General features: G+C 44.7%; 8 protein-coding genes across 12 annotated transcripts in view; 5 read left to right on the forward strand and 3 right to left on the reverse strand.

Annotated features, from left to right (window-relative positions):
* Positions 1-244, forward strand: part of LOC307237946 (cAMP-dependent protein kinase catalytic subunit beta) — an 11,619-nt gene extending 11,375 nt beyond the window's left edge. Inside the window, exon 10 of the mRNA XM_080010756.1 lies at positions 1-244. This exon is cut by the window's left edge and continues 499 nt beyond it. The gene's annotated coding sequence lies outside the window, so the exon portion shown is untranslated.
* A 2,956-nt stretch (positions 245-3,200) lies between these two features.
* Positions 3,201-8,092, forward strand: exosc4 (exosome component 4). The gene is made up of 3 exons (XM_080011091.1): positions 3,201-3,392; positions 7,000-7,206; positions 7,307-8,092. Exons 1-3 carry the CDS (start codon positions 3,222-3,224, stop codon positions 7,664-7,666), a joined length of 738 nt encoding a protein of 245 aa, XP_079867217.1. The 5' UTR covers positions 3,201-3,221; the 3' UTR covers positions 7,667-8,092.
* Positions 8,093-8,315: 223 nt separating this feature from the next.
* gpaa1 (glycosylphosphatidylinositol anchor attachment 1) lies at positions 8,316-16,123 on the forward strand. The gene is made up of 13 exons (XM_080010780.1): positions 8,316-8,393; positions 8,727-8,826; positions 8,929-9,108; positions 9,215-9,326; positions 9,722-9,869; positions 10,109-10,210; positions 10,357-10,553; positions 12,803-12,999; positions 13,088-13,241; positions 13,867-13,938; positions 14,253-14,449; positions 14,991-15,161; positions 15,570-16,123. The coding sequence occupies exons 2-13, from the start codon at positions 8,753-8,755 to the stop codon at positions 15,811-15,813; spliced, it is 1,848 nt and encodes a 615-aa protein (XP_079866906.1). The 5' UTR covers positions 8,316-8,393; positions 8,727-8,752; the 3' UTR covers positions 15,814-16,123.
* A 143-nt stretch (positions 16,124-16,266) lies between these two features.
* Positions 16,267-22,165, reverse strand: LOC307237964 (ranBP-type and C3HC4-type zinc finger-containing protein 1-like). Its single transcript, XM_080010781.1, has 9 exons — positions 21,778-22,165; positions 19,923-20,097; positions 19,722-19,814; positions 19,496-19,637; positions 18,849-18,939; positions 18,476-18,761; positions 17,766-17,869; positions 17,220-17,330; positions 16,267-17,130 (listed from the first exon to the last, which is right to left on the reverse strand). Exons 1-9 carry the CDS (start codon positions 22,030-22,032, stop codon positions 17,080-17,082), a joined length of 1,308 nt encoding a protein of 435 aa, XP_079866907.1. The 5' UTR covers positions 22,033-22,165; the 3' UTR covers positions 16,267-17,079.
* Positions 22,166-22,538: 373 nt separating this feature from the next.
* Positions 22,539-32,647, reverse strand: dhx30 (DEAH (Asp-Glu-Ala-His) box helicase 30). Its single transcript, XM_080011331.1, has 19 exons — positions 32,467-32,647; positions 31,596-31,726; positions 31,301-31,411; positions 30,946-31,209; positions 30,681-30,830; positions 30,421-30,573; positions 27,583-28,053; positions 27,100-27,483; positions 26,895-26,973; positions 26,684-26,788; positions 26,408-26,583; positions 26,099-26,305; positions 25,931-26,012; positions 25,637-25,830; positions 25,363-25,522; positions 24,431-24,588; positions 24,240-24,343; positions 23,994-24,133; positions 22,539-23,879 (listed from the first exon to the last, which is right to left on the reverse strand). The coding sequence occupies exons 1-19, from the start codon at positions 32,639-32,641 to the stop codon at positions 23,620-23,622; spliced, it is 3,504 nt and encodes a 1,167-aa protein (XP_079867457.1). The 5' UTR covers positions 32,642-32,647; the 3' UTR covers positions 22,539-23,619.
* Positions 32,648-33,272: 625 nt separating this feature from the next.
* Positions 33,273-36,053, forward strand: LOC307237624 (chymotrypsin-like elastase family member 3B; the record flags this gene model as incomplete). The annotated part of the gene is made up of 7 exons (XM_080010382.1): positions 33,273-33,312; positions 33,419-33,507; positions 34,080-34,162; positions 34,308-34,433; positions 35,205-35,341; positions 35,477-35,619; positions 35,715-36,053. 7 exons carry the CDS (start codon positions 33,273-33,275, stop codon positions 36,051-36,053), a joined length of 957 nt encoding a protein of 318 aa, XP_079866508.1.
* Positions 36,054-36,109: 56 nt separating this feature from the next.
* wrnip1 (WRN helicase interacting protein 1) lies at positions 36,110-44,862 on the reverse strand. Its single transcript, XM_080011365.1, has 7 exons — positions 44,291-44,862; positions 43,224-43,418; positions 40,786-41,024; positions 38,799-39,022; positions 37,089-37,244; positions 36,644-36,723; positions 36,110-36,550 (listed from the first exon to the last, which is right to left on the reverse strand). The coding sequence occupies exons 1-7, from the start codon at positions 44,837-44,839 to the stop codon at positions 36,269-36,271; spliced, it is 1,725 nt and encodes a 574-aa protein (XP_079867491.1). The 5' UTR covers positions 44,840-44,862; the 3' UTR covers positions 36,110-36,268.
* Positions 44,863-55,198: 10,336 nt separating this feature from the next.
* Positions 55,199-67,247, forward strand: mylk4a (myosin light chain kinase family, member 4a). 5 transcript variants are annotated; one of them, XR_013844436.1, is made up of 15 exons: positions 55,200-56,378; positions 58,309-58,446; positions 59,159-59,255; positions 59,826-60,198; positions 60,499-60,860; positions 61,716-61,821; positions 62,458-62,551; positions 62,790-62,899; positions 63,423-63,564; positions 63,719-63,789; positions 63,879-64,007; positions 64,163-64,274; positions 64,441-64,519; positions 65,123-65,177; positions 65,613-67,247. XR_013844436.1 is itself a non-coding variant. In XM_080011549.1 (15 exons), exons 1-14 carry the CDS (start codon positions 55,833-55,835, stop codon positions 65,174-65,176), a joined length of 2,454 nt encoding a protein of 817 aa, XP_079867675.1. In that variant the 5' UTR covers positions 55,455-55,832; the 3' UTR covers position 65,177; positions 65,613-67,247. The 5 variants fall into 5 exon arrangements, 1 of the variants encoding a protein (XP_079867675.1); XM_080011549.1 differs by having other exon boundaries at positions 55,455-56,378; positions 64,163-64,315; XR_013844435.1 differs by having other exon boundaries at positions 55,199-56,378; positions 64,163-64,519.
* The last annotated feature ends 2,430 nt before the right edge of the window (positions 67,248-69,677 follow it).

Raw genomic sequence — 69,677 nt, forward strand, 5'->3', positions numbered from 1 at the left:
AATAAGATGTCGCCTAGTTACTCCACACTTTATAACTGGTCGATCTATGACAGACCGTTGTATGGGTAGTACAGCATTTCACATAGCAGGTTTTTATTATTTAATTAAATTCTGAGGCCAAAAAATAAAGTAAGCGGCACATGTGCAGCACAAGCTCAGCTCCCAAGTTATATTTCCATGCCAACATTTTGGCTCACTAAGATTTTATCAGAGTTGAATTATCAGGGTCATCACATTCTGAGTATCATGTATTTTATATATATATATATATATATATATATATATATATATATATATATATATATATATATATATATATATATATATATATATATATATATATATTTCTCGATAAAATGTTTTGGAGTTTTAAAATCTTTTTTTTTATATCAGCTTTTTGATGCTCTGTATTGGTGTGTGTTTTCTTTTATTATTATTTGATTTAAGAGTTCAGAAATTTGTTGTCAGGCTTCTGTTTCTGTCTGAATTACCTTTAGATGTTCTGATGTAGGTCCAAACATGTACGGCAGTTCAAAAGACAGATTTCAAGGACTCTGGGGCATTTAAAAAAATATATGATTGAATTGACAATTGGCACGTCGCTCGTAATGGAAACCTTACACCAGATGATTGTTTGATTTTAATTTTCAATACCGATTTCTTGACTTTCATACTCGTTCCTAAACAAAACTAGTCATATCTGAGCCTAGCTTTAAAAAAACAACACACATTTACTCTCACTGTACAAACCTTTAACTTTATTATTGAGTAACTGACATTGAAGATATACTACTTAAGTATCAAACTTTCATATTGAGTGCCACAGAATAAATAATAATAGGTACTCAATACTTAATACTCAGTGCTATGCAATCTGGTCAAATTCCAATACTGAGCCTTGGTTCTGACATTGGAAATGTTTGTGACAGTGAGCAAAGGTCAAAGGTCATCTGGTGTACTGTAGCCATAAAGCAGTAGTTTAAAGTTTGACTATTTGTTAATGGCTTTCCATAATTATTTATATTTATCAATGGTGAATATTTCTGGTCTGTTACAGGTCCACCTTACATTGGCTATTGGAATGTTCTAGCCACCGTTTGAAAGTCGTATTTGTCTTATGTGCATATCTGTCAGTTTTGTAAGACATTTGAATATGCCAAGTGTTCGAAGCATGACCAAATAGAAAACTTTGGGCAACAAAAGAAGAGAGGTACTTAAATATCTTTGCCTTTGCCTTAGAAAGCCACGTCCTCAGACCTCCCCTCCAATTCACTGTTCTCTTGGTATTCCGTATGGTATGCCACCATAAGCCAGTGTGCAAAATGGCCGACCTTGTTACTGACAGTGAGCGTAGTTGTTTGTTTGATCCACCGGGATCTTAGCTATATGTAAAAATTGTGATTTGGTATGTCACTAATTTGTTTTGCTGTGTCTGACCTTATATTCAATTTTTCCCTAGAGTTCAGGTCTGCTTATAAAGACCATTTAACAATGTGACTCCAGTATATGGGGAGGAATGAGGCAAAATCCTTTCTCGGATTTTTAGAGTGTAAAGTGAAATCGATCCGTTTGATGTGTGTAATGTTGGGGCTTCGTGTCTCAGCATTGTTAGCGAAACCTTAAAACAACACTAATAACAACGTGAAGATGTTTCGAGATCTTCCGAGACAGAATTGCAAAAATGGCAAATTGACATATTTTATATTTCAGTTGCTAAACTTTTTCCCCCCCTGTCTGTTTCAATCATATCAAAGAATGTAGGTTTGTGACTTCTAGGTATGCATATGGAAGACTATTTCAAGGTACAGATTTCCTCACAAAACGACGGCTAAAAGCGAGACTGCTCCTTTATATCACGTGTAACCCATTCATTGTTCAACTCATTACATTATGCGTATATAAATTGTTTCATATGTTTTTATTTATACACATTAGAGATGCTAATAAATTTTATTTTTTAAAAGTGTCAAAGTTGTGCACCTGTCCTTCAATAGGTTGTCGTGAGTCACACCCTCGTCCTCCCAATTTGATACAAAAGTTTATCGGAAGTGAATACCCACATTTTTGCAACATTGAAACTCAGGTGACACAGGTTACATTCACTTTGAATTCTGATTGACACAGTGATGCAGATACTGATACTAATAATTATGGACAAAAGTAAAATTTGCACATTTTAGTTCATTGGATTGGATAAATATTGTATGAGCGAGATGTTGCAGTGTTACAGCAGAACACATCTGGACAATAAGCGATCACAATTATGTAAGAAAAAATATAAATCATAAAAACAATTATGAATTCATGGTGAAATTTCCCTGCATATACACTACTCACAAAAAGTTAGGGATATTCGGCTTTCGGGTGAATTTTCAGGATGAACCTAAAATGCACTATAACCTTTACAGGTGAACTTAATTTGACCTTCTCTAAATTTTTGAATGCACTTGTCCAACTGTTCAATGTTTCAGTACTTTTTGCACAACTTGCTGTTCTCTCACAAGGAGCTCAAAGGCAAAGTGTTTGATGCATGAATCGACCAATACATTTCCTGGTTCAATTATATTTGGTATTTAAACATTCCTCTTCATCACGCTGTTCACATTTTAACATCATGAGACCAAGACGACACCTAACAACTGATCGACAGTACCTCGCCACTGCGAGGCTTCAAACAGGATGTTCTCAGAGGGAGGTGGCCACTGAGCTTAGAGTGTCACAGAGTGTCATCGGCAGGTTGCAACAGAGATACAGAGAGACTGGAAGAGTCACAGAAAGGCATAGAAGTGGACGTCCTTTGGCCACATCTCACACTGATGAGCGCTGCATTGTGAACAGTGCCCTGCGGAACAGGATGATGAATGCCACTCAACTCCAGCCACATTTAAGGGAGGTGAGAGGCACCAAGTGTCACGTCAGACCATTCAAAACCGTTCCCATCAGCGTGGTCTGCGTGCTAGACGATGTTGGAGACGTCATATCCCTAACTTTTTGTGAGTAGTGTTTATTACCTATATGTTTTGTGACAAATAACATCTTGAATTATTCAATTAGGCTATAAACACTTTTTTTAGCTGTGGAAAAACCACAACCACCTGCGGCTTTTTGGCTGTTAGGGTTTGCCGTAGCGGGTTCGCGCGAGGGAGCCTATGGGTAATGTAGTTCGGTTCCAGGCACACGCACGCCGTCTCTCTCGGTCCGTTCAGTTCCTAATCTCCGACATGGCAGGGCTGGAGCTGCTGTCCGACCAGGGATACCGTCTGGATGGTAGAAAAGCCACAGAACTGCGTAAAGTTCGCGCTCGTATGGGCGTGTTCGGCCAAGCGGACGGCTCTGCGTACATCGAGCAGGGGAACACCAAAGCCCTAGCGGTGGTGTACGGACCGCATGAAGTAAGTAGCAGCTAGCAAGACCGTTAGCTACATGACAGCTAGTAAGTCGCCTCGTTTACCTTGTATTACAACATGTTAACCGGGGAATGTCATACACGGAGATGATTAACTTTCAAAAGCGCTTACATAATGCATACAACGTTTTATCTTCATGTTTGTGTGTATCAAACCGGGCGCCACTTCCTGGCATGTTGTGTGCGCGTAATTGTTTTGCGCAGGCGCGCAGGGAAAAACCCACTGAATGTGGTTTTGTAACATGGACGGTACACGATAGAATCCCGGTCTCGTAAATGGATGAGATGTCATTATAAACAATACTAATACAAGTGCCTCTAGGTTCCCAGATTTTTCAGTTCGGTTTCCCTTCGCGCACCCTTTCCATCTGCGAACCCCGCTAGCCCCAGGGTCAGTACCCGCCCCCACCCAACACACATACACACTATATGAGATACATATGCACCGATCAGCTACAACATTTAAAACCGCCACTGATAACCACTAATATTGTGTCGCTCCCCCTCGTGCCGCCAAAACAGCTCTGAGCCGTGGAGGCATGGACTCCACAAGACCTCTGAAGGTGTCCTGTGGGATCTGGCACCAAGAAGTCCTGGAAGTTGTGAGGTGGGGACCCCCATGGATCGGGCTTGTGGTTCCAGCACATCCCACAGATGCTCCATCGGACCCTAAGCCCGACCATCCACATGGTGTAGATGAAAATATGACTCGTCAGATCAGGCCTCCTTCCATTTCTCCATGGTCCAGTTCTGTTGCTCACGTGCCCATTGTAGGGGCTTTCTGTGGTGGACAGGGGTCCACATGTGCGCTCTGACCAGTCTGTGGCTACACAGCCCCATACACAGCAAGCTGCCATGCACCGTGTGTCCTCACACCTTTCTATCATAGCAGCATTAACTTTTTCAGCAATATGTGCTGCAGTAGCTCGTGTGGGATTGGACCTGAACTAGACCTAGCTCCCCACGCCCATCAATGATCCCATGGGCTTGATGCTGGTTCTCTGGTTGTCTTTCCTTGGACGACCTCTGGTAGATACTAACCGCTGCATACCGGGAAGACCCCACAAGACCTGCCATTTTGGAGATGCTCTGACCCAGTCGTCTAGCCATCACAATTTGGTCCTTGTCAAAGTCGCTCAGATCCTTACGCTTGCCCATTTTTCCTGCTTCCAAAACATCAACTTCAAGAACTGACTGTTCACTTGCTGCCTGATGTATCCGACCCCTTGACAGGTGCCATCGGAACGAGATGATCAACAAGATGATTTTATTCACTTCACCTGTCAGTGATTTTAATGTTGTTGCTGATCGTTGTATTATACAGCCCATATAAAACAGTGTAAGTTATCGATATTTTGCTCCTTATTTAGCCATTTCACATATAAGACCGTATTGGTGCACCAGCTCACGCCTATAGTGAAATTGTGAATTTTTCAGTCTCCAATCTTTTTCCATTCAAATCAGATTCAGTTCATTCAAGCGAGAAAAGCATCACCCAAACGTATCGGCCAGTTTGAAAATTGAAATGGACAGGAATAAACGGCTCAAAATAGCTCCAGACTAATTATTTTCACCAACGTCCCAAAAACAAATGTAACCATCCCAGAGTTAACATGGATTGCCCCAAATTTTAAATGGCGTTTCTTCACATTGTTATTACTTCATAAGTGCATTATAATTGGTTAAAAGTTATCCTTAGTGATTCTAGGCATAAATGCAAGACAGTTCAAAGAATTAGGAAATAAACAATTGTATTCTTATATAAATATTTGCTTTCATGCATGTATGTTGACCTAAAGTATACTTTCTTTTACCAAAATAGATCAAGGCTAGACCAATTATATGACAATAAAAGTCACTGACGTTCAAATTCATTCCTTTTGCTTGCAATAATAATTATAATACTTTGCAATTAAGTTTGTTTGGAGATCATATCAAGACATCTGGATATCTATAGTATACCATGTAAGGCAGTTATGTCCATGTCTGTTCAGAGTGGCAAGCCACCTGCAGCTGCAAGGAACTTAGTGATGCAAGTCTGGCGAACGACTCTTTATTGAGTGAATCATCAGGATCATCAGGAGTCTCAAAAATTGAGTCGAACCTTTCGTCACCGGCGGGATTCGCGCGCTCTCTCTACAAACAGCCAGGCGCTGCAGTCACAGTGATAGATGCACACTCCGCAGAATTTGTCATTTGCCAGGTGATGGGAAAAATTGTTCGATAATAAAAACTTTTTTTTTTTTTTTTTTTTTTTTTAATAGAAAAATGCGTGCCGGGTCACAAGTTAGTTTCGAACTCTGGACTGTTTGAAAATGTAAATCGCAATTTTTGTTGCCATAACTGTCGTGTCGACGTAACTACGCGTGCTCTGTACCCCAGTTTGGGAATAGCAGCTGTATTCAATGCCCTCTCAACACGGATTATCTATTACAATTTACATTGGGGTGAAGTGAGGGGACCAATGGGACTGCAGTGTTGCCAACTCTTTTCCAATGAAAGAAGCTAGCACTAGCTTCCAAAGTCACTCGAAGTCACCAGATGATGTTATGCGCAAATTTGCATATTGATGACGTTATCACGCATACATTTGCATAAATCTTTGTGGTTGTGTCAGTCTCAGCGAGGGAGAGATCACATAAAGACATATAAAAGCTAGATAGAGAAATCTTTAGCCGAATACTCACAAACTTACTACTGGGACATTGTATATTTGAAGTAAAAAAATAAAAACAAATCTACAAAGGAAGGGAGAAGATCAAACAAACTATTGAAATATTTACAAGATCAAACAAACTATTTACATATTTACAAGCTCTAGGAACAACCTAATCCGGAGAGAAAGATTGAGAGAGAGAAGCTCAAACAAACTATTTACATATCAGAGAAGGATCAGAGAAATTATTATTCTATACTGTATGTATTATAGAGTCAATTATTATCTAAAACCATGTATTTATCTATTTATTTATTTATGCAAACCTATTTATGAATCATTATATATTTACAAGAATGTCAGGGTGTGTGTATTATACATAGAATATGTCTCTATCATCCTCAAGATCCTCATCCCTTCCCTCCTGTGGTATGGTAAGTTAGGGTACAGAGCTAGTGCTTGAGGGGCATGATGCCACACCTACTGACTCCCTACGCAAGGTGCAAGAGGAGAGGGAGAGACTGGCGCTGTTGGCAGAAGAGCCGTGGGCTGCGGTTACTCTGAGCAGCATGCATGGGAATGAATGACAATATAATATATTTGAATATCTATATCTGCTGTGTGTTTTTCCTTATTGCCAAGGTTATTCTTATGGCTGTGCCCTGTAATTGTTTGTCAACACGTATGTAACCCCTTCAACCATCCATTTGTCAGGGATTTGAAACTAAATAATCAAATGTTTATATTTTAGTGTTAATATAATCATTCCTTTTAAGCTTTACCAACAATTAACTACCTTTCCCTCAGTTAAAAATTGTAAGAGTATCATTTAGCTTTTTCTTCTACTGTAGAGTCATGAATCGCTGGAGAACATTACCAGGTTCATTTTACGAAGGGCTGGGCTCTATATAACTGCATCGTTTTTTGTTTCCTCGAGATGAGAGGTTCACGAAGCCGGACCCTGCATGACCGAGCAGTTATCAACTGTCAGTACAGCATGGCCACATTCAGCACAGCGGAGAGGAAACGGAGACCGCACGGGGACCGCAAGTCCACAGAGATGACGCTGCACCTCAAGCAGACGTTTGAGGCGGCGATAATGACCCAACTCTATCCGCGCTCCCAAATAGACATCTATGTCAAGGTTCATGAACGATATTGTTGACAACTCGAAAGTTGTGACTGGCGTGCGCATTCATAATGACTTTTTGCGTTTAACTTTGATTTCACTTGATTTTCGGCAGATTCTGCAATCGGACGGCGGGAACTACAGCGTGTGCGTGAACGCTGCCACGTTAGCGGTCATTGACGCTGGCATCCCAATGCGCGACTACGTGTGCGCCTGCACTGTCGGCTTCGTGGACGACACACCCCTGGCGGACCTGTGCTTTGCGGAGGAGAGCGGTGGAGGCAGCTCCTTGGCCCTCGCCCTGCTGCCCCGCGGCGGGCAGATCGCTCTACTGCAGATGGATGCTCGACTGCACCAGGACCACCTCGAGACTCTGATCGAAGCCGCCATGATCGCTTGCAAAGGTGTGAGCAAAGTGCTGGACGAAGTGGTGCGGCAGCATCTCCAAGAGGTCTCGGTGCTCGCCGGAGAATGACGTGGGATAGATGGAGGGCGGGCACTACTGATCGTGCTTTTCAGGGCGTGACCGACAACATTGGACTTTAATATGAAGGGCTAAAGGAAAAGTCCAGTATTTCTTTTTATTTTATTTTTTTTTAACCCTAACCTTATTTTTCGATCATTGGGAGTCAATGAGAGTGATTGGCTTCAAATATTTAACATCGATCCGCTATTGAGATGATCGCTACTGCCGCGCACCGCGGCAACTTGGTGCCCAGCAGCGATTCTCTCAATACTTGGTCAGTTAAAGGTTCTCAAGCCAATCACTGGGGTTGGCGCTACATACGCTTTGGAGTTTGTTGTAGTTTTCCTTTTACATTCAATTCATATTTGATGGGGAATTGTAGTTTTCAGTTGTTAGTTTGTTTCCATGTCAATCTCAACACCTTTTGTATTTCCTTTGTGACAAAAAAAAGAATAAACAAATGTTTTTTCAGTTGTTTCTTTGTATGTCTGTAGTGATGTGTAATTTTGGCACTCGTGGAGCAAAAAAAAAAAAACCCAAAAAACCTCAAAAGGACATAACTGAATGCTGTTCTGTTGACGTAAGGACTAACGAGCTGACACTGAAAGGAGCCGTTTATCTGCGGACCGGAAGTTGGTCCGTCGAAGCAACATTCCGCCGGAAACAAGGAACTAGGAGCGGCACCGATTGAAAATGACGCCGCTTTCGTGGTGACCGCCAGCCGCCGTTCGCTGAAGTAAGCTTGACTTTGATATGCATTCAACGAAATTAAACACCAACTGTTTTTTTGTTTTATTCCTTAAGTGAAAAGTTTACGGCGAATCTCCTGTTCATCTCTCACACATCGCCTCTGTGCTAATGGCAGCTAACGTGAGCTAGCGCGCCACACCAGCCGGTGATTAAACTGCTTGGCACTCAGAGTGAAATGCAGCTCGGTTATGTTCTAGTTTGTGTATATATATGATAAAACATTGTAATTACTGTACATTATATCTTAGCAAATGATTGGTAATATCGAGCCATAGCCTATATTAAATATCTCTAACATGGGTGCCTTTGGTGTTTCCAGGTCTGACCGTGAGGTTATAGCCCACCATGGGGTTACTGTCCGACCCAAACAGAAGGCGTGCTTTGATAAGCATGCTCACCCGCCTCAATGCCCCGATCTGGTGAGATGTTTTAAGGTTTCGCTGAGAATCAGGTTCCCACCCATTCACCGCATTCCTTATTCTCCTTATTCCCTGTCTTTCTCCCCCTCACTTGTGTGCCAGTGTGGTGTGTTACCTAGCGGGCGTGACCTGGTTCATGGGTCTGGCCTTCGAGCCATTCACACTGCGGACCTACATGTCAGAGAACGCCATGGGTTCCACGATGGTGGAGGAACGGTTCCCAGCAGGGGAACGGGCTCTGGCCACGGGCAGAGAGTTTGCAGCTCATAAGAAGAAAGTGGGGTCAGTTTCGTAGCACGGTTAATAGTGAATGACTGTTACCGCCCGGCATCAAAAATTATGCTATCATCATGTTTTAGCTTTAACTGGTCTCTCTCTCATCTTGCAGTGGGATGCCCGTAGATTGGCTGGTGAGGACCATGCAATCTAGGGGCTTGGAGGTTTTCACCCAAAGTTTTTCTCGCACGCTCCCCTTCCCTGACGAAAACAAAGAGAGATATGTGAGTTTTGAATGGAAGAGGCACGGATAAGGTCGTGTTGCGGTTTAGCTGGCTCTTTATAATAAGAATCCTCTTTCACATCAAATGTCATTTTGAAATGCGAGAACTGTATATATGTTTTAGCATTGACATGTATGACAGGATTTGACTTGGTGCAAGGTCAGGAGGTGACCTTGCTTCCTTTGGAATCTTCTTTCTGTGTGATGTGACTGCAGTGCATTTAAGTCTGAAATGCTCTTGAGGGTCTGTTCAGTCACTGACAATTTGGATGCAATATGATCATTTTAACTGTGCAGGGCACATTTCTGCCTCTTCTCAACCCATCATATAAAGTTAAGAGAAACAGAATTATTTTGTAAACATTTCTCCTCCTTTAACCCTCTTTTTTTCACCAGATGGTGAAAGGCACCAATGTGTATGGGATCCTGCGGGCGCCCAGGGCGCCACGCACCGAAGCTCTGGTGCTGAGCGCTCCCTGCAGTCCAGAAAACACAAACAACCAGGCAGTGGGGCTGCTGCTTGGCTTGGCACAGTACTTTAGGAGTGGGTATATGTCTTCTCCTGGTACTTTCGGGGTAGATGTTGGGCCTCTCGCAATACTATAGCCCCGCAGAGAAATTAAGGAGTAGTTCAACACAGACACAATAATTACTGCACTATTATAAATACTCCCTTTACTCGGATATTCAATTCTTTAAACATGAATTGTTTTTCGCATTACATCACATCGATGTATGAAACATTGTGCATCATGATTGATTTATTGTTGCACTCCACACCAGGCCAGGTTTATTGGGCAAAGGACATAATCTTCCTGGTGAATGAGCACGACCTGATCGGAATGCAGGCCTGGCTGGAGGGATATCACCACACTAACACTACCGGTGAGTATTATCTTCACCCTGCACTCGGCAACCTTCCAAACATCACATCGACAGATGGAGATTCTGTGATAAATTACTGTAATGCATTAGGGATTTTCAATGCAATGTACATCATTTGAGTTGTGTCTCCCTCCATGTTTACTCAGGCATGGACTGGTCGCCACTGCAGGGCCGAGGGGGTTCCATTCAGGCAGCCTTGTCCCTGGAGCTCAGCAGCGATGTCATCACAAGTTTGGACTTGGTTTTAGAAGGACTCAATGGGCAGCTTCCTAACCTGGATCTGGCCAACCTCTTCTATGCCTTCTGCCAAAAAATAGGCGTCCTCTGCACTATCCAGGGCAAGGTACAACAAACACATGTATCACTATATACAATCATCAGGGATATACTGTACATATTGGTTATATAAGGCATTTATATACATATTCAGACATATCCAGTTATATACAGTGGGTGATTTACAGATGTAGGTTTCCAATGAATGAAGCTTTAGCTTGAAGCTGCACCATCGGACCATGTTGCTGCCGCCTCTCGGCCGTCCCGCTTCACACTATTCAACATCCGAAAAGTCTGGCCGTACCTGACTCAATATGCCACTCAACTGCTGGCACAAACCTTGGTGATTTCCCGCCTAGACTACTGCAACGCACTCTTAACAGGCTCGCCGGCTTGTGCGGTGAAGCCACTGCAGATGATACAGAATGCGGCGGCGCAAATGGTGTTCAACCAGCCAAAGAGGGCACACGTCACTCCGCTGCTTATCAAGCTCCGCTGGTTACCTGTGGCCGCTCGCATCAAGTTCAAGTCTCTGATGCTGGCCTACAGAGTGATTGTTGGGAATGCTCCCACATACTTAAATGCTCTTGTAAGAGCACATGTTGCACATGATGCTGCGTTCGTCAAATGAGCGACACCTAGCTCTGCTGGCTGCACAACCACGGCAATCCAGGCTATTCTCATTTGTAGTTCCACGTTGGTGGAACAAGCTGCCAAAAACCAGCAGAGCAGGGGCCTCCCTCTCTGTCTTTAAGAAGCACTTGAAGACCCAGACTCAGCGAGCACCTCCTCTCCTAACTTACAATTACTTAGCACTACTTAGCAGTATTTATTTATTGTTACACTAATGTTTCTGTTGCAATGTAGCTTGAATGTTATTCTCCCTTGTAAGTCACTTTGGATAAAAGCATCTGCTAAATGACTAAATGTCATGTAAAACATAAAAAATCCATGGAACCACTTGGTAAAGTTTAACTATTGACTTTGACACAAGAAAAAAATTGTAGAGCATAATTGTCCATTTCAAAAGTTATCAAATGACACAAATGAGAATTCTTGATGGGAGAGTGAGAGGTAAAAAAAACAAAACTGCTCCGCTTGCCTGACTGACGCCACATTAACCCCCAACTCTTCTCATGAGTATAGAAGAAAAATCAAGGTGTATAGAAGCTAGTAAACAACAACCATGTCACCTATTCCCAAATAGGATAAATGTAATATAAATGAGATTTTATAGGTTTTGAATTATTTTATTTATTATTTATTATTTATTTATTATTAAGTGCAAAGGAAAAAACAATGAACTTATTGCATTACTGTAAATATGAACTGTAAATACCTCAACCTGTAAAATCTATAAATATTATTTAAAAAATCCTTGTTAACGAAAAAAAGCCCATGTAAATAACAGTTGTTTTGCATATTATTAACTCAGTCAAAACATATATCAAAATCACTGTTAACGGTAAGTGTAATTGCCATTTTAGTCAAATTTAGCTTCTCACGAAATATTATAGGACTGCCCCCAAATAGTCGACCTAGAGTCTTAGACGAGAAGAATCTTAGTCGACCAAGTTTTTCATTGGTGGCAGGAAGAAAACAAAACGACATTCAGGAGCTCCGCCTTACCTTTAAACCTGTATGGCTGGACCCGTGTATGAAACGCTAGAGAGCTTTTATTTGAAACAAACTTTTAACAAAAATAAATGTTCACTCTCCTGTTTCGCTGGTTCCTCAGACGCATTCAGAATAGGGTTGTTACAAACAATTAATTTTCCTGACGTTTAAACTTTAGACGAGTCGACTTGTCTAAAAGTCTGGAAAAATATTGCGTATATTGAGTCATTTGAAACTGTCAATCATGTTCTTCAATAACCAAATCGTGTTTTAAATCCCCCGACGGACCGGAAGGATGCCGAGTGCGACAACAAGGGGACAATATGTAATTTAAATGTGTACATTAAGAGAATAATAATAGGGCCTAACAAGTTTAACCAATGCAATGTTTAACCGGTATAATTAACAGGCAGCTCACTTCATGTGTGCAGCGCTTTGTAAATTAGTATTTTAAAGTATGGTTATTCGGATTTGTATTCGTCTGTAATGTAGCACAGACTTTAAAATGTTAGTTATAACATTGTTTCTCAGCCCTGGAACACAAACCATCTTCTGATACAAAAGCCGACTGGGGAACCAAAGCTCTCCAGCTGATTCCATGTTGAACGGGCTATGAGGGTGCATCGGTGCTTCTTTCCCAAAGTGACACGTCGTGGCGCCGCTGAACATTTCTCCTCCGCCGCCCGGTTCCTCCCGCAGCTCCAGAGGAACGACTGGGACACGGCGTCGGGCTACAGCCACGCGGTGCAGACCATGATGCTGATGGTGCTGAAGCAGGCCAGCGGCCGGCCCTGGGGCGACCACGGCCTCTTCCTGCGTTACCACATCGAGGCCGCCTCCCTCAAGGGCGTCAACAGCTTCCGCCAGTACAAGAGCGACGCCACCACCATCGGCAGGTGGGGTCCGTGTTCGCCATGTTCGTCACCGCACCAAAGTCGCTGAGTTTCCTTTGACGTGATATAATGTCGCGGGTGTCCGTTCCAGGCTCCTTGAAGGAATGTATCGGAAGCTGAATAACCTGTTGGAGCGCCTCCACCAGTCCTACTTCTTCTACCTCATGCCTTCGTTGTCTCGCTTTGTCTCCATCGGTTACTACATGCCCGCCTTCGGCCTCCTCGCCCTCATCCTGCTGCTGCGTGTATCCTGCTCCACCCGTTTTCACGTTGACTTAACTCTGGTCTGAAAATACAGTTGGATCACACTCCATTGTTTAGTCTATAAGGATCTCACCAGGTCCTTAAGTGCTTGAATTCGGTCCTCAGAAATTGGAATACCCGAATACCTTGAAAATAGCCCCTTTTTGTGCTGTAGTGCTTGAAAGGTCCTTGGGGAAAAAAAGTGATATTACTCCTCGTTTTGTTATTAAAATCGTAACGTAATAAACATCTTCCAGAATCACTTTTACAACACAGATGATGTCAGGGAAACGTAAATCCATCCAGTGTGGTTGGAAATAGACACTTATAATAGTAGATGACAATGAGATTTATAATATAGACAATGAGACTAAGACTATATTTTAATGAAAGATCGTTTGCGTGATGTCGTTGAAAATGTGCTTTAAAAAAGTGCTTGGCGGCCCTTGAATTTCATTTTGTAATGCCCGAGTGAACCCGGGACTCTGAAGTATTAATTTTGAAGACCCCTTTTTTTTTCCATGATGGTGTGTCTTTTAATACCCAAACAAGTGTGTTTCCCCCTCTTACACTAAACTCTGTAAAAACACCTCTTGAGTCTGGTTGTTGCTCTTGACCGCCGTCCAGGCCTTGGACCTCTGGGTTCAGCTGGCGCCGCCGTCGCCAGGAAGGGAGGACGGCGTGGCTCAAGTGAAGCAGGTCGGTCCGACTCGCCTCTCTTCCTCTCCTTCCAAATATTGAACCCATTAAGACCGGACGCAACGTTTTTGTGTATATACGATGAAGAGTGATTTTCATGGCCGAACGATTTCCTCGTCGTTCACGTTCTCCAACTTTCTTGTAACGGTTCCCTCGTGGGAAATGTACCCAAAACCCAACCTATATGGAATGTTTTTTCTCCTCCTGGTATTTCCTTGTATGTTTAATATATCTATAACGTGTTTAATTGATTTTTTTTATTTAACGTGCTGCTAAGTTGGAGTGAATTTATTTTCATGTCACCTGTCTCTCAGCCGTCCAGTCCGGGCGTCCTCTCCATCTTGACTCCACTAGTGATCAGCCACCTCTCCGGGGTGGCACTGTACATGCTGCCCATCCGCTCCCAGGAAATGGCCGTGGAGCACTTCCCGGTGTCCGAGACGGAGGCGGTGGTGCTGACCGTCATCGCCATTTACACCGCCGGCCTGGCCCTGCCCCACAACACTCACAGGTCATGGTCCTCACGCTTAAAGAGCAGGACTTTAAGTCTCCAGCGTAACCCGGGAAACCGTAGGGTGGCCCTCGCAATGCTCCGGAAAACTAGGGCGCACCGGATTGTCGTGATCACAAACTCAAATCATAGTGGCGGAGAATAAAACTTGTACATTTGGGAAGAAAGTTAATTTCCCTGAACCCAACCGATGGAAGCGCTCTTGTATCACCAAATCAATGTTCTACGTTATAAAATTCCGCTTGGTTTTTCGACTAAGACATTAGCGCATAGCATAGCTTTATTTGAACCAGCCACACACTCTTTCGCTGCCCTGTATTTAGCTGTGGTGAAGTTGACGTGTCTCCTTGTTGCTGCTGGTCCACGCCGGAACCTGGCGAGGCACAAGCTTGTTTTAAAGCGAAAAAGTTTCTGTTATTCTAAAATACCGAACGTGAGGTCCGTGAGACATGTTTACCATCTTTTAATCTCGCCCGTATCGTGTGTTGAGGTCTTGCTCTGTGACCTGGCTTTAATGGTTTCCCTCTGGTCGCCCCTGCAGGCTGCTGTCAGGCGAGGGCACGGAGCAGGGCTGGCGGGTGCTGAAGCTGGTGGCCGTCCTCTACCTCGCCGTGGTGCTCGGCTGCACCGCCCTCATCAACTTCTCCCTGGGCTTCATCCTGGCGCTCACCCTGGTGCCGTTGGCGGCTTTCATCACACCCCACGTCCCCAAGTAAGAATGACCACACGCACTTTTAGCGCTCAGGTGGGGGTTAAACAGTGGTTCTCAAACTTCTTCTGTGAGGTCCCTTAAGGAATAGAACAATTTTCATTCCCTGTTCCCTGCCATGGTAATGTATTTTTTTTTTTTAGATCCTTGCCATTAGAACACTGCTCACTTTTAAACACAAATACTTAATTATTTCTCTTTTGCCAATATATTTCCACAATTTATACAGTTTATAAAAATGTATTATTTTATAGGATAATATAATGATAAAGGATTTATTCATCCATCAATTTTCTGCCCCTTGCAGTACCTCTTGGTCCCCGCTAGGGGGCAGGCCCCCACTGCATTAAAAGCACTACAGCTCTTTCTACAAATATTACAGGTCCTATAAACGATGTGTCTCCTCCCCAGGTTTCTGTCGGCATTCATCATGGTGGTCCTCAGCCCCGGCTGCACACTGCTCTTCTGCGTCTTCTTCTTCCAGGAGCTTCAGGAGATGCCGGTCAGCCTGCAGGACGGCTGGATGCTCTTCCTGTCCGTCATCTCGCAGGGCATTCTGGACCACTCGCTCTACGGCTCCCTGGTCTACCCCCTGGTGGCCCTGCTGGTGTACCCCTGCTGGCTGCTCTTCTGGAACATTCTCTTCTGGAAGTAGCTTGACGAGATCCATCTGACCTGGGAAAAACGTCAACTGCCAGACTGGGGTTGCACGCAGATGGCTCAGCACTGACTGGGACGGTTTTATTTTTCCTTTCTTTTGTGATACTGAGCTGCTTTGTTTTGAGATATTTAAAAAGGGCTGCCTGGGATGTAAGGATACACTTAGCTCAAAAAAAAAAAAAAGTGGAATGTTCACCGTTGCCTCCTTGGTGAAATCTCTAGGATTTGTTTGAACCGTCACTACTGGATGTTTTTATTTGCGTTACTTTTTTACTAAGCGTTCTCCTAATTTATAAATGACAAAATAAAACCTGAAACCGGTGTGGGCAACATCATTTGAACATGGAACCTTTTATACCAGTGATTATCGATGAATATTTAAATAAACAAAAAGATGAATGCGTGTAGAGTAGAAGGTGCCGGCACGCCCTGGCATCGGCATCAATTGTTCAAATAATGTCGACGAGTAAAACTAATGCAGCATTGAAGGGTTGGTAAACTGACACGAACAAGTGCCTAAAATTGAAATGCAACAGAAGTACGGATGTCATAGTACAGCCTCATCATAATGACTGCGATAACATTTAAGAAAGTTAATGCAGAATAAGTTGGGGTAAACCTCTACAAATCGATCTCGCAAGAGTGAAATTATTCCGACATCTACGTTTATTCTGTGAACACGTAACATATACCGATCGAGGAGAGAAATGAATCAACACCAATAATTCAATGCGTTTCTCATGAAAACCAACATAAGACGATGTTATAAAAAAATAAAAGCACTTTAAAACCCTGTAAACACGGCAGATTTTCCTGGCAATCTGTTTCGGCTCCTCCTCCCTTTCCTTCAAAACAACGGCACCAGGCGATGACACTGCAGCCGGAGCGGCGCGCCTCGTCCCGCGCTTCCACTTCAGTCGGTGGATCTTAGGATTCGATCAGACGGGATGAGCGCACACCCTCCGCCTGCCTTTAAAATAAATATGGAGACTGCTCCGCGCCTTCCACCCCTCCTTACCGTTTCCCAGCAGTCCTGAAATAAATACCAGAGAATCCCGTGCCGAGGCATCCGCCCGTCGTACGCTTACGTCCGTGGAGACTCGGCGGTCTCTCGCCCCGTCGGCCGCCAGGACGCTCCGTGCACGCGACGATGTGGGTATGGGGTTACACGCAGCGAACACGCAGGTTAAAATAGCAGAATGAGTCGTGTGTGTGAGAGAGAGAGAGATGAGAGGCGTCGCAGCCGGGGGTCGCCGGGCAGTCAGCTGCTGGTCGCACCAGGGTCTCCCCGGTCCTCTCGCCGCCCTTTCTCCTGCGCGACAGAATGATGTATTGAGATCATCGACCGGCGCTGTCTGCGGACGGCGCCGGTGAGTGGTGCTGTCGCCGCCGGGTCGGTACCTGCTGGATGCGGCCGCGTTTGGGCGTGTCGGGCCGGGCCGTGGCGCAGATCTCACAGCCGGGGCGCGAGGGCTTGTTGATGAAAGTGCATGAGGGACACGCCCACTCTGTCTGCAGGAAAAAAACAAAAAAAAGAGAACAGAAAGTTAGTCGGTTCTTCTTCATTCAACTGCGTTCCTGCTGACATTTGCCGTTTTTTTTTCCTCTCCCCTCCCAAGGTACAGGAACTAACTGATGAACCATTCAGACCTGGAACCTTCAGAACTGTTTTAGCAATCCCTAAAACAGAGTTTGGTTGCTGGCTTTCCATTTTATTTTATGAAACACAAGTAGTTTGACCACTTAGCTTTGCTCAGTATCACAAACTCCACCCCAGTTGTTGCTGTGCTTGTAGAGAATTTCTTTTTTTTTTTTTTTTTGGACCAGGATTTATCCAAGTGGAACCAACCCTAGAACCAAGACCACGGTCTTAAGTAAGTTAGTACCGGGATCTAGGTTCCTGGGGCGGAAAAAAGGCCCCGAAGGGACACAGAACCAGTGCTGTACCTGGTGGGATTTACTGGCTTTGGGCTTCTCAGTTATCTGCAGAGTCTCCAGGTTCAGGGTGTCCTTGATCTCGGCTCCACCAGCTCCACCTCCGCCGGGGCTCCCTGCGTGAGGCACACGTAATGGAGGGGTTGGGGGAGGCTCACTATAACCTTAGATTTCACTTCATGGTTTGAAAATAGCGGCTCAAAACCATTAAGGATCATGCCAATGAACTGCGTGATCATTTAAAAAACACCACAGACAGAAATTGTATTATTATTATTTTTTTTTTTCCCCAAATACAAATTCTCTTAATATTTCAAAATCATAATATGCAAACCGTCTGGATTGTGACGTTTTGGTTGACAATTGTCATACATGCAATTCAACAGTCAATTCTCTTTTTTGGCAATTTTATGCCACTACCATAGTATAATTTTATAATAGTATAGCATGTCTACCTATTGCAGAAGAGCCATCTATTGACATCCATTCAACATAGGAACAAATACATTTGCGAGGACAGTCATTTGCCTCAACCCAACTCAGAATCCTTATTCACAATCTAATATTGAAGAAATGTTAAAAACAAAAGATTCCCCCTAAGTTTAAATGGAAACATACGCGGATGCTAACGTTTGATTTTCGGACAACAGAACACCCCCGAGAGTCCGCGAACAAGAACCGCGGCTTCAAATCGCCCGGCCCGACCCCCCCGTGAAACTCACCCTGGCTGCTGTGGGGAAGCCTGGAGGGGAGGGTGCTGTAGCCCCTCCAGTCCTGGGAGGCGGGGCCCATGGGCGGCGCCGCCGGCGGGGCCAGCAGGGCACTCTCCTGGTCCTGGTGCAGCAGCTGGCGGGTGACGTGCGCCTGCCGGGCGGAGATCAGGTAGAGGTACGCCGCGTCGCCGTCCTTCTGGACGCCGTAGGAGGCCAGCGAGCGCGGCTCCGTGCACAGGCACTGACCGATCACCCAGCGCTGCACGCGGGGGTGGAAGCCGTACTCCAGGAACACCTGGCGGAGGAGAGGTCCCGGGTGAGAGGCGAGCCGGAGTGCGACCGGCGGGTTTCGCGTTTATTTTAGTTTGAATTTTTCCCAAACCTGTTGCTTGAGCGCAGCCACGGTCATGTGCGGTAACACTTTGACTGTGACACAACAGGACGAAGACATGTCCTCCACCGCCACGGATAAACTGCAACACAGTCATGGGATACTGAGACGTAGAATGCCTCCCAGCACCTGACCACAAACTACAGTCACAGAGGAATCAATTAAGCTTCGACAGGGTTGATTCTGGCACTACAGAATGAACTTCAAGGACTTTGAGTACTTTTTAAAGCACTATTTTATCCATTTTCAAGGACTTTGCGTTAAATAAATAATTATGCTCGTAAAATAAACAATGCAAAATCTCTCACTCACCACTGCATTCTCAATGAATCTTTTACTAATGTCATTGTCATCTACTATTATAAGAGTCTATTCCAACCATGCTGGATTCCATGCACTTTACACTGGAAAGTTTTATTACATTATGATTTGAATGACAAAACCAGGGGGAATATCCCAGTTTTCAGTGATCATGCTTCTCTCCCCCCCCCCCTCTCTCTCTCCAAGGACCTTTCAAGCACTTCAGCACAAAGGGGACTCTTTTCAAGGTATTTCGGTACTTCAACGACAAAATTCAAGCACCTCCAGGACCCGGTGAGAGCCCTGCTTTAAAGTGCTTTAACGGTGCCACCCTCTACCTGATCTCTCCCTCGGCGTAGCTCTTTTCTGAGAGCTGCACGGTCAGAGAAGCCTTCTGTCGAGCCAGAGAGGAGGCGTGCTGTGAAGCAGCCTGAGTGTCGCCGGCCTCGATCGCCCTCGCCAGCTCCAAACACAGCTCCTCTGCAACGCGGCGAGGACAAATCACCGCATTTTAACATATGGTTCGAGAAAAAAAGGGGAAGAAAGTCCAAATAAGGCACTAACCCGTCAGCGGTAGGGAGGCCGAGCTCCATTGCTCTATGGCCGCCGCTGTGTGGAGCCGTCTGTCGTCGGATTCATGCACGATGATATTTGCGACTGTCAAAGAAAACAAAAAGGCTTTTTTTTTTTTTTTTAATTTTTAAATGGCTCCAACAAACAACTTTTTAAGTCATTTATAGCAGGAATCGAGGATGCGGTCCTGACCTCTGTGCGCTTCTCTCAGAGAAGACATAACCACCGTGGCCCACTCCTCCGCCTCTCGGTCGCAGCGGAAGTTGAAGCGAATGCAGTCGTGGGGCGGAGTGGCCAGCCGCATCTCGTGGCAGCGAGGGGATTTCACCTCGTACTGCACCGAGCGCAAGTCGAATTCGGCAATAAACTGTCGAGGGAGAAAAACGGACAAAAGAACCACGTCGTGTATAACGTCGAACTACGCGATATACAGCACCTGGCCGGGACAACACTATCAGAGGAGATTCTTCACGGCCATTTTGCAGATGCAGACATCTTTCTTCCAGGTTTTAAAGCTAAAACAATGGTGTCACAAATGATTTGTTTTCACGTCTCTGCAATGCGTCACTCGACTTTAACACATTAGGGGTTGGATCTGTTGTCAATGTTATATTTTAAGAGGAATATTTAAGACAATATTTTTGGACAAAGCATCACTCTTATTCAGTGAAGCATTGCAGACAAGTACTAAATATGTGGTACAGGGAAGGGGTGAGTATTGGCAGAAATAAACGATTCTATTAACTCTTACCATAAGTTTCCTTTCAGCCACTGTATTGTAGTACATATACTGCATATCAACTAATCCTGTGCAGAATATCCCATCTATATTCATATTTACACCTATACCTAATACCCGCAATTAAACTGCCACTTAGTCCCTGCCATAAGCTTTACATGTAATTCAACCTGTGCAGAGATTAATCACATTTTTTTCTATTCTGTTATTCTTTTTGTTTAGACCTGTTAAACTTTATGATTTAACTGTCGGTACAACAATGCACCAAGCCTCACCAAGTACATATTATGAAAATGTACACGGCCGAAAAAACCTAAAGCCTAATAATAATAATAATAATAATAATAATAATAATAATAATAATTGAAAAAAAGTGGAATTACGACACTTAAGGTCCTTCAGCCACTTGGGGTGATGCATTCCAAGCATCACAATAGATGCAGATAGATCCACACTAGATAGTTAACCAGTGGATAGATCCAAACTAGATAGTTAAACCAGTGGATAGATCCACACTAGATAGTTAACCAGTGGATAGATCCACACTAGATAGTTAACCAGTGGATAGATCCACACTAGATAGTTAACCAGTGGATAGATCCACGCTAGATGGTTAAACCAGTGGATAGATCCACACTAGATGGTTAAACCAGTGGATAGATCCACACTAGATGGTTAAACCAGTGGATAGATCCACACTAGATGGTTAACCTGCGGCTGGATACACACTAGTTAACCAGTGGATAGATCCACACCAGATGGTTAAACCAGTGGATAGATCCACACCAGATGGTTAAACCAGTGGATAGATCCACACCAGATGGTTAAACCAGTGGATAGATCCACACCAGATGGTTAAACCAGTGGATAGATCCACACTAGATGGTTAAACCAGTGGATAGATCCACACCAGATGGTTAAACCAGTGGATAGATCCACGCTAGATGGTTAAACCAGTGGATAGATCCACGCTAGATGGTTAAACCAGTGGATAGATCCACGCTAGATGGTTAAACCAGTGGATAGATCCACACTAGATATTTAAACCAGTGGATAGATCCACACTAGATATTTAAACCAGTGGATAGATCCACACTAGATATTTAAACCAGTGGATAGATCCACACTAGATGGTTAAACCAGTGGATAGATCCACACTAGATGGTTAAACCAGTGGATAGATCCACACTAGATGGTTAAACCAGTGGATAGATCCACACTAGATGGTTAAACCAGTGGATAGATCCACACTAGATGGTTAAACCAGTGGATAGATCCACACTAGATGTCAGATGTGGCGGCTCTCACCACACTGCGGGTTCCGCTCGTGTCTCTCAGCGCGAGGCGGAACTCTCCCGCTCGACCGGGATCCATGCTGAGCTGCAGACGGAGCGCCTCGTTCCCGGCTCCGGGGAGGCAGAGCGGCCTGATCCCCGAGTGGCACACCGACACCCGGACCGACATCAGCACGGTGCCGCAGGAAGCCGGAGCGGGCCCGCCGTGCGCACCCTGGGACGAGGCGGCCACCGGGGCTGGAGCCCAGCCTCCCGAACTCAGAGCCATCTCGACGTCAACAGTTTATCTACCAGATGTGGCTGTTATTCGAAGGTGCTTCTGCGGTCTACCGCTGCCGGGGGAGCTTGAGTTCCGTACCGGGCGGGTTGCGGCGCTCTCTCCTTGACGCGACGGCCATAGCTGCTCGTTAACGCGGAGCGAAAAGAAAAACCAAAACAGGAAGTGACTGGTGTCCGTCTCTTATTTATGTCCGATGCGCGTCCGATCTGCGATGTGAATCGTTCCACTACATGCAAATGCGTGACAATAACTCGAATAATACTAATAATAATAATTCAAATCAAATTTGGTTATTCGATGTTCTGTTTTCCCAGCGTATTTATTTTTCTAGATTGTCAGAATCCTTAAAATATATATTCAATCGGTTTGTTTTGTAAAATAGAAAACTGGTTCCTCGCTCAGATTTTCATTGAAGACCCGCAAAAGCAACAAACTGTATCTCTTCAAATGCAAGTGCTTTCCTGATGTATAACGATGATACAAATGCGGATTATTAAATATTTTATTATTTTACTGATAGCCACATTATAGGCCTATAAATTCAGTTAAGAGACACTTCTTCTGTTGTGGGTCAAATTAACCCTTGTAGTTTACATCAAATCAGTCGGCCAATGGCCACTTCCACAGAAGAGCTATCCCAACACTCAACAATTGAGCATGACTAACAATATCGCTCAGCATGAAGAATTTTACATTTCAGAGATTGTTTCTGCTGATCATGCACATCATGCTTGGTTGGTTTAACCTTTTGCCCTAAATCACCCTCTCAATGGATATATCACATATTTTATGACATTGAGAATTTAAAAAAAGTAGACCATAGAGCGTTCAACCCTCTTGCTTAATTTTCTCATAGGCCATGATGGCAACAAACATTTACAAACAAGGTCACCAAGTTGTTTCCAAGTAAAAAGTTCTTAATTCTTCCATACAATGTATTGCACTGAGTAAAGGGACTTCTGACCTCATTATACAGATTTTTTTTTAATGATTTCTCTTGAAGAGAGCAGGAAGGAAAAACATTTTTCCTTCCTGCTATAGTTTCTGTTGTTACATACTACATATTTGTAGATCTTCTGTTACAGATGTTGAGAATATAATGAAACAATGATGACATTTCTTCGCCTTAAATATATACTACAATAAATATATTACGTATTGATTATTCGTGTTTGAAAATTAGGTATTTTAACCTGCATTTTCACACAAGGCATTTCACTTATAGTCTCTCGTGGACCTTGGCACTCATTAACAGAGCCAAATCACAACTTCTGCTTTTCAAAAAGCAAATGAGCCCATGAACCCATCAAACAAATGGATTCCACCACTCCATCCCACTTTGGCTTTCTACTAGTTCTAGTGTATAAAATGTACACTGGGCACAGTAACAAACAATTTATGTGACCGATTTATCCACGGTATAATTCTACCGTTCCTTGGTAAACAGGTAAACACATCACACAGCAGTGATACACACTCATCCTGTCTATTGTCATTGATTCTATTGTGGAAGCTCCAAATGTCCAAAGACTTTCCACTCCTCCCTTGCGGCTCGACTCTCGCATAAAGTCAACATTAATCCACCTCGCTGTCGTCGTTATGCGTCTGTGTGTATGGGTTGGAATCTGTGTTGTTGAGCAGCTCCACCAGTAAGGAGACCAGCTTGCCATCCTGTGAGGATTTGGACGCGGCGTCATGTGGGCGGCTGAGGTTGCGGTGCAGCATGGTCTGGATGGACGTGCGCAGCTCCCACAGGAGCTCCCAGGTGTCGGCCGGCAGCTCGCAGCGCACCAGGGAGCTGCTGGAGAGAGAAACCTCCACACGATCCCCGCTCACTAGGCGGGAGAAGGAGAGAAACTTTTTTTTTTAGAGGGGGCAGTGGGATTTGACGCCAAAGTGCGAAGCAAACAAAATAAAAATAAAAACTGAACTGAACCCTATCAGCCTACCTCTCTCTGTGATGTCACAGTCTGTCAGCAACAGCAAGGCGAGCGGGTGGACGGCGGACGAGTCTCTGATGAACACGTTGCCGTTGGATTTGACAGCGCTGAAAAAGGTCAACCAGCGGCTGGGGAGCTGATCCTTTCCCCTTGAGGCACAATAAATAAATAAACAAATAAATAAATAAATCAAATAGATATAACATGACAACAAAAGAACATACAACAAACAACAACTACAGTGACTCTCCTAACCTGTTGACGGAGGAGCGGTGCAGTAAAACCGGTCCGCTGTGCGTGCGGAAGCACAGGGAGTTGGGACGGAAGCGCCCGCTTTTCGTCACCATTCCCCTCTTCACCTGGAACAAAAACACGACCGCGTCAGCCAGTGTTTCTGGGTGTAAGGGAACAAAAAGATTGACTCAGCGAGACTTCCCCCTTTGTACCTGAATGAGGTTGGGGTAGAGGCCGGCCAGCAGGACGGCCTTGACCAGCTCGTCCCGGTCGCTGTGCTGGTTGTACAGAGAGGACGTGCGCAGGCACTCGTTGGAATGCGGCACCAGCTGAGCTTCCTGCAGGTTATCGCTGAACTGAGAGACGAGACCTGAAACCAAAAGCCCCTCTCTTGAGTACAGTGTACACGACACGACTGTTAAAACGTTAGCAACGACACTGCCAGAGCGTTACATCATCGTCATTACCACAGAGAACAACTACGGACACAAAGGGGAGATGTAGACAAACGGAGGAAACATTTCTGGTGTGGAAGGTGGAGATCATACATGGTGAGACCAGGGGACGTCAGATAGAACCTGGCTTTACTTGGTTCATTACAGAGGACATAACACCATTTTTTAACGGTAGAGAAACTTGGCTCGCTTAACTACTTTGTTTGTCACATTTTGAAATCAAACTTTTAATGATATTTTATATATAAAATATTTTGGGATGTTTCTATGTTTTTTTTTTAGATCAATGAAGTATGTCTTAACACCATTTTAAGATGTATGTACTATGTAACTGTTTTACCTTAAAATAACAGCTTCAGGATCATTTTGATGGTACACTAACTTGTAATATAGAGACTGACATCTTTAATTGTAACAGACTGTTATTGAAACGTGACCTATCAGGTTCAAATTTATCTGGTAAAATATATATTTTTTCTGACATTGGACAGAGTTTTACGACAATAGAAACTGTAGGGGCGCCTAATACAAAATCCCAAAAGTTACATAATGCTGTTTTAATAATAAAGAAAATATTGTATACGTCGATGATGCTGGTCAAATTAAGAATCAGCAACACCGGATAGAGCTATCAGAGCTAGACAACGTGTAAATGACAACAATCATAGCCCCGCACTCTTTGAACCGACCGTTGATGAACCTCAGGCTCATCCCAGACAGGGTGTGTGTGTCCAGGTAGTCATGTCGCTCTTCCCGGTCTCCCTGCTGCTGGACCTGTTTCCAGCCCTGCACAGCACGGCTGAACACCAGGTAGTCGCTGTGGCTCGAGCCGCTCAGCGACCCTTTAGCCTGAGTACGAGGCAACAAGGACCACAGCATGAAAAGAATAATACAATTTCAGCTCTTGGACCCTTTTTCCCCCAAGATCGCAGGAATATAGTTGGGTTTGTGTACGTTCCTCACCTTAGTGACGAGGGCGCGGTTCAGCAGGCTGTTGTGGAAGGGGTCGCGGGTCAGGCAGGCGGCCACGGACAGTATGGGGAGGACGCAGCGGAACACGGAGGCCAGAACCAGCGCTTTGCCGAGCCGCGGGTCACACGCCAAGCAGGCGACGCGCTCTCCCAGCGGGGTGAGAGCTTCCGTCCTGTCCAGAACGCCTGGAAGACGGAGGGAAAATGGTCAAAGATACGACAGCGGGTCACGCGAACAGAAGAATCATCAGATGACAGAAAGTGTGAGCAGCTGGAAGTCACCCACCGATTTCCTGCAGATTGCGGACGGCGTCCCTCACAGCTTCTTTCTCTGGACTGTCCAACACTTGGGACAGAAAATCCACAGCCTACACAAACAAGAGACATCTCAAGTACTAAGTCTGAACACCACCCCAACCCCTCACCCCCCCGCTCATGTCTTTTACCCCCTTACCTTCAGGCTCGGACTGTGGATCTTGGCCTGCACCACCAGGCTCTCCAGAGGGGTTCGCAGGATCTCGGGAATGGGGAAGGTGGTCATGGCATCCAGCTGTTTCCGTGGGAACAGGTGGTAGGCGTGTCCCGGCTGACATCGCCCCGCCCGCCCTTTTCTCTGTGTGACATTGGAGTGGGAGATCCACACCGTGTCCAGACACGAGACCTGGAGAACATCGGGACAAGCTTTACACGCGGCGACTCCACCTGTGTCAGACAACTCGGAAACAAAAACACAAATAAACTACGCTTTGACGGTGAAACCAACCTTAGTGTGTGGGTCGTAGTTTTGCTCCTTCTGAGTTCCCACATCCACCACGTGAACAATGTCGTCGATGGTGATGGACGTCTCCGCTATGTTGGTGGTCAGGACTATTTTCCGTTTGTCCCCTGGGGGGCGCTGGAACACCAACTGCTGGTCCGCCACAGACAAACTGGAGTGCACTTTAAGAAAGAATATGAAAGACAAAAGAGGGCCGAAAAGAGACATTAGAAAATATTTGTGCTAGAGAACCTTCTTTGTTGATCTAGAGAAATATCTTACACGGCACGATCATCTGGGAGCCAGAGGAAAAGTAGCGCTTGGACTCTAGTTTCTGCTGGACAGCCTTGATGTCCTGCCAGCCGGGGAGGAAACACAGCACGGCACCTGATCCACGGGGAGAGCAGCTGTTACACCAACACCACCATCATCATCATAACACAGTCATCATAATTACCTTGTTCACAAGGAACGGTAACTATGAAGAGGTTACCTGGCTCTCCGTGTCTGTCGATGTGCTCGATTACATCTGCCACTAGATCCAGGTCTGGAGTGGCGTCATCTTTACCATCCTTTAGCAATGCACGAGGAAAATAATTAAAATGGTCGCGGGAAAATGTCTTGTGTACCATTGCGAATGGGTCAAAATATTCAAAAAGAAAGCTCATGTGTAAAACCAACAGATTTGATCGTCTCACCTTCCTGTGAGAATCTGTCCTGACGGAGGGGGGCGGGGGACGTCCCATCTCCCTCAGCACGTCCTCCAGGTACCGGTCCTTGACTGGGTGCATGAATCCGGGAACCTTCACTATCGGGCTTCCCCCGAAATACCGCGCCAGCCTCTGGGTGTCCCCGGTAGCGCTCATCAGGACCAGGCGGAGGTCGGGGTTTTCGTTGAGACAGGAGCGCAGCAGCACCAGCAGCAGGTCGGTGTTTATGTCTCTCTCGTGGACCTCATCCACCACCACGTGGCTGATGCCCCGCAGGGTAGGGTTCCCCTGCAGCTTCCTCAACAGGACGCCCACGGTGAGGAAGAGCAGTGCCCCGCCGCTGTGCTCCGGTGGGCGGCTGTCCAGTCTCACCTGGAAGCACGGAGGACAAGTGTGACATCACATCGTCAGAATTCCAAGAATATGCAGCAGACTGGTGGAATTATACATATTTTTGGTTGCTTAACGTACCTGATGCCCCACAGAGTGCCTCAGGGTGGGACCCATTTCCTGGGCGACGCGGTGGGCCACCGACACAGCGCTGATCCTGCGGGGCTGCGTGACAAGGATGTTGCAGCCCGCCCCCTCTCCTCCGCGCACGCGATCCTCCAGCAGGAAGCGTGGGATGCGAGTCGTCTTGCCACAGCCGGTCTCACCGGCAATCACGACCACCCTGGAGGAGTCCACGGCTGAGACCACCCGCTGCCGGTGGGCGTCGACCGGCAGCACCAGGCCGAGCGTGGGGTTGGCCCTCTCCCACCGCTCCTGCAGCTCGGCGCTCAGTTTGTGGGAGTGGAAGGTGGAGAGCGGCCGGTGCGGCCGGCCCGTGATGGCGTCCGTCACCAGGTCTTCCTCCTCCGCCTCATCCTCCTGTTGTAACGTCTGCTGCCCCCGCTCCTCTTCCTCCTCCCACAACCTCTGCATTTCTGTCGCCACCGGGTACTGTCATTCAAACACGAGTCATTGGAAGAGATTCTTAAGTTGTGGGAGCAGTTTTGAGTCTCATTGTTACAAATGACCTTTACACAAGGTAAACAAGTTTGCAGCTGGGGGTTAGGATGCATTAAAAGACCACAAACATCATCATCATGTAGTAAACATAAATCTACAAATAATTCTGATGTTCAGCAAATCCAGGAAATATATTTATACTCCTACCACTGGGAATAACTTCAATCATATTGATAAGGTCCACACTATCCACAGGGTCATTCTTGCATTTCAAAATTGCATTCAAGGATTTCCAAGTACTTTCTATTCAATTTTCAAGGACTTTACAACACAGCAAAACAAATATAATCAATATTCGGTGTCATCTTTATTAAATAAAAAAATAATCAAATCATAATCTCTTTTATCTCTTTTATTCTCTTTTATTATACTACTACTAATATATTATATAGACAACGATCAGCCACGACATTAAAACCACTTACATGCGAAGTTGGGTTGCCACGGTTATCAGTGTTACACGGTGTTTGGGCGTACACCAATTACATTACTTGCCCACCGCCCCACCATCATTTAGCTTTTTTTTATTTTTATTATTATTATTATTATTTATTTTTATATAAATAAAACTGAAATAATAACATTAAGTTAATTTTCACCTATCAGCGCCGACACCATCAAATGAAGAAAAAATTCTAATTTGGAAAATACGTGTGTGAGCAATACTTAGTCTGACCCTTCAAAAGTGAAAGTGAAAGTGTCAGCAGAGCACGGCAGAGTCCCAGTACAGTCTGCTTATCACGGGGAGGAGAGAAGGCTATAGGAGACCTTAGATGAGCTCTAGATGGGAACTGTCTCCTTCCATGCGTAGTTAGTGCCCATGCATAACAGGGACATCCATGCCCCCACCCGCTGAAAACGGTCCACGGTTACCAGTAACACTGGTGGTGTCACGATTTTATTATCCAGTGGGGAAATTTCCTCACTGTGGCATCCCTAATGTGAAGTGATGTGTTGGGAGTAGGAAAAATGGGAAAGCATAAGGATCCGAGCGACTTTGACAAGGACCAAACTGTGCTGGCTCGCTCGTGGGGCGGGCGGCTCGGGTGGGGTGTCGGTCTGTCGCCGTAGGGCCGTAATCCGGGCCCGCGCCTTGCGCCCATGGCCCGGGTTCTGTGCTGTTGGTTGTATGTGTGCGCCCCTGGGGTGCGGGGTCTTGGCGTGGGGGTTGCTCCACGGCCCTCTTGGGGCCCGGGGGTCTTCTGTGGCCGCAGGGCAGGGTACCCGGGGGATTTCCTGCAGCCGAGGGGTGTCCACGAGGCTGTGGATTTCGGGGGGGCATCGGGGCCCCTTCCGCTGCTTGGAGGCCCATGACATAATACTGACCTTCTACACCAGTACCAATGGGGATAAGTCATGTACACTCACTGGTGGACATGGTGGACCACACACACACACACACACACACACACACACACACACACACACACACACACACACACACACACACACACACACACACACACACACACACTTCAAGTGCACCCCAGCACCCTCCTGGTTGCATTCCTCTCATTTCCATAATTATAACAGGAAGAGGCCACGTGACCGGTTGTAGTTCCAGTTTTCCTGGACCTAATTCACTGTGTTTCAATACATGTCATCCAGTGTTCATGTATTTGTGTAAATGTTGTTTGTTTCTATGTTTATTTGTCACTGTGGTGATTCTCCCCCTCTTGGAGTAGTGATCAGTTGTTTATAAACCCAAACATGATAAATAGTTCTTGTCATTCTACAGGTCATCCACAAGACAGAGTTTTTGCAGCAGGTCTTGATTTAAGAATTAATAAAGAGTTGCATTGCAGGTTGAGAACTTGAACTCCACTTGCAGACTTACTCTGTCCTGAATGCAATGGCATACAAATACTCTGTGTTGTATGCCCAGCATGCTGAGGTTTAAAAAAATAATAATAAATAAATTAGAGGGGAAAAAAATGTAAATGTCATTGTTATCTACTATTAGAAGTGTCCAGTATTTCCAACCATGCAGGATTAAATTTATAATTTAATTTATTCTTATTCCTTTCCCTGGCATCATCTATGTCGTAAAAGCGATTCTGGGAAACTTTTATCACATTGCGTTCTGAATAACAAAACCAGGGAGGATATGACAGGCTTCTGGTGATTGGGGTTTTTTTTTTTCCAAGGACTTTTCAAGCACCTCAGTGCAAAAGGGCAATTTTCAAGGAATACCAGTACTTCAATTTCTAGAGACGAAAGTCAAGCACTTAAGCACCTCAAGGACCTGGTAAAAACCCGGTGTCCATGACAAATACTCGTCTGAAGATAAGAACTGACCTGTGTGAGGTAGCCTCTCATGCTTTCCACCACATGCGCAGGGACCTCCAGTGGGAAGGGGCGTCGATCCCGCTCTCCGGCCTTCTTCACCTCCTTGCGGTTGTAACTTGCATGCCTCAGCGGCTTGTTGTCCTTGTCCAGCAGCTCCAGTTCCTGCGCCCGATGATGAGATACATAGACATGTTTTTGTTCCCAAGCGGATAAGATGTTGGAGTCAGGTATCGCGTTTTCGGTATTTTTATTTTATTTTTTTAACTCACCTTCAGCTTCATGCAGGCTAGAGCGGCCGCTCTCTTCTCTGCCAATGCTCTGTTCCGTGCCGTAGCGGTGACTTTAATCTCCTCTGGCCAAAGGAGTGTCAGTTCACACTTCTTCAGCTTCCCTCCCATTGTTTTGTACCGAATTAGCTCCTTTAGTGGCAGAGGATGAGGGAAAACAAGTGATACTTTACCGTAGAAACAACAACAAAAATGGTCGGGTTTAGGGTTATTGCTTCAGGAGGTACAGAATGCGAACGCTACCGACCCGGGTTTTGTTAGATGACGTCGCCACCTGGATCACCGTGGTCAGGAGGGATTTAGGATGTGGGAACAGGGACAGTGCTTCAGAAAGGTCGGAGGAATCCTCTGAGGGATGCTGGGGTCCACTCTGATCGTCCGCTCTGGCTCTGGGAACGTCATCAGTCCAGGGATCATCCTTTGTTTCACTGAAAGTGGACAGCGGAGCCGCTCTGCCACGGCCGGCTTTCTTTTTCGGCAGCTGATTATTCGGACCAAGCAACCCCATTTCCTCCAGAGAGACAAAGACAGAGGGCGTGTTGGAGAAAGGACTGATGTGTCACATGCATACAAGGAGGGTTGAGAGAGTCACCGTAGCTTACTTTTAGTTTGAGACAAGCAGCAGCTGCAGCAAACCGTTCTGCATCAATCTTCTTCGAGGCAAAGCCCTCCATCTCTAACCTGGCGGGCCACAGGATTGTGACTGTGGCTTTCTACAGGGAAAAAAATAAAAAATAAAAGGTACACTTACGAAAGGCTGATTTACCTTGAGTCATTCGGAATAAAACACGGTACCGTCAGGTTAATATTAAACACAGAGTGATCATGCTTAATGAAAACAAACACTCTGTCTCCTGCGTGTGTCATTTGAAAGCTTTTGATCGTCCGTGTCCTGACCTTGACATTGCCATGCTCCGTACAGCTGTACTGGATCAACTGGGATAGGTCGCTCACTCCCAGTGAACGGGCAATGGTGTTATTCAAAAGACCCTTTGGATCATGGAACTCCCTCAGAAGATCTGAACCACCTGGAAAAAAATATATATAAAATAAAATAAAATAAAATCACAATTAGAAATACGGTCAATACTAATTTATAAATGGTGTCATGGAAAAAGACCTCACGGCCAGGCAGTAATGAACTCGTGATGCAAAGCATGTTTGTTTGAACCAGGGTGTCTGCAGGTATCATAGTTAAATCAAATACATTTTAAGACACGTTTATTACGATAGTCAAGACTGAAGGATCTCTTGAGTCACCTCCATCTTCAGTCAAGCGTTCCGGGCAAGTAATGAATATTTTTGTACAGGGCAGAGTTATGAGCTACATGGTTCGACCGTATTTATATGTATGTGACAAATAATCTCTTGAACTTGAACTTCTATGAACCGTTATTAGAAGTTCCCTTTGGGTCAGATAGCAAGCTGATGAACCTTTCACTTCGGTACAAGTACATTCCAGGTATTTCTCTCTCTACAGGTAAAAAATAAAGTGTGTTGGCTTCATCTAGAACAGGCAGGTACAGCAGGTATGTACAGTATCAAGGTAAACATTGGCTTCAATGCCAGGCTTAGGGTTTTAAAACATCTGAATTTGACAAGAATAAATACATGGATAAATAAAACGACTGCTTCGTGAATTCGAATTCAAGTCTACATAATTACTTTCAAGGCCCAACATTTGTAAACCCGGATTTTCGACATTTTATGACATTTACAGGACCATGGTTGTCCTTGAGCCGGTCCGGCTCCGGCGGGCTCCGCTCACCCTGCTGCTGCCTCGTCTGGGCCGGGGACGGGACGTCGTCTTCGAAGGAACGCGCCCTGGTCGCCAACAGCCGCACCTCTGCGCATTTTGCTCCGATTTTACTCCCCGCGTCGACATGTTTTCCAAGGTTGCACAAGCCTCTCAGACGCACGAGCAATGCACCGGGCAGCGCCATCTTGGAACTACAAATTACTTCTACGGTTCGAATTTTGGAGGCGTCGCTCAGTAACTTACTGCACCAGCGCCACCTGTCGCCGTGAAGGACGTACTGCACAGCTTTATGATGCGGACATTATTAATATTATTATTATTATTATTATTATTATCATTATTATTATCATTATTATTATTATTATTATTATTATTATTATTATTATTATTATTATTATTATTATTATTATCATAGTAGTAGTAATATGGTACATATTGTTATTACTATAAATACAATAAATACAATGTCATATATATATATATAGTGTGTGTGTGTGTGTGTGTGTGTGTGTTCAATGTGTGTTCAGTTTAAATAGGGCACATTATGTCATATGAGTTTCGTGTCCTTTCGTGAGTAGCAGTGGCTACAGAAGGGACAATTATGCGATTTAGGATTCTTTATTTGTGACACACAATCATGCAAGTGTGGTGCAGTGAAATGATAAACTGCCAAACTCCCAAGGCTGTGCAAACAAAGCGTGTCCACTGTCGTTGTCTCACGTCCTCCAGAAAGGGAGGGAAGACCTGGGCCTGCGTCTGGGGTTGCCTATAAATAGCCCTGTTATAGGTAAGGCTATTTTTCGGTTTTATAAAAGATGGAAGCGGCACTTGTTTTCCTCTTGGCAGTTACAACTGGTGAGTTAACGAATAAAAACACATTATATTTACGGTTATGGATCAGTCATACTCATGATGATCTGAGTGACGCAATGTTTTAAGACCTCTGTTCTCTGCTTCTCAGTGTGTGGATGTGGCACGCCGAGCCACCAGCCCAGCACCAGCAGAGTGGTGAACGGGGAAGACGCTCGTCCCTACAGCTGGCCATGGCAGGTACAGACTTTACTGGGGTTGTTCGTGGTTAAATCACTGGGACGGAGTCACTGGACCAACCTAAAAAAAAAAAAAAAAAAAAAAAATAAAGTAAAAATTTATGTCAATTTCTCAATTTCAAGCTGAGAACAAATATGTATTTTACAAATGTAAATGTTTATTAAGGGTAGGCCTGGGTTTAGAAATGAAATGTGAATGCATTCATTTCACTGAGAAATTTGATTTCCATGGAAATAAAAAAGTTTCAGAAATGTTCCAGACCATGAACATAATGATCATACAATAATCTCTGTTAGCAGCTGAAGATGAAAAACTATTAAAATACATTAATTTGTATCTCTGTAAAATATAATTAACATATGAACTTTTATGTTTTAATAATGCAAAGTATAGTATACATGTGATTCATAAAAACATGCACAATATTGATAATAACATAAAATTGATATTAACATAAAAACCCATTGAGATGAAAAGAAAACAAACCACTGCAAAAAAATGTGCTGTGAATTATCTTATTTATAAACCCCATGGGAATTACAGTCATTCTAGTGGATTTCCTCTTCACTTAGGTTTCTTTGGAGTCTTTCTACCCCACATGTGGAGGAACCCTTATTGCTCCTAACTGGGTTTTGACTGCCGCACACTGTATCACGTGAGGCAATATGCATTCTTTTTATTCCATGTGCTGTGTGTGTGTGTATATATACACATACACACACACACACACACACACTGTAGTATATATATATATACTAGCACATTCATTTTGTTGACCCATCCTTCATCTCCAAACCCAGGTTCCACACCTACAGGGTTGTTCTTGCGGAGCATGACATGGATACGCAGGAGGGACCTGAGCAGTCCATCATGGTGGAGAAAATGATCCTCCATCCTAAATGGAACGACAACTGTGTCTCTTGTGGGTAGGCAGACACCTGTTCTACACTTACACTCACACACTTACAGGTCATAAGAATTCCACACAGGAAATAATCGACTTGATTACTTTTCTCCAAAAAAGATGAAGTGCAGTCCAAGCTAGAATAGTAGACATTCAACACTTCACTAAGCTATTGGATGAATAAATATGTCCATGTTTTTAAATAGCTGGAGTACATAGAGGGAAGAACAGCGTGTTAATCTAAATATGGCCTTGAGCAAGGTGCATGGCCTGAGAATGTTTTGTAGACAGGCAGCTGAATAAATGGAAGATTTCTCTTTCTTCATGGCAACTGCAAGGACTCAACCTGTAGAGCAGACGTATACAATTTAAGTTCTATGAAAGTCCACCAATATTCTCACATATCCGTACATGATGAAAGAATATATCTTCATTTGACATTAGTTTTTAGAGAAGAATCTTTATTCATCACATGACACACCGCACTAAAACAACACATACATATATACACACACACACACACACACGCACATGCTTTTTGGGTGGTGGCCAGTGAAATGTGGCCTCCGCATTTTTCCCATCCTGGCTTGTCCTTCCTCCGGGGGGGGGGGGGGGGGGGGGGCAGCCAGGAGCAGTGGGCATCATTCGTCGACGCGCTCGGGGACCTGGTACCAGGTGTCCATCGCTGGTCAGACGATGGTGATGTGTGCATGTTTTTGGTGAGGGAAATTACTGATGTTAGGTGGAGGAAACCCCATGTAACATTCTTCACCGCTGAATCCGTTCCGCGCAGAAACGACATCGCCCTCCTGAAGCTCGAGAGGAACGCTGTTATCAACGACAAAGTGCAGCTGGCGTGTCTGCCGGAGCACGGAGCCGACCTCGCCCACGGCCAGCCCTGCTACGTGACGGGCTGGGGCCGGCTCGTCTGTAAGTCCAACCATCCCCCCTGCCTTCACCAAGTCATACTGTATGATTCCACGTCGTATTCATCCAATCGACGATATTTGGAAAAAGCATTTGTTTAAAATGTGGTTTGTTCGGCACTGTTTTGCCGTCCCTCAGCTGGGGGGCACCGGGCGGCAAAGCTCCAGCAGGCCCTTCTCCCGGTCGTGGACCCCAGTATCTGCAGCCGCAGCGACTGGTGGGGCGCCTCGGTGAAGGCCACAATGATCTGCGCTGGAGGAGAGAGCAAGTCAGCGTGCCACGTCAGTGCAGTGGCCGTGACCCTAACCCAACGTGACTTGACTACCACGGCTGTCTCGGCAGCCTTGACATATCACCGTACGCTGTTTCCTCCCAGGGCGACTCCGGGGGACCCCTGAACTGTCGGGGCCGCGACGGCAGATGGTACGTCCAAGGAGTGACCAGCTTTGTGAGTGGAAGTGGCTGCAACGCCCCTCAGAAACCCACCGTGTTCACCCGCGTGGCTTCTTTCATCCCCTGGGTCGGTGAGGTGAGGCGGTCAACACTCGCTCAGTTTGCGTTCAAAATGACGCCTACGTCACAGGTTTATGGACTTTCAGAAAGACATAGCACCAGAATACAGTGCTATTTATTTTTCCGCTCTGATTCCTTTGCAGACGATGGCCAAAAACTGAAGACGTTTCCTGCAAAGGCGGCGGCAATAAAACAACTTTGAACCGTTAAACCTGAGTTGATCAACTTATTCTATATGATCAAACTGAAAAACACGTATAACATTATAAAATAAAAATTTTAATCAGTTTAAGCAATTTATAACTAACAAATTCCAAGGATAAATGCCAACACATTGAACATACGGTATTAAAGGTATTGGAATGTTCCACATGAAACTGAACAGCATAGACAGTATATGTATGTGAATGTTTCTCGTCATGGGTCAGAAGGCATCCAGGTGAAGAAGTCCGTTCCCCGGAGCTCCTGAGGCAGGTACTCCTGCTCTACGGGGGCGCTGAAGGAAGGGTTGTATTTGTAGCCCTTAGCGTAGCCCAGTTGTTTCATCAGCCTGGTGGGGGCGTTGCGTAGGTGCAGCGGGACGGGAGGCAGCGGGCCCTTGTGGTTCCTCAGGCAGGCCTTCACGTTGCCGTAGGCCTTGTAGACCTCCACGGATTTTTCGGCGCGAGCCAGGTACAAAACACACTGAGCCAGGATCACCTGTTGAGCCGACCAAAAACGTCGAGGAAGTGCGTTAGGAGAGCAAGACAGATGCCTCAAAACATCTCTGTTGGTCAATACAGTCCACGTTACCTCGCATTCGGGCATGCCGATGAAGTGACAGGCCTGATACGCAGACACGGCCTGAGGGAGCGCTGAGGGATCTGCCAAACCTGAGCCAGGGTCACAGGGCGGCAAGTCAAAGCGGCTCATTAACAAACCATTAGGTCTCATGTTTTAATTCTTATATTTTTACGTTTTTGTTTTTTTTTTACTTTCTGCTGACCTGCTGACTCTCGTGGTTAAGGACTGCCTCGTGCCAAAGTTTGTGCTCCCAGGGTTGACACAGCAATCACATTACTGCTATCGGTTCATTCGATATAAGAGAGCGTCGGCAAAACAAGAGCTTTTCAATTTTGCCAAACTTCATAAAGGGTTCTCGCTCCTGACAGTAAAAGCGGACTGTGGGGTCAGTCGAATCCTCCTGATCAATTACGTTTCGATTACTCCCGAACAGAAGGTAATAAACGCCACGTACCCACGTCCTCACTGGCGAAGCGCACCAGCCGGCGGGCCACGTACAGGGGGTCCTCCCCGCCCTCCAGCATGCGACCTAGCCAGTAGAGGGAGGCGTTCTCATGGGAGCCCCTCATGGACTTGTGCAACGCTGAGATGCAGTTGTAGTGCTCCTCGCCTTAGTGTGACAACACACACACACACACACACACACACACACACACACACACACACACACACACACACACACACACACACACACACACACACACACACACACACACACACACACACACACACACACGATTGATTCTTGGTTCTTCCTGGTCTTCAATAACTTCATTAAACTCTTAATAGAGCTATGAAGACGTTAACTCAATGAATCAACAATAGTGACTCCATGGAGGACAAATATACTATTCTGAACCAATAACCAGGAAACAGTAAATGTCGCCTTTGTCGACAGCTGAACATTACGTAACGGGACTGAACAGAAGACTGCAAGGGTCTCCGGAAGGACGAAATGAACTAATCCAGGACCCCGGGGCCACGACGGCAGCGTGCTTAGTGTTTCTAGCGCCCTGTCCTCCTTACATCCACACCCTTTCCATCAAATACAAGCACTTGAGCGGTAAATATAAAAAATAAATAAATAAATAAAAATCCATGCGGCTGCAAAGGCATCCTTCTTCGGCAAAAGTCGCAGAAAACAAGGCGCTCGCACCGTGAGAAATAAAGAGATCATCGCCCTCATATTTCTGAGACGCCTAAAGGTTTTGCAGTTGAAATGTTGACCAGAAACTCTTATAAAATTTACGATGTGGATTTGTGAAATCCCCTTTCACAATGTTCTACGCGGAGGTAAGTCTCACCCCATAAATAATCCGAACACAACCCAGCGGATTACGGGCGCTCTCTGTCCGCGGCTCAGAGTTTGCTTGGATCTCGGATCTTTGGATGTCACTGCGTCCAATATTAGACCGCCGGGCTCTGATCAGAAGCGCCACCTCATTTGTCACACGGGGCGTCAGCTTTCCAAATCTCTGAAGACCCCTGGAGTTCAAAAGACTTCAGAAGAATCCCGACGCATTAGCGTGTTGACGCCGCTCTTCTGGAATGGACACTCATCTCCGTGGCCACAGCCCAACGCAGCGGCCGGAGAATTGCTCATCAGGATCTCCGATCTTCTGCCGCCGCTCACGGTCACTTAGCCTGATGCTTCCTCAGCTCGACCTCCAAGTCAAAACTACGTTTCCGTCAATAACTCTGAACGATTTGACAAAATCTTCAAACGCCCCGATTTTTGGAAGCAGCGTAAACAAACCATAGAAAGTAACAAGCAACCCGGTCTATTTGACAAATTCCTAAAAGTCCACCGTACTTCGATTATCTTTGAAGTGGAAAAAAATTTAAGGATTTCAAAGAACTTCGGAGATGTGTCATTTGGGATAGTAGTAGAATCTGAAAACACCAGACATTCATTTCAACTTCAGGAAATGTCATGACACTCTTAATAGGGAGGTAAAGCCAAAGAATCTTCATCTTTACTCCCGCTGCACCATGCATAGTGAGATACAGGTTCACTGACAGAAATGACACCGGCAGGACTTTCTTGGTTGCCCAATTTCTGCCCGCTCTCCTCTGGAACTATCCCGGAAAGAAGGTCTCTCTTCTTTCCAGGTTGGGGTTCGCAGGTGCCAGTGCCATCAAACCATCTCGATGCCGGCAGTACCTGCTTTATCGTAGAGGATGTGGGATCTCTGAAGACCTTCCTTGACGTGGTCCTCCTGCACCACGATCCTCTGGGCGGAGCCGTCCTCTCCTGGCGGTTTCATCCGGGCCGCGCCCACCCGGGCCTGCACGGCGAGCTGGAGGCCGTTGAGCCCCGCCCTCGCGTCGCCGTCACAAAGGTGGGCGATGGTGTCCAGAGCTTTCTGCTCAATGTAAACCGTGGGTCTAAAGAGGAGCAAGCAAAACTCATAAATTCAAAGGTCACATGTTTTACAGCGATCACAGCTATTTTTTGGATCAGCTTTTGTTTGATCCAGTAAAGTAGACAGTGGCTACAATTTCAATCTTCAATGCACGGCTAGATAGACCATTTCATTTAAAGGGGACCTATTATACTCCTTTCCAACAAGTTAATATAGTACTATATATAACTTCATGTCTGAAGTTTTTTTGCTGAAAATACTACTCACATTATGCATTCTAGTCATTCCAACATGCCTGTTAGAGGCTCCTGGCTGTGTAAGCCAATGGAGTTTGAGCATGAAGTTTGAGTAAATATTCACTTATTTCACCCTTAGCAATCCACCTAAAATCTATTTCAGAACAAATTTGAGGGAAGAAAAAAGCGATCCAGTTGCTGAATCTTCACACATATTAGCTCTACATGGCCTAATGTAAAAGTTAGTTCCGATTTTGCACGATCCGCGCGGCCTACCGTCAACGTTACCGGCAATACACAATTGTTTTTTAAATACTGACATTTCCCTCATCTGCAGTTTTGTCACGGACAATTGGTACTGCACAAAAACATTTGTGCTGGTCTCTGCAGCCAACAACAGAGCTGTTCCCGGGATTAGCTCTTAGCTCCGATGGCTTCAAAAGCAAGATGCAACCAAAGAAAAATTCAAATATCTGCCATGTTTGAAGTATGGGATTTCTGCACTAGGCATATTCCCTAATACTTTATTTTAGCTGCTAACGTGCAGATATCCAACACGAGTGTCGTACCGGTCAAATCCTCAGTCTTAGCCTTGGCAAAAAATTATTACCACAGCGGATGTAGAGGGCGGTCAGTTCTTCCAGGTCTCACATTACTGTTAGGACAAGATGACATGAAGACATGACGGTGTCAGCGGCTCCCTAAATACACTGCCTGCTGATCACTCAACGGAAACTGCTCTGTTCAAGACTGGATATATTCTAGCTACATTAATAAATGAATCCATATTTTGGATTCAATCTATCTTAGTCAATCTATCTAAAGCAGCATAAATTAAATATTGCGTGACGTTTACATTTAACATGTAAATGATAGATGGAGGTTGTTCTGCTCAACAAGGCAACACACACACACACACACACACACACACACACACACACACACACTCCCATAACAACACAGCATCCTAACACAGCCCATAAAGGTGTGACTTTCCAATAGTTTCCACAACTGTCCTCAAACTACAGCTAACGCAAATTTGTGACTTGCCACTTAAGATTTGACCAAATGTGAAGGTGGAATTTCTGTCTTCTCTCTTTACCCCCTAACCCTATGTAGAAATGTATCAATGTTTTATATCAAGAATAACATTGAATTCTGGACATCAAAAATTTCAGCTAAATTATTTTCTGATTTCAGTTTACATTGCTGATAGTCTAACTTGCGGAAATAGTTTTTGCATCCCAAAAGACAGCTCCCAATAAGCTCATTCATCTTGCCACTCGTTACTAGTACAGAGCTGCCAGCAGTGGACAGCTTTCCTACGCAGACCGCATCCACGGCTCACATGCCAACCTCCTCCCTGTCAACAGATCCCCCAGCCAGAGCCAGAACCGGAGAGCTGAGGTTCCAAACTGAATGTAAAAATCACTCATGTAACCCTTCAGGGCGCCACAGGCCTTTCTACTTAACCAATCAAGGGCCGAGCATATTTCAATTCAGATACGGTCATGGACGGAGTTCTGGGAGTAAGGGGCGCTCACTCAACTCATATCCATCCGCCCGGTCCTGGCGCTCTGGACCGGTGGGATCGGGTCCCAGGACCCGGATGCCGAGCGAGGCCACGGCCCTGCGCAGGATGGAGCCCATGGCCTCCACCGATAGCTTCTCCAGCACCAGCACTCGGCAGCGGCTCAGTAGCGCCGCGTTCACCTGGAAGGACGGGTTCTCCGTGGTCGCCCCGATCAGGGTTACCGTGCCGCACTCCACATGAGGGAGGAAGGTGTCCTAAGTGCGCACGCACGCCCGCGCCCGCACACACACACACACACACACACACACACACAAACACACACACACCAAAAATGGGAGGAAAGCAGATGGTGTTAAACCATGGGTGAGTACTTGATCCCAATTAACTGCAACTGGTGGAGTAGATTTGTGCCCCATGTGCTTCAACTATTTCTGTTTTCCGTCTTGCATTGTCCGCCTCATAAAGCGGAGACTTAAGCCTCCATCCTAATTGTTAAAGGGATTCTTGAGTTATCAATTAATGCCCACAATTCCACACGGGATTTCCACGTCTCTCCCACTGATTCCCGGAATCGAATTGTGGGAATTAATAATACCAAACTGTGGGGCCTGAGTCATTGAAACATTTATTGTTATTCAGTTTCATTAACGATGATGGTGGGTCACATTGATGTTTTTGTTTGTTCTGTATTTCACACAATTTGAAGATTCAAATCCATTTTAGTGCAGTTTTCATCATTCTTAAAATACAAATTTATATCAACCAGCCGTTCAAAAGACAAGTGGAAACGTGTATTGCACTATGTAATAGGTATCTGTTTTTGTAGATATTGCTTTGAAATAGTTGTACAAATGGAAATTTGAAGTACATTTAACTTAATTTAAATGTAAATACTTTAACCCTTTCCCGACTGAATAAGGAGATAATAATTGAATATAAGAGAATAATAGGAGAGTAAAACTGTATATTTTTGAAACAAATTCTCCCAGATATAGCAAAAAATAATTGACCCACCATACCAGAATCAAGAAGATATATGGGCAGATATACACTAATCAGCCATAACATTAAAACCACCACTAATATTGTGTATCTCCCCCTCGTGCCGCCAAAACAGCTCTGAGCTGTCGAGGCATGGACTCCACAAGACCTCTGAAGGTGTCCTGTGGTATCTGGCACCAAGACGTTAGCAGCAGATCCCCTAAGTCCTGGAAGTTGTGAGGTGGGGCCCCCATGGATCTGGCTTGTTGTTCCAGCACATCACACAGATGCTCCATCGGATTGAGATCTTGGGAATTTGGAGGCCAAGTCAACACACCACCTGCGCCCTTCAACCCAGTGTGGCCCTGCTGGCTTGCCTTCTTCCTGTAATGCATCCTGGTGGCATCTATTCCCCAGGTAAAGGACGCACACGCACGTGGCCATCCACATGACGTAGAAGAAAACTTGATTCATCAGGACAGGGGTCGGCATGGGCACTCTGACCGGTTTGCGGCTACGCAGCGCCATACACAGCAAGCTGCGATGCACTGTGTGTTCTGACTCCTTTCTATCATAGCAGCTTAACTTTTTCAGCAGTTTGTGCTACAGTAGCTCTTCTGTGGGATCGGACCAGACGGGCTAGACTTCACTTCCCACGCGCATCAATGAGCCTTGGGTGCCAATGACCCAGTCGCCAGTTCACCGGTTGTCCTTCCTTGGACCACTTCTGGTAGGAACTAACCACTACATACCGGGAACACCCCACAAGACCTGTAATTTTGGAGATGCTCTGACCCAGTCGTCTAGCCGTCACAATTTGGCTCTTGTCAAAGTCGCTCAGATCCTGCTTCCAACACATCAACTTCAAGAACTGACTGTTCACTTGCTGCCTGATGTATCCCACCCCTGACAGGTGCCATTGGAACAAGACGATCAATGTTATTTACTTCACCCGTCAGTGGTTTAATGTTGTGGCTGATCGGTGGATTCACAAAGGAATTAGCCACAGTGTATATTTTAGGCAAGCACATTCCTATAAAGCTGCAGTTAAGAACATGCAGACAGGTCAGTGGGAGGTCTATTCATATCTGGACAGTTATTCTGAAGTGCACCGTGCCTGCAGAGTAATCAAAGCTTCAGCAAAGGCCAAAGGGCATCAAACCGCCTCAGCTAAAAATGTATTTAGAGGGCATCAGCCGTGATGCAACGTAGAAAGCATTCATCGTAAAAAGAAACCTAGAAACTGCACAGATGTAGCCTGACAGTGTTCAGACTAACAGTAGGTTCTGCTAAAAAAAAATTATATTGATTTCAGGGACAGGAATAAAGATAAACGCAATCATCAAATCAAGAAATATTCCATGAAACACTGTCACGTGAGTATGGCTTTTAGTATCTTTTTTCTTGTTTGTTTTTAAAGCAATCGGATTTCAGAGCTCAGATTGTGGCTTGTTGGCGTTTCGAGTCAATACCTGCTGGGATTTATTGAAGCGGTGGATCTCATCGATGAACAGAATGGTCTTCCTCTTGCAGAGCCGGAGCTCATTCTGCGCCTGCTTGATCACCTCCCGGACGTCGGCGGTGGACGCGCTGGTGGCGGAGAGGGAGACGAAGCGAGCCGTCCCCTTGGCTTTACTGCCACTGGCGATAATGTGAGCAAGGGTTGTCTAGAATGGACAGCCGAGAGAGAGAGATTGAGAGAGAGAGAGAGAGAGAGAGACATCAGAATGTGAGTTCCACCTGTCTGGGCTCTTTTTGCTTAAAAACCAATGAAAACCACTGAGATGCAATGAGGATCCAGCACCTTCATGTCTCAGTTCCATGCAGAGCGGTGCTGCATCCACAGGGTTTTAGGACTCTGGGTCAGACTTAGTCGCATGGGACGGTATGGGATGCGTTTTACATCCAGGACCACATGACACCTCAAAGAATGACATATACTGTGAGGGTAGGTTTTTAACTACTTTAAAGTACAGCTTCAGTATACTAATCATTTACACACTGTAAGGGCAGTGCAAGTATAGAGAGGACATAGAAACTACCCTAAGTTGTACTGTACTTTAGGTATTTTTTTATTGTCAAAAGTGACCAAAAATACATAACAAATATATTGAAGCACATCTTGGGTACAACTTCAAAAACAAAGTACTACTTAAGTGGTTTCAATTTAACACAACTTTAGTATATGCATTTTGAATACATAAGAAGTATACTAGATATCCTTTTTAGATAACACACTTCTGTTTACTTTTTTGTTTGCACTCGGCCCACTCTCTCTGATGAAAAGGGGATTTTATTTCTTAATTATTTTAGTTATTTTCGTTTTGATTTGGACTTTTTGTCGGCAAGGAAGATGGGGATACATTTTATATCTGCGCAACCTGCTCCACAGCCCACACAATAGTTTATTATCGGAAGATGATTTTAATGTTTTAATTGTATTTATTTGTGGGGGCGGGGGTGTCTTAGTCTGACAAGGGTGTCCTGAAAAAAAGGGGGGGGGGGGTTGGGAAGCCCAGTTAGGGTCCATCGCGCCCACCTTCCCGCACCCCGGGGGTCCCCACAGCACCAACGACGGGACCTCTTGAGATTCCAGCAGCGATCGCAGCAGTGTGTGCTCGCCCACCACCTTGTTTTGACCGAAGTATTCCTCGAGTGTGTTCGGCCGCAGCTTCTCCGCCAGAGGCTTGTCGATGGCGATCCGATCCCAGGGCGGCGGGCTCTTCTTCGTCACCGCCGCACCGTTGGGAGCGGCCTGCGGGTGGCGTGTCCGCTCCGCGGCGCGGGTGTCCGCCTCAGCCACGGCGTTGTTTTTGTTTTTCCGAAACACGGAGAACATCCCCGAGGAGGAGGCGCCCGCGCCGCCGGGCGAGACCGCCGAAACTTTCCCGTCCGGGGAAACTCGAGGTTTTTTCGGAGGCGGCCCGTCCTCCTCCGGCGTCGACGGGCAGCCGCCGCCGCCGCCGCCGCCGCCGCCGTCCACCAGGCACCGGTCGAGGTGTGCGTTGATCGCCGAGGGCTTGAAATCCCGGGAGCAAATGGGACATTGCACCGACACCGAGGCGGGAGCCGTCGGCTCGTCCGCCATGTTGACCTCCCCCGCCGCGCGGCCACTTTCGACCTCGGTGCCACGTGATCACAACAATGTGACGTCGGCGCCCGCGTTGAGGCGCCTGTCGGTTTCCCTTCCGTTTAAAGGCGCAGTGTGTAGAACGTGGCGGCTTGGTGGATTTGTGCCCTCTCGCCGAGGTGAGGTTGCAGTTCGCAAGCGACCGAATAGCCCTCGACGGTGGTGGCGCAACGCGCCTTTCCGCCGTGGAAAGGACGGCGGCCGAAAAACGTGGATATCCGCCTCCGGAGCGCGTTTTGGGTTTGTCCGTTCTGGGCTACCGGCGGTGGAACATGGCGGCCTCCGTTGAAAGCGTACCCGCTCCCTGCGTGGTAATGAACGGCCCGTGCCGAGGTCAAACGCAACGATTCTTATCTTCACGGGGTTATACACGAACTAAAACATCCTTATGAAACTGATATCCCATTTCTGCCAAGCCCATTTTGTAAATTCTACACACTGCACCCTTCATTGTTTTTTTATTTTTTATTATTATTATTTTTTTTAAGGGAATTGAGCTTTACATATGCACCATTTCTACATCTCTGTGTAAAAAAAACTTTAACGATTAACTAACCCAGAGCTTATTTACAAACAAAGCCACCGCTCTGCTTTTTCCATCCCTTTTTGTTTTTTCATGTTTCTCTCTCTTCCAAATTTTAATCTTAACCCTGGTCTTATTTTTTTCTGTTGTTCATAAGCATCGTAATATTTTATTGTAATGATGTTTTGAATTAAAAATAACATTGTTCCTGCAATTGATGTTTTGTATCATGTCATCCAATACAATATTTTAAAGAAATCTTATATAATCTTATATATATATATATATAATTATTATTTATTATTATTATTATTATTATTTATTGTTATTTATTTTTCTATATATTTTATTTAATTTATTTATGTAATACTCAATAAGCAGCTTGGTTTATTTTAAGTAAGATAAGCACGTGGGTATCTTCTATTGTGGATCGCTTAGAAGGGTTAGAGTTGTAGTTTTTTGTCTCTTCAAAGGCAGCGTTAGGAACTTATAGACACAAGTATATAATATAGCTGCAGGCCGCAATACACGGGATCCAGGGTAGTCGGCCCTTCGTTAAAGTTCAATGGATGGGTGTGCTTTTGCTCTCTGTTTTGGTGTGTATTGTGACTGCAGAAGTTAAGTTCCAGCCTGGTTACAATGTAATTCCATAATCGGGCGGTGTTTGGAACTGGGTGGATTTCCCTACGCCACAACTCGCAGTGGTTGTCATTCTGAAGTGGGGCTGCATGGCTATGGCTGAAATGATAATCTGAATTATTTTAGTCAATATTGTGATCACTGTATACTCAAATGTACAAATCTTTGAATAAAAATAGGACTTTCTTCACATGAATTCAGTCTTCTTGAGGTTATAAATTACATCCAAACAAGAAGGTCAGTTACATGCAGCTTCTTTGCAAGAAATACATACTGCCTGTTTTATGAATGCAGAGGTTCAACTCGTAATAGCCTGGTAGACTGCAGTGCTATCTTGTGATCTGTGTACTCTCTTAACTTGCGCATGCACGCAAGGATTTATTCAGGATGTTTATTTATCACAAACATATGTACAAGCATACAGTACATATGGGGTGAAATGTCATACACACACATATGTCTGTGTGTGGCGCCATCTTCGTGAGGTAGTCATTGTTGATCACAAACTCCGTCCACAATACTGAACCGCTTGATCTGGATGAAACTCGAACAACGCCATGTTGGAACTGCCCCGAATACAAATATTATTCAGGTTGTCTGTGGGTTTGTTGGATCCATGGAGTCCATGGACGTCTGCCATCGGTCACATCTGCACGCGTGGCCATCTTGGTGAGAGCCCGGTTGTTGACCAATCACTAGACTGCGATGCTATCATGTGACCTGCAGTGCCGCAATGATAACGACTCCAGCTTTTTACTAATTATTCCAAAATAATCGATAGATCTGCATCAAACTTAGACGATGGCATGTGGGGACTGCCCCGAGTACACATTTTATTCATCTTGCCTGTGTGCGCAGCGGATCTATGACATCCACGGACTGCTCACGTCTGTTTTACATTAACAATAGCAATAGGGGCTGGACCCTAATTAATAGTAGCCTATATCGTAATATAGCGATGGATAACAATATATATACTAATAAAAATGAATAAAAGTAACACGTAATATTCTCCATATTATTTAATATTTTTTTTCATCATATAGTATAATGTAAGTGGTGCTATATACAGTGGTACAGCGTCTTATGCACCGCTGTAAATATTCTCATATATACATACACAATGTCCTGCTTTAACAAATCAAGATGTACAGGTTTGTTCTACTTTTTGTGTTTATTAATGTTTATTGCATATTGCCATCTTACATCTGTTTGGAAATTTGTGAAGTTTTTGTATGGTGCCAAATGTTTTCTATTGTCTTTTTTATGACTTTATTGTTATTTATTGTTATTGTTATATGGAGAGGGCCCACAAGGAGAAGGCTGCAGGTCAAGTGGCCTCCTCAGCAGAACGTGCCAAGCTGCTGTTCTTCCCCGACTTTGAGAAGGTGAAAACCATGCGCTGCTTCTGGGAGATGAAGTTAGAGCTGGAGGTATATCAAGTAAAATAAATGATTATGAAGCATAATAACATCTATCTATCTATCTATCTATCTATCTATCTATCTATCTATCTATCTATCTATCTATCTATCTATCTATCGTCTATCTACTTTAACCACCAGAGGGCGCTAACACTCTCATGATCCTTCTGTCAATACTCTCTCATGTTACAATAATGTCGCAATAATTAACATAATTTGTCAACACTCTTAACCTTGACATTTATTTTGTATACGCATATTACATTGAGTCATACATCTAACAATGTCATCGAGTAATGTAATGGGTACAAAATAGGAGTCCATAGTGGGACAAGTCGTAGTAATTCATCGATTTGGATAAAATTCACAATACACACAACCTTGTCTCACCTATATAGATATAGATGTATATATAGAATATAATATAGGTCTAAAAATATTCAGGTCTGACCCAAGTAGCCTGCTGTAATTACTGCTGAGTGGCCGAGTGTAAATAAGTGAGTAATCATGATGCTTGTATGGGCTTAAACGGTGGCAGCTCGCGCATTCATTGGAGCCTGTCAGACACGGCCAGATTCCAGCCTTGAGCTCATCATTTTGCTTGGCAGAGCTCACAGTTTGTTTAAATGTCCCTTGGTCTGTTTACAGACATGCCACGCATAGACATTATTGTTGTGGCGCTTCTTCTGTAAAGCAATGCAGGCCAGAAGATTTAGGCGGGCTGCACCCGTGTCCGTCACTCCCAAGGAAACATTGCTGGAGCCGTGTAGGAAATCTGTGTCCCCAGAGACGTAATTAGCCCGCGGAGGTGGCGGCCCTCGTTCGGGCAAATACGCAGTGAAGTATAAATTTAGTCACACGGAGGGGGGGGGATGCGACCAACTTAGTGCATTTCGATGGCGATATCAAAACGAGGTATTTTAAAACAAGAAAAGTAAATACCGCCGCCGTGCCGGAGGAGAATTTCAGCAGCATAGTGCCGCTGCCGAAATTGTGAAGGCCAATAGGCGACCAAGGCAGCTGGCAACATCCCGCGTGATGCCTCCCGCGTGATGCCCCCCGGGTGACATTTGAAACAGAAATCCTATATCACAGACGGCGTTATCTAACCGACTGCACTCCTAGAAAGGCCCGTATCAGTACTATTCTCTCTCTTAACTCATAATTTACTTCCACGCCGCTTTTTGCCCCGTTTGGTCGAATGTTTCTCCAGTTGGTTTCTCACGGGGGGTGGGGTGGAAGGGGGTGGTCACCGTGTCAAAGTGAGATACTGTAAAATAAACGCTTCCCTGGTGAAGGATTACAGCGAGAACAAAAGCTCGCGTCCGTGAGAAAGGCCCCGCGTCGTAATTCACCCCTCCGCTGGCACCTGTCGCTCTTTCGTCACCGGGACAAAGCCCGCCTGTCCTTCGGCCGCCCTGCGGGGAGATGGGGGAGGAGATTTGAGCGGATTAGCGGAGCGGCTATGGAGGTGGTGGAGCTGTGTCCGGGCGATCCTTACTCTGACAACACCTTCCCGCTCAGAATTCGTGTGATCTTCCGTAGCCCTGCGGGCCCCGGAGGCTCCTTCATTTTGCTCTAGAAGGCCCCCCCCCTCCCCCAACCCCCCGGGAACCTAAGTCTCAGAGCGCCTCGAAACCATTGAAATGAAAGCCACGGAGAACCTGTTCAAGGGCAGGGACATTTGGATAGTGAGCAGCTTGTGTCTGGTGGCCACTTACATCTGGCACATATTGTGGGATATACTCTGCTACAAAAGGAGGCGCAGAGCATCCGTTCCACCTGACATTCAGGTAGAGACTCCTTTTTTGACTTTGTTTTTGTTGGTTCTGCTGTAGGTATTTATCAACTACAGTTAACTGTCAGTTAACTATCGTTAAACAATCGCTAAACTATCGCTACTGAGTTCATCATTTGAAATCTGTCATGGCATCGTGGTGTCCAGTGGCGTCCCCAGAAATTTTTCACAAGGGTGGCCAGATGGGGCCACTGTAAATCTTGGGGTGGCACACCATAACTGAATTTCAGTTGTTGCGAGGGGGGGTTGTTTCATTTAATTAGGAAACGGCAGACGCCGCGCCTCTCTAACCAAAACAAATAAAAAAAGTGTGTTTTTATTTGCTTTGCTTGGAGAATCGCAGCGGGGCGGAGATGGATCGCTCTGATCTCCTCGCTGGGGCGGCACCTGGGGCGGCCAAACAGATTCCAGGCCACTCCCTGGACACATCAATGACGGTGTCACCATATGCACAAGACTTTGATTCATTCAATTTCTGCTCAGGATACATAATACTATACCTGCATGCGGTGGTCCTTAAGTAATAGATGTATTTTTTAGAAATCATGAAAAGAAGAATCGTCTTCGTCACAGTCATCGTGGTTTTTTATTTGAGCTACATTTTGATTGGTCATACTTTTTTGTCTCTCCAATACACACAGGGTTTGATGGTTTGTTTGGGTCCTTGAGGAGACTGTATTTCCCCATTTCCTCAGTCACAGCAAGATCAGAATGACCCCATTTTAGCGGTGAATTATTTAAATGTTTTACTTGAGGGAACATCATCTGTGTGAATGCGAGCTGACTTCTGAGGCTGAGACCCTCGCCCTTCAGCAATATCAGCCTGTCAATAAATAGCATCATTTACGATCTTAATAAATAGAATATAAACAAGGAAACCACAAGAACATGATTCAGTAGATTTATCAGCTTCATGGCGAGACGCTCATTGGGTCGAGTGCAAACGGTGGAGGGAAGTCTTGGTGTAACCTTTGCAACGCACAACGTCTTCATCACGTCACACATAGACATTTTTACTATTCTTTCTGGGTCCCCCCCTCCCCTCATAAGACAAGTTCAAATACACATCACATGTTATAACACAGACAGACAATGCGGCTTATGTGACTGGGCAATAGATCAAGATTAACGGGAGACACGGTGGAAAATCAATTTACACGTCCCCCAAGAGCAGCCACAATGGTTTAAGTGCAAGTTTAATCTCCCCATTCACTGCTGTTGCTGCCATTGCCATTTCGACTTAAGCTACTCCTGCAGCACTGTCATGAATTGAAAAGTAAATAACGCATCGACCCTGACAAATACCCATAGGCTATAATAAACCAGTCTTTATTGAGGTCTTTATAAAAAGCACATTCAGAAGAGCCCACTTTAACCAGGGGGTCCTTTGGGAAACCACATGCTCATTGGAAGAGCATGGCTATTAAACCTTGGGAATCTCCCAACAGCTCAAACAAACTGCGGCGCTCTCATGATATGAACTCTTGTAGTACTCAGTAGCGTAGATTGGGTTTCCTGCTTAGTTGTACTCCACTCTTTTAACATCTCGAAAGTGACATTTATAGCAGATCGTGATATATACTTATCTGCTTTCATTATATATTCCTCAAATGAACATTGTATGCGTACGTTATTACGGTTCTGCTGACTGATACAAACCTTATTTCTGCGGCGAGGATTAAGGAAAAGCAAATAAGGTATAAAACTTCCTCTGATTGCAGTTATATTAAGAGTGGTTTAAACTCCCATGAAAGATCTTGCCAACAGCATTAGTCTAAGTCTCCAATTGTAACAGGGATCCGTCGCATACTGGCCTGGAAGTACTAATCCTTTCAACATTTGGTTCCTCCTGCTGCTGAATGTCAAATATAATCCAATTAGTTTACTCAACATATGGCCGTTTGATTATAATAGAATCTCCGGTATCCATGAGTGGAAAGGATGATGCAGAGGAGAGATGATGGGTGGATAATGTCACTGCACTGTCACTGTGTGTTTCTCTGTGTTTGGATAGTTGGAGTAAAGCGGTAGTGACTTTGCACTGATTGAGCGTGAGCTACAGCAGCTCTGCAGTGCAGCTTCAGCGACCTCCAGTGGCTGATAACGACAGGCGCACTCCTCAGATCAGCAGACTGTGGGAAAGGCCTTTCAGACGAGAGACACACCGGTTAGGGAGGGATCATCCTGACGTTTATTCACATCACATCTTATGAAATGAAATCTGCCCGGGTTGACGTACACGTACAGGCTATGGCTAATTTCATAAGCCCTTGAGTTGATGTGTCAAAAATGCTCATCGCCGAAATGTAATGTAGAAAACTACTGTGGTTATAATACGGTTGGAGTACATCTCAAGAACAAAATATGTGTATTTCCTTATTTTCATTACTTTTAGGGAGGAAATATCCAAGCTCCTCCTGTGTATCTTGAGTCCATTCCTTCCGTAGTATTACTCTGTAAGAGATTATCAACATTTCTTATTATTTTAATGCTGAATCTCATGACCAAAACTTTGGGTTATCAATTTTAGAACCCACACAGTAAGAAATAAGAAATAAGATAATATATACTCTAGATTCTAACATGACGCCTGCAATTTAAGTAAATCTATATATATATATTTTTTTAAATATTTAATATTATTTTAATATTAACAAATAAATAAGAGATTTGTAAAACGTTATATTATTTATATTATTTGGATGTTGTTATGACGACTACATCCTATCTAAATGTCTTTTTTTTTTTTAGATATGTTTAATTGGGACTCTTTCAAACGAGCTGCACACCGCCGCGCCCCCCAAGTCGAGTGGAAAAAATACGTTTTAATGGCAAAGCCACTGCAGACATTCAGAGGGCTAGTGTTTCATCTCCCCCTCTAGTTTCCAGAGTTCCAGAGGAGAGTCACGGCCAGCATCGTCACACGCTGTGGGCTGTGACAGGGGTCACTGGAAAAGTGACAGTACACACCGGCCGCAGCACCGCCCCGGCGCTTCCCGGGACATTGTGTTCCCGGCATGCGATGCAGCGCTCCCCGGCCAACTTGTCCCCGCGCCAAGCGAATGCTCTAATGTCACAGGGGTCAAACTGCAACGCCTCGCACTCCCCAAATATTGACAGTTTGTGTTAGTTGGAAAAAAGCTGGCTGCTCTAGTCTCAATGGGAAGTTGCGTTTACTTTCTCGTGTCACTAAGCGTTGCACTTATGCAGTGGTTGTCCTTTTGTGCATCAGCTGATGGCACAATGACAAAAATGTCAAGCAAAATAGTTCAGTTCAAGCGAAAAGTTTGGCCTTTGAAGATACATTTAGAAACACTTTTTGAACTTTTTTTTTAAGGGTTTTGAACCTTCTGTCTACATCCATTTCCTTTCTGCCGTGGCATCAGAAATCTTGTTTCTCTTGGGCTGGAAGGTGTCCATTAAAACAGCATATCGAGACACATAGTCCTGTCACAGGTTTCATCACTGTTCTAAATCAGTGTTCATGAGATATTAAACTGTGTGCGTGTAACCATAACAGCACTGCCTCCAGTATATAAACTTTAGCAGCTGTTCATTCAATTAGCTATCGGCGATATTAACAGTTAAAATAATTCAAATTTGCACTCTGGAAGAAATGGCAATAGAAGTTCAAACTCTAAGGTTTACAAAGTCTCTCTCTCTCTCTCTCTCTCTCTCTCTCTCTCTCTCTCTCTCTCACCCTATTTGAATTAACTCCAGGGATCATTCGATTACATAGCGCGTCTCCACGTATGTGGAGCCGTGGACTTTCTCAGCACACGGATAATAAACAGCATTGCACGTAATGCGCCAGCGGACGGGCCATCGATTCTGAAGCCTTTCCCATGCTCTCATGGCCCCATGCTCCCAGGCTCGGACGGGCACACGATTTGATACCTTCTCACCACCTCTGCTTGGCAGAGGTGGTGAGAGTGGACTTAAGGAGCCACTCATGATACTGCCAGTTCCACTAGTGTTAGTTTCACTACAGAGTGTCATCCACATTAACCCGATCTCCCCTTCATGTCCCCGGGACCCCAATCTCAACTCAACTCTAAATCCTATGTATATTTCCTGCAGTTTACTGACTTATTTCTGCCCTCGCTGGGCGGAAATCAGGTCATTGTATTGCCTGTGTCCTGATACTCTGTTTTCAATGCATCTTATTCAGCAAAAAAAAACATTTATTGACATGATGTCCAACAGTCTTTATCTGCATAAGCAACCATAAGCAATACCTCCCCACCTTCATTTTGCAATGATCTAACATGGTGTTAAATCAAATCTTTTGTTGTTGTTTTTTTTGACTCCATTGCATATCGAGAATTCTACAGCACTTGTTTTTAAATGACAGAGTTGGTTTGTGTGTGTGTGTGTGTATGTGGGGGGGGGGGGGGGGGTGTCATACTCAAACTGGTGTGGGGAGCTGTCATGAAACTCTAGCTGACTGATTACCCCTTACCAGCACCCCCCAACCCCCAGCCCACCACTCCAATGCCCGCATGCACACACACACACACACACACACACACACGCACGCACACACACACACACACACACGCACACACACACACGCACATCCTACCCTACCTCCCTACACCCAACACCCCCACCATCACCCCCACAACCACTCCACCACATTGTCATCCTTCGCTTGGTCCCTGCAACACCGTGAGCCTCGCCTTTCTCCTTAGGCACACCAGGATGAGGTCAGTGAGCGTGGGGGGTATTTTTAGAGAGGGGTTTTTTGGTTTTTTTTGCGGCACGATTTGCCGTCAGTCCCTCCGCCCCCCCCCCCGCCGTCCCCCTCCATCAGAAATGTTTCACGGGCGTAAGGGAAAACTGAGGCGCCGTCAGAGTATTATTCCTTATAAGAGCCGCGTTCGTTTGGCTCAGCCCGAGGAGGAGAGAGAGAATCTGAACCAGGATAAATTTGGTTTCCAGGTCGGGTCTATTCCTCAAAGCAAGCTGAATTATTAGTCGGAAAGTCCTACTGAAAATTTGACTTAATGCACTGTACAGTGAATGCATTTCACTTTGCTTTATAGGCGTTTTCATATATACTGATATAGCTGTGTATATATAGCTATTAGGTACTTAAGATCAATTTTTAATCCTCTGAGTTGATACTCAGATCAGGTATATTTTGACATTATTTGACATATTTTGACACATTAAGATTCATATGTTACTACCGTCATATTACAAGCCCTAAATTAAAACGGATCCCTGACTGTCTTAACTATGTACGATAAAGTTTGTGCAGCAGTTCCCGATAGATGCATGTGTCAGTGGAGAGACATCCTGTAAATCAACCCCCAATACCCATCTGCTCTTTCAGCAGAGGAGCCGGATCCCCGTTACCTCCACGCCGGGTTCCCCATGTTTTCTCCGAAACTCCGTTAGCTCTAGGCCAGGCTTACGGGAAGGAAAGAGGAAATTCCCTTCTTAATACTTCTCCAGGTAAAAAAAAGCCCCATATGAGTAACAGCTCAAGCCTGGCAAGCTATGCAAAGCAGTTTACAGTATTTGTTTGTAGTGTTATACACTACTTTTTCTTATTTTTTTTCTTTCTTTTTCTTATTTCTTCTTCGTATTATTATTTTACAAAAATGTAAAAACATATATTATTATGATTATTATTTGAACTATTAGAATTTGAACTATAATATTATAAATATTACAATAATAATAATAATAATAATAATTTTATTATTATTATTGTTGTCATTATTATAAGTAGTAGTAGCAGCTGTTACTAGTATAAAGCAGTGTAAGTATTAGTTAGTTAATAGTGTTGGCTGGGACACTGAAATTGGGTTTATATTCCACCCTCCGTCCTCGCCACCTCTGCTGCTTTCTTCACAGCTGTTTCATCTACTCGAGAATGTAGACCGTACACACGCCATGCTGCCATGACAAGTCTTTTCATCAAAAAAATCACCCAAGATAAAACATTGCGCCCGCCTCCTGTTACACTTGATTTTCCACACTCCTACACTTAAGAGTCATTGTGTACATTAGTGATTTTGACACTCGGCATGCAGGCAGGCAGGCGGTGGCGTTGGGCTTAGCATTTAAAGGCTCTCAAATATCTCACAGCCCGAGCAATGCCAAGCCCCCGCCCTATATACTTGGCCTCTGCTGACGTAGGCCGTCCCGTTTACATTTAGGGAGACCGGCCTTTTCCATTCTTTATACCATTTCTATTGGGACAGGCACCTGAGATGGAGCAGGAGAGAAACACAGACATCTCTTGACCGGATATTGACTCAGTCGTAGCTCAAAGGCGCTCACTTGACTTGGCTTTGCCACAGAGGATTTGCAGTCTTCAGTACTGGTCAGAGGACAGAGTTTGGATTTTCCATTTTTTCTTTTCAGGTGCTAAAAAAACTTTTCTTTTCTTTTTGAATATTTCTCTTAGTTTGCAGAGTTAGAGGAAGAGTCAAGGGGTAGAGCTGGCTACTTTTTTTGAAAAGGTTTCTCTGTCTACCTCACAGACATTCTCGTTTGTTTTTTTTGTCTCGACTGGGTGTCCTGACGTGATCCCAACGCACCCGAGACGCCATGAGTACCAGAGTGATGAGCCATCCGCCAAACACAGGCACAATGGGAGACGTTGGCAGCGGCTCAAGCTTTGACCTCATCCAAAACCGAATCGAGTCGCTCAGCGGCAAAATGGACAGTCTCATCCACATCCAAGAGAAGGTCCTCAACCGTTTGGACGGGATGTCCCAGGACATCGGCGGCATCGAGAGGGACATGGAGAACCTGAAGGTCGACAAGGAGGAGATCCACGTCCTGCCCAGAGCGGTTGGCTCTGGCCAGGGCGAGATGAAGGACATCTGTCAAGAGATGAGCTCCATCATGTCGGCGGTGAACCAGCGCTCAGAGCAGCAGGCGCAGAAGCTGGAAGGGATGGAGAAGCTGGTGCTGGGCATTCAACAGGTGATCAGCTTCATCGGGGAGACGGTGAAGAGCTCCCACGTCATGGAGCTCATGCTCAAGGGCCCCGGGGCTCGGAAGGGCGCCAAACCCAAAGACAATAAGGGAAAACAAGCTGCCAAGAGACAAGAGGCGTCGGCAGAGTCGGTAACCAAGAAGGCTGACAAGGTGAGACTAGGAGGCTGCGGCACTTAAACTCAGAAACACCAAGTCAATTATGAAGACGTCGAACTGTAAGTCTAAGTCTAGACTAGAAAGTACCATTTGGAGAAAATAACGCTTCTATAGATCTTTTGGTCTGTATGTTGTTGATTTTGGCGCTTGACATGAAAACGATCATAGCAGCAAAGCTAGCTATTCAGGAACAGTTATCTTGCCTGTGAAAAGGTGTTGAATAGGCTCCTGACAATGGCTTTGGCTCGATTTAGTAAGGACAGATAAAGTGATGAGAACTTTGTATGCAATTTTAAAAGCCACAGAAAATTCCCCCTTGAACTGTGTTGCCCCCCTATCCAAGCGCCATGCCCTCTTACGGCTAAAGCATGCCCGGGCACCGGCTGTAGGGCACGGGAGGGCCACCTCGGGGCCAGAGTTGGGATGCGAGTGGCCAGGTTTAGAAATGCTGTATTTGGACTGAGAGTGGAACGTTTGCGGTCCAGAAGGGCCATAAGCTCCCCAGCATGTAGGGAGTCAAGTATCAACCAAGGCCGATGAGTCAGTCTTTCTCCAATCCATCCTAATGGCTCAGAATCCTTGTTTCTAGAGAGCGGTCTTTTAGATTTGTGAATCGGGGAACAACAACGTGAAAGTATTTGGCTTTGAGGCTGCTGAGCTAGCCAGGGGCTCAGTTCAGAGCTTTTTGCTGTGGTCGTCGATATTCGGCCTGAAAAGGGCATGTCCACCAAATTCAACCAGCGCCTGAGGTTACTGCTCAGTCATGCAATGAAAACAATGAGCAACGAGCGGATGTTTGAAGGTCAACGGGCTGCTGCTGGGCTCCAGAGCGCTAAGCTTCACTTGGAGATGTCCTAAAGCCGGTTACCCACACGCTCCATCGCTCGCATGCCGGGATATATAATTTCATTGCAAGGAGCGGTAACAACCCTCAGGATTAAGTCATTGTGAACAATAGTTTCTGTTAACCAATATACACAATCTCTTATCCCCCATTTACCTGCGCACCACATTCAACAGCCTGTCAGGTTGTCCGACGAAGATGTCAAAAAGTGGCGTCCATCATACTGTACATGCATAGAATTCATGAGCACATACGACGGTAATCGCTCCCGTGTGAGTCCGGTTTCACGGAATCTCCGTTGTCGTCAGTAGTGGTCAGGTGGCCCGCTCCGTCTCCCTCCACCTCCAGAGGTGTGAGATGTCTGTCACTTTAGCTGCCGCTCGCTATCCTCAAACTCCCATCCAAAGATTTGTCCTCCGCAGAAAACATTGCTGTCACTGTAGAAACCTTACACCTAAAATACCACCCACCCACCCCCCGCTCTACCGCAGGGCTGTGTTTGCCTCACAACAACACACATGTGAGACGCTCTAGGTTCAAGGCAGCGTTCCCCCTTCCCCCCCTTTCTGACCTTATCTTAAGTGAAGTGTTCACCGGCGGCTCTCCTCTCCTCGCTGGAATTGATACATGGTCCGTGGTCTCTCGTAATACTTTCCACTCGGGGTCGGCGTCGCATTCCGCCGCTGAGTGCGACAAGCAATACGCTATAAATTCACCGTCTTTCCATGCGGCATCAATTATGTGCCACCGTCCAGATCCGTGCATGAAAAACAGGATATTAACCTCCACTTGGAAAATGGCTGCGCTTGGAAGCATTTGGCATCTTCATTAACCTCAGTGTCTCATTAACCCACCAATCCATCCATGTGATTATGTAATTCACCTCTAATGTGTTGTTTATTTGTTTTCAACCAATGTCTCATCAACGTATCAATCCATTCATGTGAATATGCAGTCCACCTCCAATGTCTTGTTTATTTGTTTGAAACCAAATTCACCAGATTCATTACCTGTCCGCCGTCCTCCATCCTGCATGATTGTAAACCCACCACGCGCCACCATCTTGTCTTCTCCTAACAGAAAACTACCTCTACTAAAGCCAATAGAAGGACTCAGCAGATAAGCTCTGCATGTGAACCCGGCGGCCAGGAGCCGACGCACAGGGCCAAGCTCCACGGACCAAAGCATTTCCTCACCTCCCGCACGTGGGGGAAATTTGTACGTTGATTGCTGACATTTCGGAAGGATTTACGTGTGTGAACTTTGTGTGGCAGTGATTTGTGTTTTCTCAATTATTTGTACTTGTGGAAATTACAGTGTCAATCAATAAAAGTAAAATGTACTGTATTTCTTTTATAAAATGAAGCAAATAGGAATATAAGCCAAAGAGATCCGTTGACACACACTTATAATAATATAATAATAAATAATGAAATAAAATACTACATTTGATTAATTAATGTCTTAACACAATACAATATGTTTTGGAAGTAACTAATTACAATTACTCACCCAAATTAACATAATTTTATATCTTTATTTATTTATTTATTTATTTATTTATTTATTTATTTATTTATTTATTTATTTTTTATTAATATTCTGTCATCCCCGTAAATCTGTATTCACAATATAAATCTACTTTTGCATATTTTTAGTACGCTACCAAGTCGTCTGCTTGGCTACACTTTAAACTTTATTTTATACCCACCAATTGTTCATGATGAAAATAATTTCATTTTTGGTGTAACACTTTTTCTTTACATTATTATTATTTTTTTTTACACTTTCCTTTGTTACGTATATAAAATGCACAGGCATCTCTTATTATACACAGATTTTCAGTACTCTGGTCTTTAGTCATCTGTGCATTCATGTTGTCTTCGACCCCCCCCCCCCCCCCCCCACCCCCTTAATTTCTATCCCACAGCTCAAGGATCAAAAGGAAAAAGAAGGGAAAGAGAAGCCCTGTTTGAGTCTTAAGTGCCTCAAAGCTCAAAAGAAGAAGAAGCCCCAAGATTCAGCAGGTGCTTGCGTCCAAAGATCCCCTTCCGCCTCGAATGTTTTAAACCCAAAACACATTGTAGCCTCAGGAGTTGACGCAGTCTTCAGCGTCATAGTGTGTGCAACATGTGAATGTGAATGACGATATGAGGTCACACACACACACACACACACACACACACACACACACACACACACACACACACACACACACACACACACACACACACACACACACACACACACACACACACACACACACACACACACACACACACACACACACACACACAGCCTGCTGGTGTGTGCCCTTCGACACCAAGACTAGAAGGTCCAGGCCAAACATCGGACATGTGAATGTGAATGACGATACGAGGTCACACACACACACACACACACACACACACACACACACACACACACACACACACACACAGCCTGCTGGTGTGTGCCCTTCGACACCAAGACTAGTAGGTCCAGGCCAAACATCGGACCACCGGCATGCCCCGAGCATCCAGCCGGTGATTCATCATTTCATTACGACAGCACAAGAACATGGATGACATTTCGATCTTGTTTGTTGTACCTCATAGACACCGTCTCCCTGAAGAAACAGGCCTTGCTACTGGAGGAGGTGGAGAAGCTCAACAGGGAGAACGCCGAGAGTCTGGGGGAGCGGCCCGGCCGCGGACGCCTGGACCTGGAGGCCGGGGGCTCCTCGGAGGAGCAAGTGCAGGGCTCCCTCAGCTTGGTGGATTACCTCCGCGAAGACTTCAAGGCCCCCGTGGCTGAAAAGGCGGGTGTGTCTGAAGAGGGGGCGGAGGAGGAGAGCGGGTCGGCCGCGAAGGAGATCGATTCCACATGTGAGGAAGAGATCCCGGAGCCGACGGAGAACGTGGTCTCTGAGGCGGAAGCCTTGGAAATTCCTGATAGTCGTGACTCTCACAAAGACTCCATTCCTGCAAGGTATGCACGATTTACCTTCTAAAGCACAATGATTAACCCAAACACTATTGCTTGCTCTCTTTTATATGCAGCACTTTAGCAATGTAAAGTCTAATTTTTGTGAATCGTAGTTCCTATAGAGGAAATCAAGCTTATGTGATGGTCTGCAATGTGTGCTCGAGTTCTGTGAGGCTATGGTATATTTTGGAATCGAATATTCCCCGTCTAAGTGGCGGATCTATCCGACTCCAAAGCTTATAGCTCCCCAGAAACACACACAAAAAAAATAAGGAACGGCAACAACAACAAAATCTGTTCTAGCAGTGGTGACCACAAAGATGCCTCCCCATCTCCTGAGGCTGAACAGGACCAGACGGCGGCAGAAGCCAGCTCCAGCGGCAAGCGGCATGTCACCGAGGAGGACGCCGGAGTCGAGGACCACAAGAAGAAGAGCCGGGTGGACGGCGGAGAGATGGAGAGGGAAGAAGAAAAGCAGCGGGACGATAAGGAGGAGGAGGGAGAGGTGGAAGACAAGGGGAAACCCGAGTCGGAGGGCTGGGCCACCTTCAAGGCGGATGGGGTGGAAATCCACCTGGACCTAAAGCAAGAGGTGGAGAGGAAGAGAGCGGGGGAAACGGAAACGGAGAGGAAGGAGGATGAGAATGTCGAGCGCTACTGCATCGGTGAGCCCGGACGTCTGATCGATAACACCGAGCACAGACACAAGTCAATGCAATAGAAAATAGAAATCATAGAGCAGCCATGCTCCCGGGTTATCAAGGAAGCTGTGTCCTGTAATCCATGTAATCACAGTTCGAATGACACTTAGATTTCCTATAGCTTCCATAAGTTTAGTCATCTCGTAGTCCTCATTCCAGTTTATTTACAAATGAAACTTCTGTCTCTGCACAGTCAAAACCTTTATTTTGTTCATGAATGTCCCCCTCCCCCACATACAAAATAAATATATATATATTTTTCTGTTGGTTTATGGGCTCATTGCCAACATTTTATTTACTGTTTGAGGCTTATATTTAACATCAGGTTTATTGTACGTCACCATTTCTATCTTAAGTTCTGATTCACTGTTTATTTCATAAGTTATTCTATTGGACCGAATATTTCATTTTTGGACGTGACTTTTTTATACTTTATTTTATTTTTACGTCATTTTCATTTCCTACATTTCCTGTATTTCTAGCTTAAATCTGTTGTGTATCATTGGATTCGGTGTATATTATATTATATTATATTGCTTTATTATTTTTATTATTTTGCTTACTGTTTTGATGTGAGCTGTTGAGACCATTGCAGTTTCCCACAGGGGATGAATAAAGTATCTATCTGTCTATCTATCTATCTATCTATCTATGAATCTGTTTGTCCGTCTGTCTGTCTGTCTGTCTGTCTGTCTGTCTGTCTGTCTGTCTATCTATCTATCTATCTATCTATCTATCTATCTATCTATCTATCTATCTGTCTGTCTGTCTGTCTGTCTGTCTGTCTGTCTATCTGTCTATCCATCTATCCTCCTCTAGACACCACTGCTCCTCCAGCCGCTCCCTTCGTCCACCGCATTGTGTCCGCCAAACCCCACCAGATCAACAACTTCTACAACATCAACAGGCAGGAGATCCTGGGAGGGTGAGTAAAAACCACCTGTAGATGAGATGAATTTATGGAAGACGTACGCACCGGGTTCTCCGTAAAGGCTACATGCGTAACCCCCATCCCCAGCCCCCCAGGCCGCCACCTCCTCCTCCTCTCCCCCTCGTTCATAGCTTCAGAGTCACAGCGGTTATTTTTACCCCAAGACTGTAGGGTATGTGAAACCGTATCCCCTCTGCCAGCTGGTAGCTAATGACTAAGTGTTAATCCAAATCTTCAAAGGGGAGAGACGGTCCTGCTATGATTTTAATGGAATCGCTGATTAAAAAACACACACACACACACACACACACGCACGCACGCACACACACACACACACACAACACACCACACGGCACTAACACGTTGGAGATAGACTGGCTTTGCGAAGAACAAATGAAAACACTGTTGTTGCTCTGTTTATGCTTCTCTCTTTGGTGTCGGGGCATTACCCCAGCCTGGGACACCCCAGGGTCTTTGTTTGAGGCAGGTCATAGAGATGGGAACCCTTCGGTGCAACCTCCGCGGGGATTACACCCCTGCAACAGGTGTAACTGCAGCAACGTGGACTGGGTTACAGGGACAGGGAACTAATCCTTGGACTGTCTTTATTTATTTTTATTTTTTTTCAAGGGGCCGTTTCGGCCAAGTCCACAAATGCGTGGAGAACTCCTCGGGACTCACGCTGGCGGCCAAGATCATCAAAGCCAGAAGCCAAAAGGAGAAGGTACGATGTCGGGCGATTTAACGGAGCTCGCTCACAATCCTTTTGCAGGCTGGAACGCTCCGAGGCACCAAGCCCCGAGGAATGCTCCTCACTTCTCACACAGGCGAGAAATATCTGACCTAGAAAACAAGAGCCATTGTGTGACGGCCGAGAGCAGCTGACCGTCTGACCGTCTGACCGTCTGATCGTCTGATCGTCTGATCGTCTGATCGTCTGATCGTCTGTGTCCTTTCGTTAGGAGATAGTGAAGAATGAGATCCAGGTTATGAACCAACTTGACCACGCCAACCTGATCCAGCTCTACGCCGCCTATGAGTCGCGGAGTGACATCATCCTCGTACTCGAATAGTACGGCCCCTCTCTTTTCCTCGTGTACAGTTGTGTTTTACTTAACGGAAAACAATGGAATTTTGCTACACTGAAAAAAACAAAACGTACTGCCCAGAACTTACTTGCTGCAGTTTTGTCCAGCCTCATGCCACAAGCCATCGCAACACAGCCACGCCACCTCCGTACTGGAGCATTTGAATTCAATTGTTTGTTCTCATTCATTACGTTTAAAATGGCAATGCCGTTTCTTTTGTGAAAGTTAATCCGTATTGACAGTTTTCATGTCCACAACTACTGTAGCGACACTTCTTTATCAAATTCAACGTGGCTGCCTTCCACTTCTTGGCTGTGGTGGACCCCGCCGCCAACAATGGCACATGTATTGAAAGGCTGTTTCTTATAAAGTGCCAACCAAAAAAGTATCAGATATGGATTTTTTTTTTCTCCACTAAATAATGTTGCGGATTTCCACTTTAACGTCATGACTATACGGTACAATCTTGCAGTGATTTAAAAAAAAAGTATCTTTCTCCGAGCGCAGCGTCGACGGAGGGGAGCTGTTCGACAGGATCATCGATGAAAACTACACCCTGATGGAGTTGGAGACCGTGAGCTTCATCAGGCAGATCTGCGAGGGGCTGCAGCACATGCACAAGATGTACATCCTGCACCTGGATCTCAAGGTAAACGAGGCGCCGGGTGTTCTGTCTAACGGCACATTTTTGCTGCATATCCGGAGGGGAAAAAAAAAAAATCCAAAACCCCAAAGCAAACACCGTCCAGCTGAATCCGACAACGACTCGAGGGATTTTATTTTTCTTCTGTTATCAATGACAGCCGGAGAACATCCTATGCGTGAGCAGACTCACCAATAAGATCAAGATCATCGACTTTGGTCTCGCCCGAATGTAAGTCTTTGTAATTCAGCTTTCTGTTCTCTTCAATGGATCTGTGGATTATATCGAAATTTTAAATATATGTATTTTTTTCTTCACAGATATAAGCCCAGGGAGAAGCTGAGAGTGAATTTCGGCACCCCAGAGTTCCTCGCCCCAGAGGTCATCAACTATGACTTTGTGTCATTCAACACAGACATGTGGAGCCTGGGAGTCATCAGCTACATGCTGTAAGTTAAATCTGTTCACGTGCAAAAACACTTACAAGCGCACACAAACATATTCGCCAACAGGTGCGCACGCATGCACGCACACACGCACGCACGCACACACACGTACGCGCGCACACACACACACACTGTACGTCTCTGTCTTCACCCCCCAGCCTCAGCGGTCTCTGTCCCTTCCTGGGCGACGACGACAACCAGACCCTGAACAACATCCTGGCGTGCCAGTGGAACTTTGATGAAGAGGAGTTCATCACCATCTCCGATGAGGCAAAGGACTTCATCTCCAAACTCCTTGTTGTCAATAAAACGTATCTAAGCATTCCCTCTGTCACTCAAGTCTTTTTTCTTTTTTTTCTTTTTTTTAATAGTAGATTTGTTTTTAATTGTTTCACGTTTTCGTCAAAGCCACACTGTGTTCCCTCTGTGCGTGCAGTTGGAGGATGGGAGCCTCTGAGGCGTTGAGACACCCCTGGTTGTCCGACCCTGTTCTACACCATCGCCTTTATTCAAAGGTACAGTCGATTCCCCAGGGATTCGAAAAATTCCATCTCATGCCCCGGGCCCCCTAGAGTGTGCAACCGCGTTACTTTGATTCAGCCCCCGCCAACAAAAGATTGGCTTATTAACGCAGCCAATAAACTAGCTGATCGCCCCTAACCCTGGATCAAAGCGTCAGTACGCACTGAGGGATTAGCAGTAATGAAAGACACACAATGCCATTGTTCATATAACAGTGCTCTATTTTAAACAATTACTACATTACTTTTTTCATTTTTTTTTTTAATACCTTCCCCAGCCTCCCCCCTACCCCCTCATTAGGCCCCTCTCCTGTGACCCCCCAAGGGGGCTATGGCCCCAGTTTGAGAGTCACTGACGTAGGCCACATGTGCACTTGCGTCACTGGGCTGAGTAAATAAATATAGAAATCGTGCACTCAACTTTTCCCTAAAGCTTAAGCTGCCTGGATCACCTGGTAATCTGGAAACATAAAAATAGAAACTCCACTGATGTCTTGTTGTTGACCTTTATATAAAAAGACTTCATTCAGTGAAGTGATTTGTAGTTGTTGTTGTTTGGTTTTTAATTGCATTTTTTTACCTTACCCTTTTGTATAGAAAACGATGTGCAGATCACGAAGATCTTCGTGTGTGCCACCCACAGATAGTTAAGGTAAGAATTCTTATAATCGTATTAATAATCGTATAATAATAATAATAATAATAATAATAATAATAATAATAATAATAATATATACATCATATATAATTAATATTTTATATATTGTATTATGTATTATTATGTATATATTATTACATATTATTATTATTATTATTAGTAGTAGTAGTAGTAGTAGTACTATTCATAGTAGTATGAGTATTATTATTAGTATTAGTATTTGTATGAGTATTAGTATTATTATTAGTTACTGTTCATACACATATACATATACATATACATATACATATACATATACAGTACATCATATCAATGTCTCGACAGTTTACCAGAAGGGGGCAGCATATCTCAGATTTTGCGTGTGGCAGTTACTAGTTCCAGGGTTGAAATGCAATTCTCTCAAGTCCCAACAATATTCTGCTTTTCCAGGACTACACATTGAAGTGATGGCTCTAGCTGCGGCCCCTTGGACCAACTTAATCGTGCGCATCATCTTTTGTGCATAGTTCACCTGTACACCTGCTGCAGTTACGGAAATGTAATAACGCACCCAAATAATTGTTTCTTAAATCTTAATACTGAAGGTTACTGTGAACAGTATAAACGAGGAAAGGAAAGTATTTGGAATTGGAAAATGGGTTTGATTGCATGTTACATAACTGAAACTGCCGCTCGCTTGGGGAAAATTCAATTCATATGGAATGAAAAACGGTGCTAGTGTTAGAACACAGGCTTGTTATCCCAAATGCGTATTTGGTTTGACCTTGTGTGACAAGTGCCGTGTTCTAGTTCATAGGCTTTTTTTTCACCCACAGATCCAAGTTCTGTCAGAACCTTCACAAACCTACTGAACACATTCACAAAAAATGGTGCTGTGGGTTGAAACGCTACTGTTGGTTTTACACCACACTGCAGCGACACATCGATAGCAATACCTCAACTATGACCCTTTCAAGGCTACTTAGTTAATAAGTGGAATTCATTCTCTTTGAACTTAACTTAATCTCTAAAATGATTCAGAATCCCAAATAACTGAGATTTAAGAAACATATCGTCGCCTTCCTAAAATAATGGAATAAGTCAATTTTTGACAAAAGTGATTTTTTTTTGGCCTAAATCATCTCCTCGTGATGCTGGCCACCTCTGGTAAAATCACCTACCTCCTCAGTATGTCAATAATCATCTATTGTCATAACCTTTTTGAATTAAATCATTAATAAATATAATATGTTTGGTTCAGTTTTTTGTGTTTACTGAAAAACCTGAAAAAATGACTTATGCCATTATTTTAGGAAGGTAGCGATATATTGTTGTTGCTGTTGTCAGTGTTTCTAAATGTGGTGTGTTTGGTATGTACAGTATGGTGAAGATGAAATTAAATATATGTGGTTAGTTTTCATAAGCAGTAGTATGTGCACTTTATTACTTTACAATGTCATTGAGTTTAAAAGTGGGAAAACATCAAACTAATTACAGGGAAATGTCATTTTGAAAAAAAACAAAACCCTGTTGAATTTTGGATGTCACTAATTTATTATTGTTATTTTTTTTTAACTGCTTTGTCCATATGAGCGCGAAGAGATTGCGTTTTTACTTAACAAAAACAAATTATTCAAGTCTTAGTTATTTTTATCTTTTTATTGGCATTTTCTTTTCAAATTGTTTGGATGGTTGCATGTTATTCTCTACTTTCATAGATCCTATGAGTATATTTTACATAATGTCACAGTGTACTTAAACATTCTGTTCGATGTGTATTCCTACGAATATGATGTTCCTTCTTCCTTCCGCGAAGGCTATAGCTGCCGAAACGTTATGAACGACCTGTGTATGGGTGCTTTATAAATCGCCCTTCGATAATTAGCATTTTTCTATTAGGACTTTATTCTCGGTAGACTGCATGTTTTGCGCTTGATTCACATTTTGACACCACTCGTCTCAGTTAAAGTGCTGCAATAGAGAACTAACCCCAGTCGCCGTCGTCGAAAAAGCAAGAGCGTGAAGTTGTTTCGAAAAAATCTGTGTGGAATGAAGTGTACTGCATTAAACGCAACTGAAAATCCATACGATGATGTTTTTTCTTTTAAAGTTTTTTTTTTACTGATTTCCAAATGGGCTCCACAACAAATAAGTAAAAGCAAACCGCTGATCAGCAAATTAATGTTTGGATGCTGTGGAACCAAGGGCCATCAAACAGCCCACTGCCATCTGGGTTGTTTAAATCTTATTTTATCAGTCCGACAACGCAGGGGGACGGTTGGATTGCGATCACAAGAAAACACAACGCCTTGAAAAAACCCTTGACTCCTTAATATCTCTTATGGTTCCAGGGGGAATCTGGGGGCCCCGACCCCTTTCAGGCCAACGAGGAGTCAGGTCGGATGGCGTGGGTTTGGCTCAAACCTTTGCCCCGGTAAAAGGCTAAAGCTCAGTATAAAGGTCTCCTAGCCGCGTTACACTTCAGAGGAGCTTTGAGAAAGCAATCTGTGAATAATAAAGGTCTGCTTTAATTAGTTGGAATGTAGACAACAACACTGGCTCTGTGGAATACTCGATTCTGATTGGCGGGGGTGGGGTGGTCGCGGATCGCTTAAACGTCGCTTTTCTGACTGGGTTCGGTAATGAGTGGGACAGAACATGATAAACGCAACAATGCATAATATTATTATTATTATTATTATTATTATTATTATTATTATTTTTGTGCCGAAAACCGAGACAATTTTGTAGTGGACGTTGAAAACCGGGACATTTCAGTGTTTTACAGATACCTGTCGGGACTCGGGACACATCGCTCGAAAACAGGACGACCCCGGACAGACGTCTGGTCACCGTCATTTACTAATAAGCCGTGTAATAAGCGTCATGATGTCCAGTCAGCATTATCTCAAAATCAGGCCCTTCAAGTAGATACAAGACCTGTCCGCCTCACATAGGTGTCCTGATCACCACTTTCAGCGTTTATTTTAGGATAATTATCGGCTGCACCGCATCCCTTGTTCACAAAGTTCCTACAGTACTGGTTATTTAAACCATCCATGTCAATTAATTCATTGCACTGTGTGCATAAGGAATGAACACAGGGCGCCCGGACACCAAAGCCGAAATTTCGAACCGACCGCTCAGTTGTGCGTCTTTATTATCAGACTGCATACCAAAAACAATTACATCGAAAATTGCATTTTTAGTGAGAGATTTCAGTTTCCCCCGACCCCGCGCACACAGACACCATGTGGACATGAGGGCCCTAATAAAGAGCAACTGAGGGAGCCGTGAGCGATACTACAAGTTTGTCCACCTGTGAAAATAAAGCGGGAGCGGGGGCCGCGTGGGACAGAGGACGGTGCTTGCGGGGAAGCCCGATCAAGCTGAGATACTTAGAAGCAATCAAGGCAGGGGTGAGATTTTAGCGCGGGACAAATCGCGGGCTTCTCGCGAGACGGAGGACGGCGGGAGGAAGGTCGAGAGTCGCCGTCCGAGCGGGAGCAAGTGTACATTTTACACAACATAGAATTTCAGCAAAGTATACCTTACGCCCTGCAGTATTCAAATAGAGAAGGTACTGATTTGCCAGGAGCCGCATGGTTAGTGCGGGGCGCACGCAGACTTTATTGAGCATGGGAAGCTTATATTTAATTGTACATTTATACCAAAAATACCAAAAATGAAAAATATAAACTGCCCAAACTGAAAGAAAATTCCGGTAGATTCCATTTTCTACATCCAAATGCTGTTTTTAGTAAGAGATGGTTTAAGGGCTGAGAAAAGTATTTTGGGTCGAGATGAGTTTTCTTATCATTCTATTTTACTCCGTTTTACTTCATGGAGCATGAAGTAGACCCCTACAAGAGAGCGACGGGACAAAGACACGTCCACACAGAAACGCATAATCCACTCAACACTCTGTATAGTGCTGAATTTATTTCCGATTTTTAAATGACCTGGAATCATTCTTAAAAGAAATGCTATCACTTTACGATAATGTCTGTTCACCCGACCTCCCAAATAATTGTACAACAACGCAACTGATAACAATAGTACATTAGAAATATTTGAAATTGAGTTTTACATCGTAAATAATAACTAATGATAATAAATTGAGTTGAACTCCAATAAAATCTGTGTGCACCGAGCAGTTCAAATCAATAAACAGTTATTGATGAAAAGAATGAACACAAAGCAAACAATCCCTCCCATGAAACTAATATCACTGGTAAGATGTCCATACCATAAGTGCTTCATTATCGGTGTCTAATTCATCACGAATTGAGTTTGATGAGAGTCATGAACAGACAAAATCCTAGGCTTAAGCAAAACTGAAAAAAAAATATAAATGAATCAATGAATAAATAAATAAATAAACAAATATATAAGCGAACAAATAAATATATATGCAAAAAATGTATAAATATATATATATATATATTAAAAATTGTGTAGTCATTGACATAAAATATGAAATTGGTTCGCCTGTAATTTATTACAGGCTCTGGA

Source organism: Zeus faber (genome assembly GCF_960531495.2).
Source record: "Zeus faber genome assembly, chromosome: 12".
NCBI lineage: Eukaryota > Metazoa > Chordata > Actinopteri > Zeiformes > Zeidae > Zeus > Zeus faber.

Bases quoted from the DNA above. Each gene is read 5' to 3' on its own strand.
- exosc4 (XM_080011091.1), top strand. From the start codon at position 3,222: ATGGCAGGGCTGGAGCTGCTGTCCGACCAGGGATACCGTCTGGATGGT. The intron at 3,393-6,999 runs GTAAGTAGCAGC...TGTTTCCTCGAG, and splicing joins TGGTGTACGGACCGCATGAA to ATGAGAGGTTCACGAAGCCG. The intron at 7,207-7,306 runs GTTCATGAACGA...GATTTTCGGCAG, and splicing joins AAATAGACATCTATGTCAAG to ATTCTGCAATCGGACGGCGG.
- gpaa1 (XM_080010780.1), top strand. From the start codon at position 8,753: ATGGGGTTACTGTCCGACCCAAACAGAAGGCGTGCTTTGATAAGCATG. The intron at 9,109-9,214 runs GTCAGTTTCGTA...CTCATCTTGCAG, and splicing joins GCTCATAAGAAGAAAGTGGG to TGGGATGCCCGTAGATTGGC. The intron at 10,554-12,802 runs GTACAACAAACA...TTCCTCCCGCAG, and splicing joins TCTGCACTATCCAGGGCAAG to CTCCAGAGGAACGACTGGGA.
- LOC307237964 (XM_080010781.1), bottom strand. From the start codon at position 22,032: ATGGCTCTGAGTTCGGGAGGCTGGGCTCCAGCCCCGGTGGCCGCCTCG. The intron at 18,940-19,495 runs GTAGAGGGTGGC...ACTGTGTTGCAG, and splicing joins TACGCCGAGGGAGAGATCAG to TTTATCCGTGGCGGTGGAGG. The intron at 17,870-18,475 runs GTGAGTTTCACG...TGCCTCACGCAG, and splicing joins GCTTCCCCACAGCAGCCAGG to GGAGCCCCGGCGGAGGTGGA.
- dhx30 (XM_080011331.1), bottom strand. From the start codon at position 32,641: ATGGCGCTGCCCGGTGCATTGCTCGTGCGTCTGAGAGGCTTGTGCAAC. The intron at 26,789-26,894 runs GTAACCTCTTCA...CCCGTGGATCAG, and splicing joins CGACAGACACGGAGAGCCAG to GTGCCGTGCTGTGTTTCCTC. The intron at 24,344-24,430 runs GTACAAAGGGGG...TTTTTGTTCCAG, and splicing joins TCTACCCCAACCTCATTCAG to GTGAAGAGGGGAATGGTGAC.
- wrnip1 (XM_080011365.1), bottom strand. From the start codon at position 44,839: ATGGCGGACGAGCCGACGGCTCCCGCCTCGGTGTCGGTGCAATGTCCC. The intron at 37,245-38,798 runs GTACTGCCGGCA...TGTCACACTAAG, and splicing joins CATCCTCTACGATAAAGCAG to GCGAGGAGCACTACAACTGC. The intron at 36,551-36,643 runs GTAACGTGGACT...TCGGCTCAACAG, and splicing joins TCGGCATGCCCGAATGCGAG to GTGATCCTGGCTCAGTGTGT.
- mylk4a (XM_080011549.1), top strand. From the start codon at position 55,833: ATGAGTACCAGAGTGATGAGCCATCCGCCAAACACAGGCACAATGGGA. The intron at 59,256-59,825 runs GTGCTTGCGTCC...TGTACCTCATAG, and splicing joins GAAGCCCCAAGATTCAGCAG to ACACCGTCTCCCTGAAGAAA. The intron at 64,316-64,440 runs GTATCTAAGCAT...CTGTGCGTGCAG, and splicing joins CTCCTTGTTGTCAATAAAAC to TTGGAGGATGGGAGCCTCTG.